Source organism: Lathyrus oleraceus, chromosome 3 (genome assembly GCF_024323335.1).
Source record: "Lathyrus oleraceus cultivar Zhongwan6 chromosome 3, CAAS_Psat_ZW6_1.0, whole genome shotgun sequence".
Taxonomy (NCBI): domain Eukaryota; kingdom Viridiplantae; phylum Streptophyta; class Magnoliopsida; order Fabales; family Fabaceae; genus Lathyrus; species Lathyrus oleraceus.
Genome location: NC_066581.1, coordinates 525,772,451 through 525,844,539, shown reverse-complemented (window position 1 = coordinate 525,844,539; position 72,089 = coordinate 525,772,451). Strand labels below are relative to the sequence as shown.

The window sequence follows — 72,089 nt, the reverse complement described above, 5'->3', positions numbered from 1 at the left end:
TTCTCTTAGTTCTCACTAAGGAATCTAACGATAATCTAAGTGTTACACAAATTCCTGTCGTTAGTGGATTTCCGGAAGTTTCCCCTGAGGATATCACTTCTCTTCCTCCTAAAAGGGAAGTGGAATTTTCTATTGATCTAATACCTGGGACGGCTCCAATCTCTATTTCTCCGTATCGTATGGCGCCGCTCGAGTTGAGAGAGTTGAAGGATCAATTGGAAGAGTTGTTAACCAAGCATTTCATCTGACCTAGTGTCTCACCATGGGGAGCTCCAGTGTTATTAGTAAAGAAGAAGGATGGTAGTATGCGGTTGTGTATTGATTATCACCAGCTGAATAAAGTCACCATTAAGAACAAGTACCTTCTGCCAAGGATAAACGATTTGTTAAATCAGTTGAAAGGAGCCTGTGTGTTCTCAAAGATTGATTTACGATCGAGCTATCATCAAATAAGAGTTAAGAGTTCAGATGTATCTAAGACCGCATTTAGAACCCGATATGGCCATTATGAGTTCCTTGTAATGCCGTTTGGTGTGACGAATGCCCCTGTTGTTTTCATGGACTATATGAACCAGATATTTAAACCTTACTTGGACCAGTTCGTGGTGATCTTTATTGATGACATTCTTATTTATTCTCGTACTCTCCAGGAGCACATAGAACACCTAAGAATTATCCTGTCAGTACTGCAAGAGAAGCAACTTTTTGCCAAGTTAAGTAAGTGTGAATTTTGGATGAACGGAGTGAGGTTTCTTGGTCATGTAATATCACAAGGAGGAGTATCAGTGGATCCATCTAAAGTTGAAGAAGTTTTTAATTGGGAAAGACCGAAGAATGCTTCCGAAGTCATAAGTTTCTTAGGTTTGGCAGGTTACTATCAAAGGTTTATAAAGGGGTTTGCGCAGATAACATTACCAATGACTAGACTTACCCCAAAGGAAATTTATTTTAAATGGGATTTGAAGTGTGAAAAGAGTTTCATAAGTTTGAAGGAAAGGGTAACGACTGGTCCTGTTTTAGTCATCCCTGATCCTAGTAAGTCTTATAAAGTATTTTGTGATGCCTCTAAGAAAGGGTTAGGAGGGGTGTTAATGCAGAGTGGTCAGGTTGTAGCTTATGCCTCTCGTAAGTTGAAGCCCATGAAGAAAACTATCCGACTCATGATCTTGAACTAGCTTCTATTGTTTTTGCATTGAAGGTGTGACGACATTACTTGTATGGGGTGCGTTTTAGTTGGTGTATTAAATTCTTTTTTACTTCTAATCAATTTATGTTATTCTTTGAAACTTTCTTACTTTTGTAAGTTAATAACTACTTTCTTAATTTGTTTTGCATTTAATTAAATTTTACATATCAAATTTTATATAATTTGTAATTTTAGATTATTATCAAAGGGGTGGTGGCGCAGTTGGCTAGCGCATAGGTCTCATAGCTTCTGAGTTATCCTGAGGTCAAGAGTACGAGGGAATGTAAAAAATTATAAATATACTAAAACACACTTGAGAAACTAAGAACAATCTAGAGCCATATAAAGAAAGACGTAAATCTATAATAAGCTTTATCAATTAGAAAATGACACAATCTACAATAACAAGGACACAATCAAAATCTAGGGTTACTCTAATATGTGAAATATTAAAAACTCATTATATTTAAGTTTAATCTCTCCCATTAGAATCATAAATTAAAAATCCCAAAATCATAAGACAGTCTTAGAAGAAGAAACTGAGAAGGAAAACTCGCTAAAGAAAGGATGAGAAAGAGAAAGAAGAACACAATAATGATGAAGATGAAATGTTTTGAACTGCATAGCCCGATCATTGGAGAAAATAAATATTTTATAGGCACATACCACAAAAATATTGTACCAACGAATAACAAGTTTATGTCTCATTGCAAGGATTCAACTTATTTGATGAAAGTGTTTTCATTTTCACACTAAAAAATAGGTATTATGTATTTCCTATTTTCCGCTTGATTATAACTTATAGTGTTTTCTGCATGCTTTCTATTTAAAAACCAAAATAAAATTTTGTAAAGCCATACATCTTTAAGTTCTTTCCATATTTTAGTTTTCAAATACTCCTAATGAAGATTTCTTTTGGAAATTACTCTTCAAAATTTCACGATTCATACTTGTTTTTGATTTTTGTATTTCTAAAAAGTAAAAAAAGAAAAGAAAAAATTTGTCGACTTGTTCAAACAAGCTCATAGAATTCAACACATGAAATTTGAAGCAAAAGTTTCAATTGTTAAGTAGTAATGAACAACCTTAAGATTTAATTTTAAAATAACATTATAGAATTATGTTAGATGGAATGCATGCAAACAATCATCCATTGTGAGTATCGCCCGTAGTTATCGATGATTTTGTTTAAGAGACCGCTTAACATTGTAGATATCACATCTCTTATACAATTATGTATTATCTGCAAAAGGATGCGAGTCATATTCATTATTTTCTTTCTATTTGATTTTATCTTTCCGAATTAGTTTTCTTAATCTTTTTCTCATGTTATTTAAGTTTCCCTTTCCTCATTTTATGGTAATATATTTCTGTTGGTTTATTAAATTCTTTTTTACCTCTAATCAACTTATGTTATTCGTTGAAAATTTCTTACTTTTGTAAGTTAATAACTACTTTCTTAATTTATTTTGCATTTAATTCAATTTTACATATCAAATTTTATATAATTTGTAATTTTAAATTATTATCAAAGGGGTGGTGGTGCAGTTAACTAGCGTGTAGGTCTCATAACTTATGAGTTATCCCGACGTCGAGAGTTTGAGCCTTTCTCACCCTAAACATTTTAATTTCTCAATACGTAATTAACTAATCCATCAAAGTTACTATAAATTCTCACCATTATTTCTGTAAAAATAATAAATATTTAAAAAAGATTGTTTTATGTTTAATTACAAATAGTTAAATCAATTTATTTCTCTTTTTAAGCTTTTAAGTATATTTCTTTGTATCAGTCATATGATTTCTACGTTAGAAACTCCAAGCATAACAAAATTGTTACCTCGACAAATTTTCTGCATATATTTGCATTTTGTTCGACTTGTGAGTTTCTTTCTTAAATGAAATGAGACTTGAATGTCTAATTAATTTATTGTTAATTTCCAAAATTTATATAGAAACTTCCTTTTTAAAATTCTGAAGACAATACATGAAATATTCGGTTGACGATGTTTATAACAGATTCTTAATAAACTTAAAAATGAATGTTAACAAATTGGCATTCCGAATTGAAGTTGTATGAGAATCTTCTGCATTTCAAACTTATAATATTCGAAGATAGAAGAATCATTTACATGCAATTAACAAGTGGTATTTCAATTTAAAATAATGATACACTTAATAAAACACCATTAACGTTGTTCAAAGAAAATACTATATTGAACATGAGGTTATATTTATAACCAGAACCATAAAAAGGGGACTATCCACCACTATATTTCCATAAACAATAAAGGCATATCAAACAAAATTGGAATTTAAAACCAAAGATGAGAAGATTTAGACTGCATTTGTAGGCAATGCATCACGTAAAGTAAAAAAAAGTCACATATATAGCGGAAATGAATAAAATTAGTAAACATAAACTCTTATAACTAATGTTATCACAATTTGGTTCTAACGGTACTATAGAGAATATAAAAAAATTATAAATATACTAAAACACACTTGAGAAACTAGGAACAATCTAGAGCCATATAAAGAAAGACGTAACTCTATAATAAGCTTTATCAATTAGAAAATGACACAATCTACAATAACAAGGACACAATCAAAATCTAGGGTTACTCTAATATGTGAAATATTAAAAACTCATTCTATTTAAGTTTAATCTCTCCCATTAGAATCACAAATTAAAAACCCCAAAATCATAAGACAGTCTTAGAAGAAACTGAGAAGGAAAACCCGCTCAAGAAAGGACGAGAAAGAGAAAGAAGAACAAAATAGTGATGAAGATGAAATGTTTTGAACTGCATAGCCCGATCATTGGAGAAAATAAATAATTTAAAGGCACAGGCCACAAAACTACTCTACCAACGAATAACAAGTTTATGTCTAATTGCAAGGAATCGACTTATTTGATGAAAGTGTTTTCATTTTCACATTAAAAAAAAAATTATGTATTTCCTATTTTCCCATTGATTATAACTTATAGTGTTTTCTGCATGCTTTCTATTCTAAAGAGTAAAATAAAATTTTGTAAAGCAATACATCTTAAAGTTCTTTCCATATTTTAGTTTTCAAATACTCCTAATAAGGATTTCATTTGGAAATTACTCTTCAAAATTTCACGATTGATACTTGGTTTTGATTTTTGTATTTCTAAAAAGTAAAAAAAAAAGAAAAGAAAAAATTTGTCGACTTGTTCAAACAAACTCATAGAATTCAACATATGAAATTTGAAGCAGAAGTTTCTATTGTCGAGTAGGAATGAATAACCTTAAGATTCAGTTTTAAAATAACATTATAGAATTATGTTAGATGGAATGCATGCAAGAAATCATCCACTGTGAGTTTCCCCCGTATAAATAGTTGCCGATGATTTTGTTTAAGAGACTGCTTAACATTTTAGATATCACATCTCTGATACAATTATATATTATTTGCAAAGGGATGCAAGTCATATTCATTATTTTCTTTCAACTTGATTTTATCTTTACGAATTAGTTTTCTTAATCTTTTTCTCATGTTATTTAAGTTTTCCTTTCCTCATTTTATGTCAATATATTTCATTTGGTGTATTAAATTCTTTTTTACTTCTAATCAATTTATATTATTCTTTTAAACTTTCTTACTTTTGTAAGTTAATAACTACTTTCTTAATTTGTTTTGCATTTAATTCAATTTTACATAACAAAATTTCTATAATTTTAAATTTTAAATTTTTATTAAAGGGGTGGTGGCGCAGTTGGCTAGCACGTAATACTTGAAAGTTTCTTTCATAAATGAAATGAGACTTGTATGTCTAATTGATTTATCGTTAATTTCCAACATTTATATAGAAGCTTCCCTTTTTAAATTGTCAAGACAATACATGAAATATTCAGTTGTCGATGCTTATAATAGATTCTTAATAAACCTGAAAATGAATGTTAACAAATTGGCATTCCGAATTGAAGTTGTATGAGAATCTTGTGCATTTAAAACTTATAATATTCAAAGATAAAAGGATCAGTTAAATGCAATTAACAAGTGATATTTCAATTTAAAATAATGATACACTTAATAAAACACCATTAATGTTGTTTCAAGAAAATACTATGTTGAAGATAAGGTTATACTTGTAACCAGAACCATAAAAATGGGACTATCCACCTCTATATTTCCATAAAAAAATAAAGGCATGTCACAAAATAGGAATTTAAAACCAAAGATTAGAAGATTGAGTCTGCATTAGTAGCCAGTGCATCACGTAGAGTAAAAAAAAGTCATAAATATATAAAGCAGAAATGAATAAAATTAATTAACATAAACTCTTATAACTAATGCTATCACAGTTTGGTTCTAACGGTACAATAGAGAATGTAAAAAAAGTATTAAATATACTAAAACCCGCTTGAGAAACTACGAACAATCTAGAGCCATATAAATAAAGACGCAAATCTATAATAAGCTTTATCAATTAGAAAATGACACAATCTAAAATAACAAGGACACAATCAAAATCTAGGGTTACTCTAATATGTGAAATATTAAAAACTCATTCTATTTAAGTTTAATCTCTCCCATTAAAATCACAAATTAAAAACCCAAAAATCAAAAGACAGCATTAGAAGAAACTGAGAAGGAAAACTCGCTAAAGAAAGGACGAGAAAGAGAAAGAAGAACAAAATAGTGATGAAGATGAAATGTTTTGAACTGCATAGCCCGATCATTGGAGAATATAAATATTTTAAAGGCACAAGCCACAAAACTACTGTACCAACGAATAACAAGTTTATGTCTCATTGCAAGGATTTGACTTATTTGATGAAAGTGTTTTCATTTTCACACTAAAAAAAGTATTATGTATTTCCTATTTTCCCATTGATTATAACTTATAGTGTTTTCTGCATGGTTTCTATTTTAAAAAGTAAAATAAAATTTTGTAAAGCAATACATCTTTAAGTTCTTTCCATATTTTAGTTTTCAAATACTCCTAATAAGGATTTCATTTGGAAATTACTCTTCAAAATTTCACGATTCATACTTGGTTTTGATTTTTGTATTTCTAAAAGGTAAAAAAAAAAAAAAAATTTTTCGACTTGTTCAAACAAACTCATAGAATTCAACATATGAAATTTGAAGCAGAAGTTTCTATTGTCGAGTAGGAATGAATAACCTTAAGATTCAGTTTTAAAATAACATTATAGAATTATGTTAGATGGAATGCATGCAAGAAATCATCCACTGTGAGTTTCCCCCGTATAAATAGTTGCCGATGATTTTGTTTAAGAGACTGCTTAACATTTTAGATATCACATCTCTGATACAATTATATATTATCTGCAAAGGGATGCAAGTCCTATTCATTATTTTCTTTCAACTTGATTTTATCTTTACGAATTAGTTTTCTTAATCTTTTTCTCATGTTATTTAAGTTTTCCTTTCCTCATTTTATGTCAATATATTTCATTTGGTGTATTAAATTCTTTTTTACTTCTAATCAATTTATATTATTCTTTTAAACTTTCTTACTTTTGTAAGTTAATAACTACTTTCTTAATTTGTTTTGCATTTAATTCAATTTTACATATCAAATTTTCTATAATTTTAAATTTTAAATTTTTATCAAAGGGGTGGTGGCGCAGTTGGCTACCGCGTAGGTCTCATAGCTTCTGACTTATCCTCAGGTCGAGAGTTCGAGCCTCTCTCACCCCAAACATTTTAATTTTTCTGTAAAAATAATAAAGATTTAAAAAATATTAATTCCGTATATTTACATTTTGTTCGACTTGAAAGTTTATTTCATAAATGAAATGAGACTTGTATGTATAATTGATTTATCGTTAATTTCCAACATTTATATAGAAGCTTCCCTTTTTAAATTGTCAAGACAATACATGAAATATTCAGTTGTCGATGTTTATAACAGATTCGTAATAAACCTAAAAATGAATGTTAACAAATTGGCATTCCGAATTGAAGTTGTATGAGAATCTTGTGCATTTCAAACTTATAATATTCAAAGATAAAAGGATCACTTACACGCAATTAACAAGTGATATTTCAATTTAAAATAATGATACACTTAATAAAACACCATTAACGTTGTTTCAAGAAAATACTATGTTGAAGATAAGGTTATACTTGTAACCAGACCCATAAAAATGGGACTATCCACCTCTATATTTCCATAAAAAAATAAAGGCATGTCACAAAATAGGAATTTAAAACCAAAGATTAGAAGATTGAGTCTGCATTAGTAGCCAGTGCATCACGTAGAGTAAAAAAAAGTCATAAATATATAAAGCAGAAATGAATAAAATTAATTAACATAAACTCTTATAACTAATGCTATCACAGTTTGGTTCTAACGGTACAATAGAGAATGTAAAAAAAGTATTAAATATACTAAAACACGCTTGAGAAACTACGAACAATCTAGAGCCATATAAATAAAGACGCAAATCTATAATAAGCTTTATCAATTAGAAAATGACACAATCTAAAATAACAAGGACACAATCAAAATCAAGGGTTACTCTAATATGTGAAATATTAAAAACTCATTCTATTTAAGTTTAATCTCTCCCATTAAAATCACAAATTAAAAACCCAAAAATCAAAAGACAGCATTAGAAGAAACTGAGAAGGAAAACTCGCTAAAGAAAGGACGAGAAAGAGAAAGAAGAACAAAATAGTGATGAAGATGAAATGTTTTGAACTGCATAGCCCGATCATTGGAGAATATAAATATTTTAAAGGCACAAGCCACAAAACTACTGTACCAACGAATAACAAGTTTATGTCTCATTGCAAGGATTTGACTTATTTGATGAAAGTGTTTTCATTTCCACACTAAAAACAAGTATTATGTATTTCCTATTTTCCCATTGATTATAACTTATAGTGTTTTCTGCATGCTTTCTATTTTAAAAAGTAAAATAAAATTTTGTAAAGCAATACATCTTTAAGTTCTTTCCATATTTTAGTTTTCAAATACTCCTAATAAGGATTTCATTTGGAAATTACTCTTCAAAATTTCACGATTCATACTTGGTTTTGATTTTTGTATTTCTAAAAGGTAAAAAAAAAAATAAAAAAAATTTGTCGACTTGTTCAAACAAACTCATAGAATTCAACATATGAAATTTGAAGCAGAAGTTTCTATTGTCGAGTAGGAATGAATAACCTTAAGATTCAGTTTTAAAAGAACATTATAGAATTATGTTAGATGGAATGCATGCAAGAAATCATCCACTGTGAGTTTCCCCCGTATAAATAGTTGCCGATGATTTTGTTTAAGAGACTGCTTAACATTTTAGATATCACATCTCTGATACAATTATATATTATCTGCAAAGGGATGCAACTCATATTCATTACTTTCTTTCAACTTGATTTTATCTTTACGAATTAGTTTTCTTAATCTTTTTCTCATGTTATTTAAGTTTTCCTTTCCTCATTTTATGTCAATATATTTCATTTGGTGTATTAAATTCTTTTTTACTTCTAATCAATTTATATTATTCTTTTAAACTTTCTTACTTTTGTAAGTTATTAACTACTTTCTTAATTTGTTTTGCATTTAATTCAGTTTTACATATCAAATTTTCTATAATTTTAAATTTTAAATTTTTATCAAAGGGGTGGTGGCGAAGTTGGCTAGTGCCTAGGTCTCATAGCTTCTGAGTTATCCTGAGGTCGAGAGTTCGAGCCTCTCTCACCCCAAACATTTTAATTTTTCTGTAAAAATAATAAAGATTTAAAAAATATTAATTCCGTATATTTGCATTTTGTTCGACTTGAAAGTTTCTTTCATAAATGAAATGAGACTTGTATGTATAATTGATTTATCGTTAATTTCCAACATTTATATAGAAGCTTCCCTTTTTAAATTGTCAAGACAATACATGAAATATTCAGTTCACTACAACAAACAAGACCTTAGACAGCGCTTTTTTTAGCCTTAGACAGCGCTTTAAAGCGCTGTCTAAACCTCCGCTGCTAAAGGTTTAGACTGCGCTTTTTTAAATCTTAAAACCGCTGTCTAAGCCCCCCCCCCCCCCCCCCCCCCCCCCCCCCCCCCTTAGACAGCGCTTTGGCCAAAAGCGCTTTATAAGACCCTCTTATTTTAAATTTTTTAGGTATACCTTAGACAGCGCTTTTGAAAAGCGCTGTCTAAGCCCCACCCCCTTAGACAGCGCTTTGGCCAAAAGCGCTTTCTAAGACCCTCCTATTTTAATTCTTTTAGGTATACCTTAGACAGCGCTTTTCAAAAAGCGCTGTCTAAGCCCCCCCCTTAGACAGCGCTTTTTACAAAAGCGCTGTCTAAGGTATACGAAAATTGAAACTAACATTTTGATTTGTAACTAACCATTGCATTTCATATAAGTTTAGCATTAATTTCATGAGCATTGTAACAGATTTTGAAGGATATATAAACGAAATTCCAGTTTCACAAAAGCAATTTTCTTCATCCATTCCAATTTTTAAAGATTCACTCATTCACAAAATTCCAGTTTCACAGAAGAAATTCTTCATTCATTCATGAAGCAGAATTGTCATATATTCATCCATGAATTTTCCACAAGTCAGAAACGGCACAAATCAAAAGTTTTAGAACATACATAACAACGCCACAGTTAGCATTCCACAGGAAAATAAGTATACCCTTAATTAAATCCTAATAATTACACATAGACATCATTGAAACTCGCTAATAAAAAATTACCAAAAGTGCAAGAATTAACCGTGGCAGCCCACCCCAATTCGGTACAGATGCAAATTCTGAAATCAGTTCGAAACCAAGGTAGTACATCCTGCATAATTATCACAACAGAACGAATGTTGTAAGTTAACATTAACCAATATAACTGAATCTAACATAATCATGTAATACCGTCACTAACCCTACTTCAAGTTATTAACATGGTTTTCTAAACAACTCACAATTCAAACCATTCAAACAGCTTTTTAACAACATAGCAGTATGTTATAACCATCGTAAACGACATTTTAATCGAGTTTTACTAAGTATCGGTGGAAAAATTCTCAATTAACTTCAAATCCATTACAATTATTAAGTTGTTGGCAAGTGAGCAACTCAAAACACACTAGCTAGTGCTGTCTAAAACGAGTCGTTAGCAGATTCCCAAAATTAGTCATAACAACTTAACTGATACAACTTGCTGCGGTAACAGCTCCCGGCGCTCATGCCCAATGACAAGTCATGCACCAAGACAATCATTAGCATAGCGGAAAGTTTCAGCAAGTAAGTTCTACATCAAATAATCAGGCAAGTGTTTGGTCATGGTCTTGGCCTTCACTAATAATGTTTCTGATACTAATAGGCCATGACAGATCTCACCATCAACTTGCTAACAGATTTACTAACATCAATCTAACCTTTTGTAGTAACATAATTTCAAAGCAATCGATTATAAATAAAACTAACAGAGTCAAAAAATGGGAAATAACTAACAGCAGGACTTTGACTAACAGTTAAGTTTTTTTTCTAATTTCATAATAACCATGACTAACTAGTTCTCTAACTTAACCTAACTAATTTTAAATTGATTTGACAGACTTGTAACTAACAAAACAAACTAACATTTTAACAGCAGAACTTCCAACCACAACAAACCTTCATAGAAGTAACGTGCAAATCCAGCTGAACTGCAAGCTAAGGTCCAATTTTGACTTATCCCTGCAAGCAATACAACTATTTTAACTGATGGAAATAATTAATAGAAAATCAATTCACATATAAAATTAACTTGCAACTAACAGAGTTTTAACAAAAATCCTAACAACCTGCCCTAACATAACTAACCTGCCCGATCCGTTGCCCGATTTGGTTGAGAATACCATGTATATAACAGTGCAATCAGAAGCTTTTCTAGTTTTTTCATTCCTCACCTTCAATCTTCACTCTTCACTCTCAAGCTCTCTACCCTCATATTCAGAATCGGTTGCTTTTTGCTCAAAGATTAGAGCTCATTCTTCACAGTTCATCTCTGAGAAGCTCACTTCACTTCCCTCTCTCGCGTGACCACTTCGCCACGTAACCACCGCAGTGATGACTCTGCAATTCCATAACACAGTTCAGAAGAGTTGAAGAAGAAGAAGAATCGCAATCACAGTTGAGAAGAATAAGATACATAACGAGTGACACAACAAGAGGAAGAGAAGCTAATACCTGCGATTCTCTGAAAATCCACCGCACCGGAATTCTGAGCCGGATTGGAGTTGGATCCAAATTCGATCTTCCATTCGCAATTGGTGTTTAACATTAAAAGTAATCTGTTCAATTATAAGGCATTAGTTGTCAAAAGTTACTAACAATGGAAAATCCAAGTCTTGAGACATGAGAGTTTGGGCAGTCAGCTGTTAACCTTAACACCATCCAACTTCAAACATAATTATGATTTTGAAAATATATAACAAAAGAAGCAGAGAAAACAAAGAACAAGAGATAACCTGAATCCGTGCTCCAGTAGAAGCTTGCATACTCTTAATTGTTTCTCCTCCTTTACCAATTATAAGGCCGACCTAAGAAACCAAATCAATTATAAACAAAACACTGTAGAAAGTACATGGGTGTACATATTTCGGGCAACTTTGCACACCTTATTGTTTGGGATTTGCATCGAAAATTCATCACCCCCAGATTGTGCAGCCATCCGTCTAGTACCACCACCGGCAGAAGCCCCGGCTTCAGCCTAGTAAAGAAGCAACTCTTATCAGTGATGTTAATGGTTACATTTCCCCCAGATTATTACAGTTAAAAATCAGTAGAAAACAACCATCGTCAATGACGCTTCACTAACAGGTTACAGTTAAGGCCATTCGACTTTGAAGATCATTTTAACAAATTCAGCACAAAACAATCATACTAAAGTTACAAAATCAGTTCAAAACAAATACTGTCAGCAATATTTCACTAGCAGGTTACAGTTGCAGTCATTCAAACCTCACTAGAGCAAATTAACCAGAAAACACACCATATTACAAATAGAAAGTCAATTCAAAACCACTCTTATCAGTGAATTTTCCCTGGCAGGATACAGAGCGCACTAATTCCAATATAATTTAAGCAAATTTATCATTAAACATTTCACATTGCATTTACAAAATCAGTTGAAAACAACTCTAACCAGTGATATTTCACTAACAGGCCAAAGTTACAGTGATTCCACAACATAATTAGAGAAAATTTAAAACAAACCTCAGCAAGGACTTCATTGATAAGTTTCTCAGCAGAAGCAACAGCATCAGAAGTACCCACAAGGTGACAGATCATTTATTTTCTTTTCCAAATTAGCATCCTTTTCTTGCTTCTCAAGTCTAAACTATCCAATGCATTTCCAACAAAAAGGGATGATTATGTTTGTGCTATCTGGATTTCGCCATGTTTTATATATTATGGCATAATATATAAACACATACTACTCTTTCCATTATGACTGATTAAAAATTGTGAAGGTTTAGATTGGCGTCATTTTTTGCTCTTACCTATTCGGAAAATTCAAAAAATTGGCAATGCACAGAAAACACAATTCTGTGGAAATGGTTTAGGTTAAGTGCCTAACATAGCTTAATCATTGGTGAAGTCTTTCATTTATTAGCATTGAAATTCTAAAAGCAAAAGACTCAAGTGAAGAAAACATACATTTCCTTGAGATTATCTAAGCCAGTGAACACATTGCCAATTGGTCCATACAAGAAATTGTGGCTTAAATTCCTGCAAGACAAAAAAGTGTTAATTTCACTGCCATTTTCAAAATTCAATAATTATATCATACTCAAATGTGATAAGAAAATTTGAAGCAGCTCCCCTTTCAAGCTTGGAATCAAATCAATATGAATGTAACTCACAGATGTCTTAGTTTTTTCATGTTTGATAATGAATGAGGGATATTTTGGCTCAAATAGTTGCAAGCCATGTTTCTGCCATAAAGAAGGATCATCAGAAAAAACTCACTGCTATAGCTTCCGGTAAAATCGAAATCATCAGAAAAGTAGGCTTACATATGTGTGGCATTTGGAGGTAATTCGTATGGTATTTCACCCATTATGCTGTTGGAACTGATATCACTAAAAAACCAGAACGGAATTAAAGTTAACCAATCAGAATGGGAAGTAAATCATATCTTGACAATATAGTAAACCAACCATCCCGATAAGAGCTTCAAACATAAAACGACTTACAATATCTTCAAATTTTATAGATTATACAGCGAGGATCCAAGATATCCGGTAAGGTTCAATCCTTGAATTTTGCTGCAGGAGGACCGACAGGGCAAGTATAAGGTTTCTTAGTTGCATTATGGGGGATAGTGATATTATCTAACCAGAAAAAATCATAATTTTTGAAGTGATATAGTATAGTTAGAGCCTAAGTGCATTTGAAGTGGTATATCATTTACGATCACTATTTAAAATCTTAATTATCAGTAGAATATGTGCATTTACAGATGTATAACTGAGGAGTCAGAACAAGCTACATTTATATAGAAGCTTCCCTTTTTAAATTGTCAAGACAATACATGAAATATTCAGTTGTCGATGTTTATAACAGATTCGTAATAAACCTAAAAATGAATGTTAACAAATTGGCATTCCGAATTGAAGTTGTATGAGAATCTTGTGCATTTCAAACTTATAATATTCAGAGATAAAAGGATCACTTACATGCAATTAACAAGTGATATTTCAATTTAAAATAATGATACACTTAATAAAACACCATTAACTTTGTTTCAAGAAAATACTATGTTGAAGATAAGGTTATACTTGTAACCAGACCCATAAAAATGGGACTATCCACCTCTATATTTCCATAAACAATAAAGGAATGTGACAAATCAGGAATTTAAGACCAAAGATTAGAAGGTTGAGTCTGCATTAGTAGCCAGTGCAACACGTAGAGTAAAAAAAAGTCATAAATATATAAAGCAGAAATGAATAAAATTAATTAACATAAACTCTTATAACTAATGCTATCACAGTTTGGTTCTAACGGTACAATAGAGAATGTAAAAAAAGTATTAAATATACTAAAACACGCTTGAGAAAATACGAACAATCTAGAGCCATATAAATAAAGACGCAAATCTATAATAAGCTTTATCAATTAGAAAATGACACAATCTACAATAACAAGGACACAATCAAAATCTAGGGTTACTCTAATATGTGAAATATTAAAAACTCATTCTATTTAAGTTTAATCTCTCCCATTAAAATCACAAATTAAAAACCCAAAAATCAAAAGACAGCATTAGAATAAACTGAGAAGGAAGACTCGCTAAAGAAAGGACGAGAAAGAGAAAGAAGAACAAAATAGTGATGAAGATGAAATGTTTTGAACTGCATAGCCCGATCATTGGAGAATATAAATATTTTAAAGGCATAGGCCACAAAACTACTGTACCAACGAATAACAAGTTTATGTCTCATTGCAAGGATTTGACTTATTTGATGAAAGTGTTTTCATTTTCACACTTAAAAAAAGTATTATGTATTTCCTATTTTCCCATTGATTATAACTTATAGTGTTTTCTGCATGCTTTCTATTTTAAAAAGTAAAATAAAATTTTGTAAAGCAATACATCTTTAAGTTCTTTCCATATTTTAGTTTTCAGATACTCCTAATAAGGATTTCATTTGGCAATTACTCTTCAAAATTTCACGATTCATACTTGGTTTTGATTTTTGTATTTCTAAAAGGTAAAAAAAAAAGAAAAGAAAAAATTTGTCGACTTGTTCAAACAAACTCATATAATTCAACATATGAAATTTGAAGCAGAAGTTTCTATTGTCGAGTAGGAATGAATAACCTTAAGATTCAGTTTTAAAATAACATTATAGAATTATGTTAGATGGAATGCATGCAAGAAATCATCCACTGTGAGTTTCCCCCGTATAAATAGTTGCCGATGATTTTGTTTAAGAGACTGCTTAACATTTTAGATATCACATCTCTGATACAATTATATATTATCTGCAAAGGGATGCAAGTCATATTCATTATTTTCTTTCAACTTGATTTTATCTTTACGAATTAGTTTTCTTAATCTTTTTCTCATGTTATTTAAGTTTTCCTTTCCTCATTTTATGTCAATATATTTCATTTGGTGTATTAAATTCTTTTTTACTTCTAATCAATTTATATTATTCTTTTAAACTTTCTTACTTTTGTAAGTTAATAACTACTTTTTAATTTGTTTTGCATTTAATTCAATTTTACATATCAAATTTTCTATAATTTTAAATTTTAATTTTTGTCAAAGGGGTGGTGGCGCAGTTGGCTAGCACGTAGGTCTCATAGATTCTGAGTTGTCCTGAGGTCGAGAGTTTGAGCCTCTCTCACCCCAAATATTTTAATTTTTCTGTAAAAATAATAAAGATTTAAAAAATATTAATTCCGTATATTTGCATTTTGTTCGACTTGAAAGTTTCTTTCATAAATGAAATGAGACTTGTATGTATAATTGATTTATCGTTAATTTCCAACATTTATATTACCCATAAAAATGGGACTATCCACCTCTATATTTCCATAAACAATAAAGGAATGTGACAAAATAGGAATTTAAAACCAAAGATTAGAAGATTGAGTCTGCATTAGTAGCCAGTGCATCACGTAGAGTAAAAAAAAGTCATAAATATATAAAGCAGAAATGAATAAAATTAATTAACATAAACTCTTATAACTAATGCTATCACAGTTTGGTTCTAACGGTACAATAGAGAATGTAAAAAACGTATTAAATATACTAAAACACGCTTGAGAAACTACGAACAATCTAGAGCCATATAAATAAAGACGCAAATCTATAATAAGCTTTATCAATTAGAAAATGACACAATCTACAATAACAAGGACACAATATAAATCTAGGGTTACTCTAATATGTGAAATATTAAAAGCTCATTCCATTTAAGTTTAATCTCTCCCATTAAAATCACAAATTAAAAACCCAAAAATCAAAAGACAGCATTAGAATAAACTGAGAAGGAAAACTCGCGAAAGAAAGGACGAGAAAGAGAAAGAAGAACAAAATAGTGATGAAGATGAAATGTTTTGAATTGCATAGCCCGATCATTGGAGAATATAAATATTTTAAAGGCACAGGCCACAAAACTACTGTACCAACGAATAACAAGTTTATGTCTCATTGCAAGGATTTGACTTATTTGATGAAAGTGTTTTCATTTTCACACTTAAAAAAAGTATTATGTATTTCCTATTTTCCCATTGATTATAACTTATAGTGTTTTCTGCATGCTTTCTATTTTAAAAAGTAAAATAAAATTTTGTAAAGCAATACATCTTTAAGTTCTTTCCATATTTTAGTTTTCAGATACTCCTAATAAGGATTTCATTTGGAAATTACTCTTCAAAATTTCACGATTCATACTTGGTTTTGATTTTTGTATTTCTAAAAGGTAAAAAAAAAAGAAAAGAAAAAATTTGTCGACTTGTTCAAACAAACTAATAGAATTCAACATATGAAATTTGAAGCAGAAGTTTCTATTGTCGAGTAGGAATGAATAACCTTAAGATTCAGTTTTAAAATAACATTATAGAATTATGTTAGATGGAATGCATGCAAGAAATCATCCACTGTGAGTTTCCCCCGTATAAATAGTTGCCGATGATTTTGTTTAAGAGACTGCTTAACATTTTAGATATCACATCTCTGATATAATTATATATTATCTGCAAAGGGATGCAAGTCATATTCATTATTTTCTTTCAACTTGATTTTATCTTTACGAATTAGTTTTCTTAATCTTTTTCTCATGTTATTTAAGTTTTCCTTTCCTCATTTTATGTCAATATATTTCATTTGGTGTATTAAATTCTTTTTTACTTCTAATCAATTTATATTATTCTTTTAAACTTTCTTACTTTTGTAAGTTAATAACTACTTTCTTAATTTGTTTTGCATTTAATTCAATTTTACATATCAAATTTTCTATAATTTTAAATTTTAAATTTTTATCAAAGGGGTGGTGGCGCAGTTGGCTAGCGCGTAGGTCTCATAGCTTCTGAGTTATCCTGAGGTCGAGATTTCGAGCCTCTCTCACCCCAAACATTTTAATTTTTCTGTAAAAATAATAAAGATTTAAAAAATATTAATTCCGTATATTTGCATTTTGTTCGACTTGAAAGTTTCTTTCATAAATGAAGTGAGACTTGTATGTATAATTGATTTATCGTTAATTTCCAACATTTATATAGAAGCTTCCCTTTTTAAATTGTCAAGACAATACATGAAATATTCAGTTGTCGATGTTTATAACAGATTCGTAATAAACCTAAAAATGAATGTTAACAAATTGGCATTCCGAATTGAAGTTGTATGAGAATCTTGTGCATTTCAAACTTATAATATTCAAAGATAAAAGGATCACTTACATGCAATTAACAAGTGATATTTCAATTTAAAATAATGATACACTTAATAAAACACCATTAACGTTGTTTCAAGAAAATACTATGTTGAAGATAAGGTTATACTTGTAACCAGACCCATAAAAATGGGACTATCCACCTCTATATTTCCATAAACAATAAAGGAATGTGACAAAATAGGAATTTAAGACCAAAGATTAGAAGATTGAGTCTGCATTAGTAGCCAGTGCATCACGTAGAGTAAAAAAAAGTCATAAATATATAAAGCAGAAATGAATAAAATTAATTAACATAAACTCTTATAACTAATGCTATCACAGTTTGGTTCTAACGGTACAATAGAGAATGTAAAAAAAGTATTAAATATACTAAAACACGCTTGAGAAACTACGAACAATCTAGAGCCATATAAATAAAGACGCAAATCTATAATAAGCTTTATCAATTAGAAAATGACACAATCTACAATAACAAGGACACAATCAAAATCTAGGGTTACTCTAATATGTGAAATATTAAAAACTCATTCTATTTAAGTTTAATCTCTCCCATTAAAATCACAAATTAAAAACCCTAAAAATCAAAAGACAGCATTACAATAAACTGAGAAGGAAAACTTGCTAAAGAAAGGACGAGAAAGAGAAAGAAGAACAAAATAGTGATGAAGATGAAATGTTTTGAACTGCATAGCCCGATCATTGGAGAATATCAGTATTTTAAAGGCACAGGCCACAAAACTACTGTACCAACGAATAACAAGTTTATGTCTCATTGCAAGGATTTGACTTATTTGATGAAAGTGTTTTCATTTTCACACTAAAAAAGAGTATTATGTATTTCCTATTTCCCCATTGATTATAACTTATAGTGTTTTCTGCATGCTTTCTATTTTAAAAAGTAAAATAAAATTTTGTAAAGCAATACATCTTTAAGTTCTTTCCATATTTTAGTTTTCAGATACTCCTAATAAGGATTTCATTTGGAAATTACTCTTCAAAATTTCACGATTCATACTTGGTTTTGATTTTGGTATTTCTAAAAGGTAAAAAAAAAAAGAAAAGAAAAAATTTGTCGACTTGTTCACACAAACTCATAGAATTCAACATATGAAATTTGAAGCGGAAGTTTCTATTGTCGAGTAGGAATGAATAACCTTAAGATTCAGTTTTAAAATAACATTATAGAATTATGTTAGATGGAATGCATGCAAGAAATCATCCACTGTGAGTTTCCCCCGTATAAATAGGGTCCGATGATTTTGTTTAAGAGACTGCTTAACATTTTAGATATCACATCTCTGATACAATTATATATTATCTGCAAAGGGATGCAAGTCATATTCATTATTTTCTTTCAACTTGATTTTATCTTTACGAATTAGTTTTCTTAATCTTTTTCTCATGTTATTTAAGTTTTCCTTTCCTCATTTTATGTCAATATATTTCATTTGGTGTATTAAATTCTTTTTTTACTTCTAATCAATTTATATTATTCTTTTAAACTTTCTTACTTTTGTAAGTTAATAACTACTTTCTTAATTTGTTTTGCATTTAATTCAATTTTACATATCAAATTTTCTATAATTTTAAATTTTAAATTTTTATCAAAGGGGTGGTGGCGCAGTTGGCTAGCGGGTAGGTCTCATAGCTTTTGAGTTATCCTGAGGTCGAGAGTTCGAGCCTCTCTCACCCCAAACATTTTAATTTTTCTGTAAAAATAATAAAGATTTAAAAAATATTAATTCCGTATATTTGCATTTTGTTCGACTTGAAAGTTTCTTTCATAAATGAAGTGAGACTTGTATGTATAATTGATTTATCGTTAATTTTCAACATTTATATAGAAGCTTCCCTTTTTAAATTGTCAAGACAATACATGAAATATTCAGTTGTCGATGTTTATAACAGATTCGTAATAAACCTAAAAATGAATGTTAACAAATTGGCATTCCGAATTGAAGTTGTATGAGAATCTTGTGCATTTCAAACTTATAATATTCAAAGATAAAAGGATCACTTACATGCAATTAACAAGTGATATTTCAATTTAAAATAATGATACACTTAATAAAACACCATTAACGTTGTTTCAAGAAAATACTATGTTGAAGATAAGGTTATACTTGTAACCAGACCCATAAAAATGGGACTATCCACCTCTATATTTACATAAACAATAAAGGAATGTGACAAAATAGGAATTTAAGACCAAAGATTAGAAGATTGAGTCTGCATTAGTAGCCAGTGCATCACGTAGAGTAAAAAAAAGTCATAAATATATAAAGCAGAAATGAATAAAATTAATTAACATAAACTCTTATAACTAATGCTATCACAGTTTGGTTCTAACGGTACAATAGAGAATGTAAAAAAAGTATTAAATATACTAAAACACGCTTGAGAAACTACGAACAATCTAGAGCCATATAAATAAAGACGCAAATCTATAATAAGCTTTATCAATTAGAAAATGACACAATCTACAATAACAAGGACACAATCAAAATCTAGGGTTACTCTAATATGTGAAATATTAAAAACTCATTCTATTTAAGTTTAATCTCTCCCATTAAAATCACAAATTAAAAACCCAAAAATCAAAAGACAGCATTAGAATAAACTGAGAAGGAAAACTCGCTAAAGAAAGGACGAGAAAGAGAAAGAAGAACAAAATAGTGATGAAGATGAAATGTTTTGAACTGCATAGCCCGATCATTGGAGAATATAAATATTTTAAAGGCATAGGCCACAAAACTACTGTACCAACGAATAACAAGTTTATGTCTCATTGCAAGGATTTGACTTATTTGATGAAAGTGTTTTCATTTTCACACTTAAAAAAAGTATTATGTATTTCCTATTTTCCCATTGATTATAACTTATAGTGTTTTCTGCATGCTTTCTATTTTAAAAAGTAAAATAAAATTTTGTAAAGCAATACATCTTTAAGTTCTTTCCATATTTTAGTTTTCAGATACTCCTAATAAGGATTTCATTTGGAAATTACTCTTCAAAATTTCACGATTCATACTTGGTTTTGATTTTTGTATTTCTAAAAGGTAAAAAAAAAAGAAAAGAAAAAATTTGTCGACTTGTTCAAACAAACTCATATAATTCAACATATGAAATTTGAAGCAGAAGTTTCTATTGTCGAGTAGGAATGAATAACCTTAAGATTCAGTTTTAAAATAACATTATAGAATTATGTTAGATGGAATGCATGCAAGAAATCATCCACTGTGAGTTTCCCCCGTATAAATAGTTGCCGATGATTTTGTTTAAGAGACTGCTTAACATTTTAGATATCACATCTCTGATACAATTATATATTATCTGCAAAGGGATGCAAGTCATATTCATTATTTTCTTTCAACTTGATTTTATCTTTACGAATTAGTTTTCTTAATCTTTTTCTCATGTTATTTAAGTTTTCCTTTCCTCATTTTATGTCAATATATTTCATTTGGTGTATTAAATTCTTTTTTACTTCTAATCAATTTATATTATTCTTTTAAACTTTCTTACTTTTGTAAGTTAATAACTACTTTTTTAATTTGTTTTGCATTTAATTCAATTTTACATATCAAATTTTCTATAATTTTAAATTTTAAATTTTTGTCAAAGGGGTGGTGGCGCAGTTGGCTAGCACGTAGGTCTCATAGATTCTGAGTTGTCCTGAGGTCGAGAGTTTGAGCCTCTCTCACCCCAAATATTTTAATTTTTCTGTAAAAATAATAAAGATTTAAAAAATATTAATTCCGTATATTTGCATTTTGTTCGACTTGAAAGTTTCTTTCATAAATGAAATGAGACTTGTATGTATAATTGATTTATCGTTAATTTCCAACATTTATATTACCCATAAAAATGGGACTATCCACCTCTATATTTCCATAAACAATAAAGGAATGTGACAAAATAGGAATTTAAAACCAAAGATTAGAAGATTGAGTCTGCATTAGTAGCCAGTGCATCACGTAGAGTAAAAAAAAGTCATAAATATATAAAGCAGAAATGAATAAAATTAATTAACATAAACTCTTATAACTAATGCTATCACAGTTTGGTTCTAACGGTACAATAGAGAATGTAAAAAAAGTATTAAATATACTAAAACACGCTTGAGAAACTACGAACAATCTAGAGCCATATAAATAAAGACGCAAATCTATAATAAGCTTTATCAATTAGAAAATGACACAATCTACAATAACAAGGACACAATATAAATCTAGGGTTACTCTAATATGTGAAATTTTAAAAGCTCATTCCATTTAAGTTTAATCTCTCCCATTAAAATCACAAATTAAAAACCCAAAAATCAAAAGACAGCATTAGAATAAACTGAGAAGGAAAACTCGCTAAAGAAAGGACGAGAAAGAGAAAGAAGAACAAAATAGTGATGAAGATGAAATGTTTTGAACTGCATAGCCCGATCATTGGAGAATATAAATATTTTAAAGGCACAGGCCACAAAACTACTGTACCAACGAATAACAAGTTTATGTCTCATTGCAAGGATTTGACTTATTTGATGAAAGTGTTTTCATTTTCACACTTAAAAAAAGTATTATGTATTTTCTATTTTCCCATTGATTATAACTTATAGTGTTTTCTGCATGCTTTCTATTTTAAAAAGTAAAATAAAATTTTGTAAAGCAATACATCTTTAAGTTCTTTCCATATTTTAGTTTTCAGATACTCCTAATAAGGATTTCATTTGGAAATTACTCTTCAAAATTTCACGATTCATACTTGGTTTTGATTTTTGTATTTCTAAAAGGTAAAAAAAAAAAGAAAAGAAAAAATTTGTCGACTTGTTCAAACAAACTAATAGAATTCAACATATGAAATTTGAAGCAGAAGTTTCTATTGTCGAGTAGGAATGAATAACCTTAAGATTCAGTTTTAAAATAACATTATAGAATTATGTTAGATGGAATGCATGCAAGAAATCATCCACTGTGAGTTTCCCCCGTATAAATAGTTGCCGATGATTTTGTTTAAGAGACTGCTTAACATTTTAGATATCACATCTCTGATATAATTATATATTATCTGCAAAGGGATGCAAGTCATATTCATTATTTTCTTTCAACTTGATTTTATCTTTACGAATTAGTTTTCTTAATCTTTTTCTCATGTTATTTAAGTTTTCCTTTCCTCATTTTATGTCAATATATTTCATTTGGTGTATTAAATTCTTTTTTACTTCTAATCAATTTATATTATTCTTTTAAACTTTCTTACTTTTGTAAGTTAATAACTACTTTCTTAATTTGTTTTGCATTTAATTCAATTTTACATATCAAATTTTCTATAATTTTAAATTTAAATTTTTATCAAAGGGGTGGTGGCGCAGTTGGCTAGCGCGTAGGTCTCATAGCTTCTGAGTTATCCTGAGGTCGAGATTTCGAGCCTCTCTCACCCCAAACATTTTAATTTTTCTGTAAAAATAATAAAGATTTAAAAAATATTAATTCCGTATATTTGCATTTTGTTCGACTTGAAAGTTTCTTTCATAAATGAAGTGAGACTTGTATGTATAATTGATTTATCGTTAATTTCCAACATTTATATAGAAGCTTCCCTTTTTAAATTGTCAAGACAATACATGAAATATTCAGTTGTCGATGTTTATAACAGATTCGTAATAAACCTAAAAATGAATGTTAACAAATTGGCATTCCGAATTGAAGTTGTATGAGAATCTTGTGCATTTCAAACTTATAATATTCAAAGATAAAAGGATCACTTACATGCAATTAACAAGTGATATTTCAATTTAAAATAATGATACACTTAATAAAACACCATTAACGTTGTTTCAAGAAAATACTATGTTGAAGATAAGGTTATACTTGTAACCAGACCCATAAAAATGGGACTATCCACCTCTATATTTCCATAAACAATAAAGGAATGTGACAAAATAGGAATTTAAGACCAAAGATTAGAAGATTGAGTCTGCATTAGTAGCCAGTGCATCACGTAGAGTAAAAAAAAGTCATAAATATATAAAGCAGAAATGAATAAAATTAATTAACATAAACTCTTATAACTAATGCTATCACAGTTTGGTTCTAACGGTACAATAGAGAATGTAAAAAAAGTATTAAATATACTAAAACACGCTTGAGAAACTACGAACAATCTAGAGCCATATAAATAAAGACGCAAATCTATAATAAGCTTTATCAATTAGAAAATGACACAATCTACAATAACAAGGACACAATCAAAATCTAGGGTTACTCTAATATGTGAAATATTAAAAACTCATTCTATTTAAGTTTAATCTCTCCCATTAAAATCACAAATTAAAAACCCAAAAATCAAAAGACAGCATTAGAATAAACTGAGAAGGAAAACTCGCTAAAGAAAGGACGAGAAAGAGAAAGAAGAACAAAATAGTGATGAAGATGAAATGTTTTGAACTGCATAGCCCGATCATTGGAGAATATAAATATTTTAAAGGCACAGGCCACAAAACTACTGTACCAACGAATAACAAGTTTATGTCTCATTGCAAGGATTTGACTTATTTGATGAAAGTGTTTTCATTTTCACACTAAAAAAAGTATTATGTATTTCCTATTTCCCATTGATTATAACTTATAGTGTTTTCTGCATGCTTTCTATTTTAAAAAGTAAAATAAAATTTTGTAAAGCAATACATCTTTAAGTTCTTTCCATATTTTAGTTTTCAGATACTCCTAATAAGGATTTCATTTGGAAATTACTCTTCAAAATTTCACGATTCATACTTGGTTTTGATTTTTGTATTTCTAAAAGGTAAAAAAAAAAAGAAAAGAAAAAATTTGTCGACTTGTTCAAACAAACTCATAGAATTCAACATATGAAATTTGAAGCAGAAGTTTCTATTGTCGAGTAGGAATGAATAACCTTAAGATTCAGTTTTAAAATAACATTATAGAATTATGTTAGATGGAATGCATGCAAGAAATCATCCACTGTGAGTTTCCCCCGTATAAATAGTTGCCGATGATTTTGTTTAAGAGACTGCTTAACATTTTAGATATCACATCTCTGATACAATTATATATTATCTGCAAAGGGATGCAAGTCATATTCATTATTTTCTTTCAACTTGATTTTATCTTTACGAATTAGTTTTCTTAATCTTTTTCTCATGTTATTTAAGTTTTCCTTTCCTCATTTTATGTCAATATATTTCATTTGGTGTATTAAATTCTTTTTTACTTCTAATCAATTTTATTATTCTTTTAAACTTTCTTACTTTTGTAAGTTAATAACTACTTTCTTAATTTGTTTTGCATTTAATTCAATTTTACATATCAAATTTTCTATAATTTTAAATTTTAAATTTTTATCAAAGGGGTGGTGGCGCAGTTGGCTAGCGGGTAGGTCTCATAGCTTTTGAGTTATCCTGAGGTCGAGAGTTCGAGCCTCTCTCACCCCAAACATTTTAATTTTTCTGTAAAAATAATAAAGATTTAAAAAATATTAATTCCGTATATTTGCATTTTGTTCGACTTGAAAGTTTCTTTCATAAATGAAGTGAGACTTGTATGTATAATTGATTTATCGTTAATTGATTCGTAATAAACCTAAAAATGAATGTTAACAAATTGGCATTCCGAATTGAAGTTGTATGAGAATCTTGTGCATTTCAAACTTATAATATTCAAAGATAAAAGGATCACTTACATGCAATTAACAAGTGATATTTCAATTTAAAATAATGATACACTTAATAAAACACCATTAACGTTGTTTCAAGAAAATACTATGTTGAAGATAAGGTTATACTTGTAACCAGACCCATAAAAATGGGACTATCCACCTCTATATTTACATAAACAATAAAGGAATGTGACAAAATAGGAATTTAAGACCAAAGATTAGAAGATTGAGTCTGCATTAGTAGCCAGTGCATCACGTAGAGTAAAAAAAAGTCATAAATATATAAAGCAGAAATGAATAAAATTAATTAACATAAACTCTTATAACTAATGCTATCACAGTTTGGTTCTAACGGTACAATAGAGAATGTAAAAAAAGTATTAAATATACTAAAACACGCTTGAGAAACTACGAACAATCTAGAGCCATATAAATAAAGACGCAAATCTATAATAAGCTTTATCAATTAGAAAATGACACAATCTACAATAACAAGGACACAATCAAAATCTAGGGTTACTCTAATATGTGAAATATTAAAAACTCATTCTATTTAAGTTTAATCTCTCCCATTAAAATCACAAATTAAAAACCCAAAAATCAAAAGACAGCATTAGAATAAACTGAGAAGGAAAACTCGCTAAAGAAAGGACGAGAAAGAGAAAGAAGAACAAAATAGTGATGAAGATGAAATGTTTTGAACTGCATAGCCCGATCATTGGAGAATATAAATATTTTAAAGGCACAGGCCACAAAACTACTGTACCAACGAATAACAAGTTTATGTCTCATTGCAAGGATTTGACTTATTTGATGAAAGTGTTTTCATTTTCACACTAAAAAAAGTATTATGTATTTCCTATTTTCCCATTGATTATAACTTATAGTGTTTTCTGCATGCTTTCTATTTTAAAAAGTAAAATAAAATTTTGTAAAGCAATACATCTTTAAGTTCTTTCCATATTTTAGTTTTCAGATACTCCTAATAAGGATTTCATTTGGAAATTACTCTTCAAAATTTCACGATTCATACTTGGTTTTGATTTTTGTATTTCTAAAAGGTAAAAAAAAAAGAAAAGAAAAAATTTGTCGACTTGTTCAAACAAACTCATAGAATTCAACATATGAAATTTGAAGCAGAAGTTTCTATTGTCGAGTAGGAATGAATAACCTTAAGATTCAGTTTTAAAATAACATTATAGAATTATGTTAGATGGAATGCATGCAAGAAATCATCCACTGTGAGTTTCCCCCGTATAAATAGTTGCCGATGATTTTGTTTAAGAGACTGCTTAACATTTTAGATATCACATCTCTGATACAATTATATATTATCTGCAAAGGGATGCAAGTCATATTCATTATTTTCTTTCAACTTGATTTTATCTTTACGAATTAGTTTTCTTAATCTTTTTCTCATGTTATTTAAGTTTTCCTTTCCTCATTTTATGTCAATATATTTCATTTGGTGTATTAAATTCTTTTTTACTTCTAATCAATTTATATTATTCTTTTAAACTTTCTTACTTTTGTAAGTTAATAACTACTTTCTTAATTTGTTTTGCATTTAATTCAATTTTACATATCAAATTTTCTATAATTTTAAATTTTAAATTTTTATCAAAGGGGTGGTGGCGCAGTTGGCTAGCGCGTAGGTCTCATAGCTTCTGAGTTATCCTGAGGTCGAGAGTTCGAGCCTCTCTCACCCCAAACATTTTAATTTTTCTGTAAAAATAATAAAGATTTAAAAAATATTAATTCCGTATATTTGCATTTTGTTCGACTTGAAAGTTTCTTTCATAAATGAAATGAGACTTGTATGTATAATTGATTTATCGTTAATTTCCAACATTTATATAGAAGCTTCCCTTTTTAAATTGTCAAGACAATACATGAAATATTCAGTTGTCGATGTTTATAACAGATTCGTAATAAACCTAAAAATGAATGTTAACAAATTGGCATTCCGAATTGAAGTTGTATGAGAATCTTGTGCATTTCAAACTTATAATATTCAAAGATAAAAGGATCACTTACATGCAATTAACAAGTGATATTTCAATTTAAAATAATGATACACTTAATAAAACACCATTAACGTTGTTTCAAGAAAATACTATGTTGAAGATAAGGTTATACTTGTAACCAGACCCATAAAAATGGGACTATCCACCTCTATATTTCCATAAACAATAAAGGAATGTGACAAAATAGGAATTTAAGACCAAAGATTAGAAGATTGAGTCTGCATTAGTAGCCAGTGCATCACGTAGAGTAAAAAAAAGTCATAAATATATAAAGCAGAAATGAATAAAATTAATTAACATAAACTCTTATAACTAATGCTATCACAGTTTGGTTCTAACGGTACAATAGAGAATGTAAAAAAAGTATTAAATATACTAAAACACGCTTGAGAAACTACGAACAATCTAGAGCCATATAAATAAAGACGCAAATCTATAATAAGCTTTATCAATTAGAAAATGACACAATCTACAATAACAAGGACACAATCAAAATCTAGGGTTACTCTAATATGTGAAATATTAAAAACTCATTCTATTTAAGTTTAATCTCTCCCATTAAAATCACAAATTAAAAACCCAAAAATCAAAAGACAGCATTAGAATAAACTGAGAAGGAAAACTCGCTAAAGAAAGGACGAGAAAGAGAAAGAAGAACAAAATAGTGATGAAGATGAAATGTTTTGAACTGCATAGCCCGATCATTGGAGAATATAAATATTTTAAAGGCACAGGCCACAAAACTACTGTACCAACGAATAACAAGTTTATGTCTCATTGCAAGGATTTGACTTATTTGATGAAAGTGTTTTCATTTTCACACTAAAAAAAGTATTATGTATTTCCTATTTTCCCATTGATTATAACTTATAGTGTTTTCTGCATGCTTTCTATTTTAAAAAGTAAAATAAAATTTTGTAAAGCAATACATCTTTAAGTTCTTTCCATATTTTAGTTTTCAGATACTCCTAATAAGGATTTCATTTGGAAATTACTCTTCAAAATTTCACGATTCATACTTGGTTTTGATTTTTGTATTTCTAAAAGGTAAAAAAAAAAGAAAAGAAAAAATTTGTCGACTTGTTCAAACAAACTCATAGAATTCAACATATGAAATTTGAAGCAGAAGTTTCTATTGTCGAGTAGGAATGAATAACCTTAAGATTCAGTTTTAAAATAACATTATAGAATTATGTTAGATGGAATGCATGCAAGAAATCATCCACTGTGAGTTTCCCCCGTATAAATAGTTGCCGATGATTTTGTTTAAGAGACTGCTTAACATTTTAGATATCACATCTCTGATACAATTATATATTATCTGCAAAGGGATGCAAGTCATATTCATTATTTTCTTTCAACTTGATTTTATCTTTACGAATTAGTTTTCTTAATCTTTTTCTCATGTTATTTAAGTTTTTCTTTCCTCATTTTATGTCAATATATTTCATTTGGTGTATTAAATTCTTTTTTACTTCTAATCAATTTATATTATTCTTTTAAACTTTCTTACTTTTGTAAGTTAAAAACTACTTTCTTAATTTGTTTTGCATTTAATTCAATTTTACATATCAAATTTTCTATAATTTTAAAATTTAAATTTTTATCAAAGGGGTGGTGGCGCAGTTGGCTAGCGCGTAGGTCTCATAGCTTCTGAGTTATCCTGAGGTCGAGAGTTCGAGCCTCTCTCACCCCAAACATTTTAATTTTTCTGTAAAAATAATAAAGATTTAAAAAATATTAATTCCGTATATTTGCATTTTGTTCGACTTGAAAGTTTCTTTCATAAATGAAATGAGACTTGTATGTATAATTGATTTATCGTTAATTTCCAACATTTATATAGAAGCTTCCCTTTTTAAATTGTCAAGACAATACATGAAATATTCAGTTGTCGATGTTTATAACAGATTCGTAATAAACCTAAAAATGAATGTTAACAAATTGGCATTCCGAATTGAAGTTGTATGAGAATCTTGTGCATTTCAAACTTATAATATTCAAAGATAAAAGGATCACTTACATGCAATTAACAAGTGATATTTCAATTTAAAATAATGATACACTTAATAAAACACCATTAACGTTGTTTCAAGAAAATACTATGTTGAAGATAAGGTTATACTTGTAACCAGACCCATAAAAATGGGACTATCCACCTCTATATTTCCATAAACAATAAAGGAATGTGACAAAATAGGAATTTAAGACCAAAGATTAGAAGATTGAGTCTGCATTAGTAGCCAGTGCATCACGTAGAGTAAAAAAAAGTCATAAATATATAAAGCAGAAATGAATAAAATTAATTAACATAAACTCTTATAACTAATGCTATCACAGTTTGGTTCTAACGGTACAATAGAGAATGTAAAAAAAGTATTAAATATACTAAAACACGCTTGAGAAACTACGAACAATCTAGAGCCATATAAATAAAGACGCAAATCTATAATAAGCTTTATCAATTAGAAAATGACACAATCTACAATAACAAGGACACAATCAAAATCTAGGGTTACTCTAATATGTGAAATATTAAAAACTCATTCTATTTAAGTTTAATCTCTCCCATTAAAATCACAAATTAAAAACCCAAAAATCAAAAGACAGCATTAGAATAAACTGAGAAGGAAAACTCGCTAAAGAAAGGACGAGAAAGAGAAAGAAGAACAAAATAGTGATGAAGATGAAATGTTTTGAACTGCATAGCCCGATCATTGGAGAATATAAATATTTTAAAGGCACAGGCCACAAAACTACTGTACCAACGAATAACAAGTTTATGTCTCATTGCAAGGATTTGACTTATTTGATGAAAGTGTTTTCATTTTCACACTTAAAAAAAGTGTTATGTATTTCCTATTTTCCCATTGATTATAACTTATAGTGTTTTCTGCATGCTTTCTATTTTAAAAAGTAAAATAAAATTTTGTAAAGCAATACATCTTTAAGTTCTTTCCATATTTTAGTTTTCAGATACTCCTAATAAGGATTTCATTTGGAAATTACTCTTCAAAGTTTCACGATTCATACTTGGTTTTGATTTTTGTATTTCTAAAAGGTAAAAAAAAAAAAAAAAAAAATTTGTCGACTTGTTCAAACAAACTCATAGAATTCAACATATGAAATTTGAAGCAGAAGTTTCTATTGTCGAGTAGGAATGAATAACCTTAAGATTCAGTTTTAAAATAACATTATAGAATTATGTTAGATGGAATGCATGCAAGAAATCATCCACTGTGAGTTTCCCCCGTATAAATAGTTGCCGATGATTTTGTTTAAGAGACTGCTTAACATTTTAGATATCACATCTCTGATACAATTATATATTATCTGCAAAGGGATGCAAGTCATATTCATTATTTTCTTTCAACTTGATTTTATCTTTACGAATTAGTTTTCTTAATCTTTTTCTCATGTTATTTAAGTTTTCCTTTCCTCATTTTATGTCAATATATTTCATTTGGTGTATTAAATTCTTTTTTACTTCTAATCAATTTATATTATTCTTTTAAACTTTCTTACTTTTGTAAGTTAATAACTACTTTCTTAATTTGTTTTGCATTTAATTCAATTTTACATATCAAATTTTCTATAATTTTAAATTTTAAAATTTTATCAAAGGGGTGGTGGCGCAGTTGGCTAGCGCGTAGGTCTCATAGCTTCTGAGTTATCCTGAGGTCGAGAGTTCGAGCCTCTCTCACCCCAAACATTTTAATTTTTCTGTAAAAATAATAAAGATTTAAAAAATATTAATTCCGTATATTTGCATTTTGTTCGACTTGAAAGTTTCTTTCATAAATGAAATGAGACTTGTATGTATAATTGATTTATCGTTAATTTCCAACATTTATATAGAAGCTTCCCTTTTTAAATTGTCAAGACAATACATGAAATATTCAGTTGTCGATGTTTATAACAGATTCGTAATAAACCTAAAAATGAATGTTAACAAATTGGCATTCCGAATTGAAGTTGTATGAGAATCTTGTGCATTTCAAACTTATAATATTCAAAGATAAAAGGATCACTTACATGCAATTAACAAGTGATATTTCAATTTAAAATAATGATACACTTAATAAAACACCATTAACGTTGTTTCAAGAAAATACTATGTTGAAGATAAGGTTATACTTGTAACCAGACCCATAAAAATGGGACTATCCACCTCTATATTTCCATAAACAATAAAGGAATGTGACAAAATAGGAATTTAAGACCAAAGATTAGAAGATTGAGTCTGCATTAGTAGCCAGTGCATCACGTAGAGTAAAAAAAAGTCATAAATATATAAAGCAGAAATGAATAAAATTAATTAACATAAACTCTTATAACTAATGCTATCACAGTTTGGTTCTAACGGTACAATAGAGAATGTAAAAAAAGTATTAAATATACTAAAACACGCTTGAGAAACTACGAACAATCTAGAGCCATATAAATAAAGACGCAAATCTATAATAAGCTTTATCAATTAGAAAATGACACAATCTACAATAACAAGGACACAATCAAAATCTAGGGTTACTCTAATATGTGAAATATTAAAAACTCATTCTATTTAAGTTTAATCTCTCCCATTAAAATCACAAATTAAAAACCCAAAAATCAAAAGACAGCATTAGAATAAACTGAGAAGGAAAACTCGCTAAAGAAAGGACGAGAAAGAGAAAGAAGAACAAAATAGTGATGAAGATGAAATGTTTTGAACTGCATAGCCCGATCATTGGAGAATATAAATATTTTAAAGGCACAGGCCACAAAACTACTGTACCAACGAATAACAAGTTTATGTCTCATTGCAAGGATTTGACTTATTTGATGAAAGTGTTTTCATTTTCACACTTAAAAAAAGTGTTATGTATTTCCTATTTTCCCATTGATTATAACTTATAGTGTTTTCTGCATGCTTTCTATTTTAAAAAGTAAAATAAAATTTTGTAAAGCAATACATCTTTAAGTTCTTTCCATATTTTAGTTTTCAGATACTCCTAATAAGGATTTCATTTGGAAATTACTCTTCAAAATTTCACGATTCATACTTGGTTTTGATTTTTGTATTTCTAAAAGGTAAAAAAAAAAAAAAAAAAAAATTTGTCGACTTGTTCAAACAAACTCATAGAATTCAACATATGAAATTTGAAGCAGAAGTTTCTATTGTCGAGTAGGAATGAATAACCTTAAGATTCAGTTTTAAAATAACATTATAGAATTATGTTAGATGGAATGCATGCAAGAAATCATCCACTGTGAGTTTCCCCCGTATAAATAGTTGCCGATGATTTTGTTTAAGAGACTGCTTAACATTTTAGATATCACATCTCTGATACAATTATATATTATCTGCAAAGGGATGCAAGTCATATTCATTATTTTCTTTCAACTTGATTTTATCTTTACGAATTAGTTTTCTTAATCTTTTTCTCATGTTATTTAAGTTTTCCTTTCCTCATTTTATGTCAATATATTTCATTTGGTGTATTAAATTCTTTTTTACTTCTAATCAATTTATATTATTCTTTTAAACTTTCTTACTTTTGTAAGTTAATAACTACTTTCTTAATTTGTTTTGCATTTAATTCAATTTTACATATCAAATTTTCTATAATTTTAAATTTTAAATTTTTATCAAAGGGGTGGTGGCGCAGTTGGCTAGCGCGTAGGTCTCATAGCTTCTGAGTTATCCTGAGGTCGAGAGTTCGAGCCTCTCTCACCCCAAACATTTTAATTTTTCTGTAAAAATAATAAAGATTTAAAAAATATTAATTCCGTATATTTGCATTTTGTTCGACTTGAAAGTTTCTTTCATAAATGAAATGAGACTTGTATGTATAATTGATTTATCGTTAATTTCCAACATTTATATAGAAGCTTCCCTTTTTAAATTGTCAAGACAATACATGAAATATTCAGTTGTCGATGTTTATAACAGATTCGTAATAAACCTAAAAATGAATGTTAACAAATTGGCATTCCGAATTGAAGTTGTATGAGAATCTTGTGCATTTCAAACTTATAATATTCAAAGATAAAAGGATCACTTACATGCAATTAACAAGTGATATTTCAATTTAAAATAATGATACACTTAATAAAACACCATTAACGTTGTTTCAAGAAAATACTATGTTGAAGATAAGGTTATACTTGTAACCAGACCCATAAAAATGGGACTATCCACCTCTATATTTCCATAAACAATAAAGGAATGTGACAAAATAGGAATTTAAGACCAAAGATTAGAAGATTGAGTCTGCATTAGTAGCCAGTGCATCACGTAGAGTAAAAAAAAGTCATAAATATATAAAGCAGAAATGAATAAAATTAATTAACATAAACTCTTATAACTAATGCTATCACAGTTTGGTTCTAACGGTACAATAGAGAATGTAAAAAAAGTATTAAATATACTAAAACACGCTTGAGAAACTACGAACAATCTAGAGCCATATAAATAAAGACGCAAATCTATAATAAGCTTTATCAATTAGAAAATGACACAATCTACAATAACAAGGACACAATCAAAATCTAGGGTTACTCTAATATGTGAAATATTAAAAACTCATTCTATTTAAGTTTAATCTCTCCCATTAAAATCACAAATTAAAAACCCAAAAATCAAAAGACAGCATTAGAATAAACTGAGAAGGAAAACTCGCTAAAGAAAGGACGAGAAAGAGAAAGAAGAACAAAATAGTGATGAAGATGAAATGTTTTGAACTGCATAGCCCGATCATTGGAGAATATAAATATTTTAAAGGCACAGGCCACAAAACTACTGTACCAACGAATAACAAGTTTATGTCTCATTGCAAGGATTTGACTTATTTGATGAAAGTGTTTTCATTTTCACACTAAAAAAAGTATTATGTATTCCTATTTTCCCATTGATTATAACTTATAGTGTTTTCTGCATGCTTTCTATTTTAAAAAGTAAAATAAAATTTTGTAAAGCAATACATCTTTAAGTTCTTTCCATATTTTAGTTTTCAAATACTCCTAATAAGGATTTCATTTGGAAATTACTCTTCAAAATTTCACGATTCATACTTGGTTTTGATTTTTGTATTTCTAAAAGGTAAAAAAAAAAGAAAAGAAAAAATTTGTCGACTTGTTCAAACAAACTCATAGAATTCAACATATGAAATTTGAAGCAGAAGTTTCTATTGTCGAGTAGGAATGAATAACCTTAAGATTCAGTTTTAAAATAACATTATAGAATTATGTTAGATGGAATGCATGCAAGAAATCATCCACTGTGAGTTTCCCCCGTATAAATAGTTGCCGATGATTTTGTTTAAGAGACTGCTTAACATTTTAGATATCACATCTCTGATACAATTATATATTATCTGCAAAGGGATGCAAGTCATATTCATTATTTTCTTTCAACTTGATTTTATCTTTACGAATTAGTTTTCTTAATCTTTTTCTCATGTTATTTAAGTTTTCCTTTCCTCATTTTATGTCAATATATTTCATTTGGTGTATTAAATTCTTTTTTACTTCTAATCAATTTATATTATTCTTTTAAACTTTCTTACTTTTGTAAGTTAATAACTACTTTCTTAATTTGTTTTGCATTTAATTCAATTTTACATATCAAATTTTCTATAATTTTAAATTTTAAATTTTTATCAAAGGGGTGGTGGCGCAGTTGGCTAGCGCGTAGGTCTCATAGCTTCTGAGTTATCCTGAGGTCGAGAGTTCGAGCCTCTCTCACCCCAAACATTTTAATTTTTCTGTAAAAATAATAAAGATTTAAAAAATATTAATTCCGTATATTTGCATTTTGTTCGACTTGAAAGTTTCTTTCATAAATGAAATGAGACTTGTATGTATAATTGATTTATCGTTAATTTCCAACATTTATATAGAAGCTTCCTCTTTTAAATTGTCAAGACAATACATGAAATATTCAGTTGTCGATGTTTATAACAGATTCGTAATAAACCTAAAAATGAATGTTAACAAATTGGCATTCCGAATTGAAGTTGTATGAGAATCTTGTGCATTTCAAACTTATAATATTCAAAGATAAAAGGATCACTTACATGCAATTAACAAGTGATATTTCAATTTAAAATAATGATACACTTAATAAAACACCATTAACGTTGTTTCAAGAAAATACTATGTTGAAGATAAGGTTATACTTGTAACCAGACCCATAAAAATGGGACTATCCACCTCTATATTTCCATAAACAATAAAGGAATGTGACAAAATAGGAATTTAAGACCAAAGATTAGAAGATTGAGTCTGCATTAGTAGCCAGTGCATCACGTAGAGTAAAAAAAAGTCATAAATATATAAAGCAGAAATGAATAAAATTAATTAACATAAACTCTTATAACTAATGCTATCACAGTTTGGTTCTAACGGTACAATAGAGAATGTAAAAAAAGTATTAAATATACTAAAACACGCTTGAGAAACTACGAACAATCTAGAGCCATATAAATAAAGACGCAAATCTATAATAAGCTTTATCAATTAGAAAATGACACAATCTACAATAACAAGGACACAATCAAAATCTAGGGTTACTCTAATATGTGAAATATTAAAAACTCATTCTATTTAAGTTTAATCTCTCCCATTAAAATCACAAATTAAAAACCCAAAAATCAAAAGACAGCATTAGAATAAACTGAGAAGGAAAACTCGCTAAAGAAAGGACGAGAAAGAGAAAGAAGAACAAAATAGTGATGAAGATGAAATGTTTTGAACTGCATAGCCCGATCATTGGAGAATATAAATATTTTAAAGGCACAGGCCACAAAACTACTGTACCAACGAATAACAAGTTTATGTCTCATTGCAAGGATTTGACTTATTTGATGAAAGTGTTTTCATTTTCACACTAAAAAAAGTATTATGTATTTCCTATTTTCCCATTGATTATAACTTATAGTGTTTTCTGCATGCTTTCTATTTTAAAAAGTAAAATAAAATTTTGTAAAGCAATACATCTTTAAGTTCTTTCCATATTTTAGTTTTCAAATACTCCTAATAAGGATTTCATTTGGAAATTACTCTTCAAAATTTCACGATTCATACTTGGTTTTGATTTTTGTATTTCTAAAAGGTAAAAAAAAAAGAAAAGAAAAAATTTGTCGACTTGTTCAAACAAACTCATAGAATTCAACATATGAAATTTGAAGCAGAAGTTTCTATTGTCGAGTAGGAATGAATAACCTTAAGATTCAGTTTTAAAATAACATTATAGAATTATGTTAGATGGAATGCATGCAAGAAATCATCCACTGTGAGTTTCCCCCGTATAAATAGTTGCCGATGATTTTGTTTAAGAGACTGCTTAACATTTTAGATATCACATCTCTGATACAATTATATATTATCTGCAAAGGGATGCAACTCATATTCATTATTTTCTTTCAACTTGATTTTATCTTTACGAATTAGTTTTCTTAATCTTTTTCTCATGTTATTTAAGTTTTCCTTTCCTCATTTTATGTCAATATATTTCATTTGGTGTATTAAATTCTTTTTTACTTCTAATCAATTTATATTATTCTTTTAAACTTTCTTACTTTTGTAAGTTATTAACTACTTTCTTAATTTGTTTTGCATTTAATTCAATTTTACATATCAAATTTTCTATAATTTTAAATTTTAAATTTTTATCAAAGGGGTGGTGGCGCAGTTGGCTAGCGCGTAGGTCTCATAGCTTCTGAGTTATCCTGAGGTCGAGAGTTCGAGCCTCTCTCACCCCAAACATTTTAATTTTTCTGTAAAAATAATAAAGATTTAAAAAATATTAATTCCGTATATTTGCATTTTGTTCGACTTGAAAGTTTCTTTCATAAATGAAATGAGACTTGTATGTATAATTGATTTATCGTTAATTTCCAACATTTATATAGAAGCTTCCCTTTTTAAATTGTCAAGACAATACATGAAATATTCAGTTGTCGATGTTTATAACAGATTCGTAATAAACCTAAAAATGAATGTTAACAAATTGGCATTCCGAATTGAAGTTGTATGAGAATCTTGTGCATTTCAAACTTATAATATTCAAAGATAAAAGGATCACTTACATGCAATTAACAAGTGATATTTCAATTTAAAATAATGATACACTTAATAAAACACCATTAACGTTGTTTCAAGAAAATACTATGTTGAAGATAAGGTTATACTTGTAACCAGACCCATAAAAATGGGACTATCCACCTCTATATTTCCATAAACAATAAAGGAATGTGACAAAATAGGAATTTAAGACCAAAGATTAGAAGATTGAGTCTGCATTAGTAGCCAGTGCATCACGTAGAGTAAAAAAAAGTCATAAATATATAAAGCAGAAATGAATAAAATTAATTAACATAAACTCTTATAACTAATGCTATCACAGTTTGGTTCTAACGGTACAATAGAGAATGTAAAAAAAGTATTAAATATACTAAAACACGCTTGAGAAACTACGAACAATCTAGAGCCATATAAATAAAGACGCAAATCTATAATAAGCTTTATCAATTAGAAAATGACACAATCTACAATAACAAGGACACAATCAAAATCTAGGGTTACTCTAATATGTGAAATATTAAAAACTCATTCTATTTAAGTTTAATCTCTCCCATTAAAATCACAAATTAAAAACCCAAAAATCAAAAGACAGCATTAGAATAAACTGAGAAGGAAAACTCGCTAAAGAAAGGACGAGAAAGAGAAAGAAGAACAAAATAGTGATGAAGATGAAATGTTTTGAACTGCATAGCCCGATCATTGGAGAATATAAATATTTTAAAGGCACAGGCCACAAAACTACTGTACCAACGAATAACAAGTTTATGTCTCATTGCAAGGATTTGACTTATTTGATGAAAGTGTTTTCATTTTCACACTAAAAAAAAGTATTATGTATTTCCTATTTTCCCATTGATTATAACTTATAGTGTTTTCTGCATGCTTTCTATTTTAAAAAGTAAAATAAAATTTTGTAAAGCAATACATCTTTAAGTTCTTTCCATATTTTAGTTTTCAAATACTCCTAATAAGGATTTCATTTGGAAATTACTCTTCAAAATTTCACGATTCATACTTGGTTTTGATTTTTGTATTTCTAAAAGGTAAAAAAAAAAAAAAAAAAAAAATTTGTCGACTTGTTCAAACAAACTCATAGAATTCAACATATGAAATTTGAAGCAGAAGTTTCTATTGTCGAGTAGGAATGAATAACCTTAAGATTCAGTTTTAAAATAACATTATAGAATTATGTTAGATGGAATGCATGCAAGAAATCATCCACTGTGAGTTTCCCCCGTATAAATAGTTGCCGATGATTTTGTTTAAGAGACTGCTTAACATTTTAGATATCACATCTCTGATACAATTATATATTATCTGCAAAGGGATGCAACTCATATTCATTATTTTCTTTCAACTTGATTTTATCTTTACGAATTAGTTTTCTTAATCTTTTTCTCATGTTATTTAAGTTTTCCTTTCCTCATTTTATGTCAATATATTTCATTTGGTGTATTAAATTCTTTTTTACTTCTAATCAATTTATATTATTCTTTTAAACTTTCTTACTTTTGTAAGTTATTAACTACTTTCTTAATTTGTTTTGCATTTAATTCAATTTTACATATCAAATTTTCTATAATTTTAAATTTTAAATTTTTATCAAAGGGGTGGTGGCGCAGTTGGCTAGCGCGTAGGTCTCATAGCTTCTGAGTTATCCTGAGGTCGAGAGTTCGAGCCTCTCTCACCCCAAACATTTTAATTTTTCTGTAAAAATAATAAAGATTTAAAAAATATTAATTCCGTATATTTGCATTTTGTTCGACTTGAAAGTTTCTTTCATAAATGAAATGAGACTTGTATGTATAATTGATTTATCGTTAATTTCCAACATTTATATAGAAGCTTCCCTTTTTAAATTGTCAAGACAATACATGAAATATTCAGTTGTCGATGTTTATAACAGATTCGTAATAAACCTAAAAATGAATGTTAACAAATTGGCATTCCGAATTGAAGTTGTATGAGAATCTTGTGCATTTCAAACTTATAATATTCAAAGATAAAAGGATCACTTACACGCAATTAACAAGTGATATTTCAATTTAAAATAATGATACACTTAATAAAACACCATTAACGTTGTTTCAAGAAAATACTATGTTGAAGATAAGGTTATACTTGTAACCAGACCCATAAAAATGGGACTATCCACCTCTATATTTCCATAAACAATAAAGGAATGTGACAAAATAGGAATTTAAGACCAAAGATTAGAAGATTGAGTCTGCATTAGTAGCCAGTGCATCACGTAGAGTAAAAAAAAGTCATAAATATATAAAGCAGAAATGAATAAAATTAATTAACATAAACTCTTATAACTAATGCTATCACAGTTTGGTTCTAACGGTACAATAGAGAATGTAAAAAAAGTATTAAATATACTAAAACACGCTTGAGAAACTACGAACAATCTAGAGCCATATAAATAAAGACCCAAATCTATAATAAGCTTTATCAATTAGAAAATGACACAATCTACAATAACAAGGACACAATCAAAATCTAGGGTTACTCTAATATGTGAAATATTAAAAACTCATTCTATTTAAGTTTAATCTCTCCCATTAAAATCACAAATTAAAAACCCAAAAATCAAAAGACAGCATTAGAATAAACTGAGAAGGAAAACTCGCTAAAGAAAGGACGAGAAAGAGAAAGAAGAACAAAATAGTGATGAAGATGAAATGTTTTGAACTGCATAGCCCGATCATTGGAGAATATAAATATTTTAAAGGCACAGGCCACAAAACTACTGTACCAACGAATAACAAGTTTATGTCTCATTGCAAGGATTTGACTTATTTGATGAAAGTGTTTTCATTTTCACACTAAAAAAAGTATTATGTATTTCCTATTTTCCCATTGATTATAACTTATAGTGTTTTCTGCATGCTTTCTATTTTAAAAAGTAAAATAAAATTTTGTAAAGCAATACATCTTTAAGTTCTTTCCATATTTTAGTTTTCAAATACTCCTAATAAGGATTTCATTTGGAAATTACTCTTCAAAATTTCACGATTCATACTTGGTTTTGATTTTTGTATTTCTAAAAGGTAAAAAAAAAAAGAAAAGAAAAAATTTGTCGACTTGTTCAAACAAACTCATAGAATTCAACATATGAAATTTGAAGCAGAAGTTTCTATTGTCGAGTAGGAATGAATAACCTTAAGATTCAGTTTTAAAATAACATTATAGAATTATGTTAGATGGAATGCATGCAAGAAATCATCCACTGTGAGTTTCCCCCGTATAAATAGTTGCCGATGATTTTGTTTAAGAGACTGCTTAACATTTTAGATATCACATCTCTGATACAATTATATATTATCTGCAAAGGGATGCAACTCATATTCATTATTTTCTTTCAACTTGATTTTATCTTTACGAATTAGTTTTCTTAATCTTTTTCTCATGTTATTTAAGTTTTCCTTTCCTCATTTTATGTCAATATATTTCATTTGGTGTATTAAATTCTTTTTTACTTCTAATCAATTTATATTATTCTTTTAAACTTTCTTACTTTTGTAAGTTATTAACTACTTTCTTAATTTGTTTTGCATTTAATTCAATTTTACATATCAAATTTTCTATAATTTTAAATTTTAAATTTTTATCAAAGGGGTGGTGGCGCAGTTGGCTAGCGCGTAGGTCTCATAGCTTCTGAGTTATCCTGAGGTCGAGAGTTCGAGCCTCTCTCACCCCAAACATTTTAATTTTTCTGTAAAAATAATAAAGATTTAAAAAATAATAATTCCGTATATTTGCATTTTGTTCGACTTGAAAGTTTCTTTCATAAATGAAATGAGACTTGTATGTATAATTGATTTATCGTTAATTTCCAACATTTATATAGAAGCTTCCCTTTTTAAATTGTCAAGACAATACATGAAATATTCAGTTGTCGATGTTTATAACAGATTCGTAATAAACCTAAAAATGAATGTTAACAAATTGGCATTCCGAATTGAAGTTGTATGAGAATCTTGTGCATTTCAAACTTATAATATTCAAAGATAAAAGGATCACTTACACGCAATTAACAAGTGATATTTCAATTTAAAATAATGATACACTTAATAAAACACCATTAACGTTGTTTCAAGAAAATACTATGTTGAAGATAAGGTTATACTTGTAACCAGACCCATAAAAATGGGACTATCCACCTCTATATTTCCATAAACAATAAAGGAATGTGACAAAATAGGAATTTAAGACCAAAGATTAGAAGATTGAGTCTGCATTAGTAGCCAGTGCATCACGTAGAGTAAAAAAAAGTCATAAATATATAAAGCAGAAATGAATAAAATTAATTAACATAAACTCTTATAACTAATGCTATCACAGTTTGGTTCTAACGGTACAATAGAGAATGTAAAAAAAGTATTAAATATACTAAAACACGCTTGAGAAACTACGAACAATCTAGAGCCATATAAATAAAGACGCAAATCTATAATAAGCTTTATCAATTAGAAAATGACACAATCTACAATAACAAGGACACAATCAAAATCTAGGGTTACTCTAATATGTGAAATATTAAAAACTCATTCTATTTAAGTTTAATCTCTCCCATTAAAATCACAAATTAAAAACCCAAAAATCAAAAGACAGCATTAGAATAAACTGAGAAGGAAAACTCGCTAAAGAAAGGACGAGAAAGAGAAAGAAGAACAAAATAGTGATGAAGATGAAATGTTTTGAACTGCATAGCCCGATCATTGGAGAATATAAATATTTTAAAGGCACAGGCCACAAAACTACTGTACCAACGAATAACAAGTTTATGTCTCATTGCAAGGATTTGACTTATTTGATGAAAGTGTTTTCATTTTCACGCTAAAAAAAGTATTATGTATTTCCTATTTTCCCATTGATTATAACTTATAGTGTTTTCTGCATGCTTTCTTTTTAAAAAGTAAAATAAAATTTTGTAAAGCAATACATCTTTAAGTTCTTTCCATATTTTAGTTTTCAAATACTCCTAATAAGGATTTCATTTGGAAATTACTCTTCAAAATTTCACGATTCATACTTGGTTTTGATTTTTGTATTTCTAAAAGGTAAAAAAAAAAGAAAAGAAAAAATTTGTCGACTTGTTCAAACAAACTCATAGAATTCAACATATGAAATTTGAAGCAGAAGTTTCTATTGTCGAGTAGGAATGAATAACCTTAAGATTCAGTTTTAAAATAACATTATAGAATTATGTTAGATGGAATGCATGCAAGAAATCATCCACTGTGAGTTTCCCCCGTATAAATAGTTGCCGATGATTTTGTTTAAGAGACTGCTTAACATTTTAGATATCACATCTCTGATACAATTATATATTATCTGCAAAGGGATGCAACTCATATTCATTATTTTCTTTCAACTTGATTTTATCTTTACGAATTAGTTTTCTTAATCTTTTTCTCATGTTATTTAAGTTTTCCTTTCCTCATTTTATGTCAATATATTTCATTTGGTGTATTAAATTCTTTTTTACTTCTAATCAATTTATATTATTCTTTTAAACTTTCTTACTTTTGTAAGTTATTAACTACTTTCTTAATTTGTTTTGCATTTAATTCAATTTTACATATCAAATTTTCTATAATTTTAAATTTTAAATTTTTATCAAAGGGGTGGTGGCGCAGTTGGCTAGCGCGTAGGTCTCATAGCTTCTGAGTTATCCTGAGGTCGAGAGTTCGAGCCTCTCTCACCCCAAACATTTTAATTTTTCTGTAAAAATAATAAAGATTTAAAAAATAATAATTCCGTATATTTGCATTTTGTTCGACTTGAAAGTTTCTTTCATAAATGAAATGAGACTTGTATGTATAATTGATTTATCGTTAATTTCCAACATTTATATAGAAGCTTCCCTTTTTAAATTGTCAAGACAATACATGAAATATTCAGTTGTCGATGTTTATAACAGATTCGTAATAAACCTAAAAATGAATGTTAACAAATTGGCATTCCGAATTGAAGTTGTATGAGAATCTTGTGCATTTCAAACTTATAATATTCAAAGATAAAAGGATCACTTACACGCAATTAACAAGTGATATTTCAATTTAAAATAATGATACACTTAATAAAACACCATTAACGTTGTTTCAAGAAAATACTATGTTGAAGATAAGGTTATACTTGTAACCAGACCCATAAAAATGGGACTATCCACCTCTATATTTCCATAAACAATAAAGGAATGTGACAAAATAGGAATTTAAGACCAAAGATTAGAAGATTGAGTCTGCATTAGTAGCCAGTGCATCACGTAGAGTAAAAAAAAGTCATAAATATATAAAGCAGAAATGAATAAAATAAATTAACATAAACTCTTATAACTAATGCTATCACAGTTTGGTTCTAACGGTACAATAGAGAATGTAAAAAAAGTATTAAATATACTAAAACACGCTTGAGAAACTACGAACAATCTAGAGCCATATAAATAAAGACCCAAATCTATAATAAGCTTTATCAATTAGAAAATGACACAATCTACAATAACAAGGACACAATCAAAATCTAGGGTTACTCTAATATGTGAAATATTAAAAAATCATTCTATTTAAGTTTAATCTCTCCCATTAAAATCACAAATTAAAAACCCAAAAATCAAAAGACAGCATTAGAATAAACTGAGAAGGAAAACTCGCTAAAGAAAGGACGAGAAAGAGAAAGAAGAACAAAATAGTGATGAAGATGAAATGTTTTGAACTGCATAGCCCGATCATTGGAGAATATAAATATTTTAAAGGCACAGGCCACAAAACTACTGTACCAACGAATAACAAGTTTATGTCTCATTGCAAGGATTTGACTTATTTGATGAAAGTGTTTTCATTTTCACGCTAAAAAAAAGTATTATGTATTTCCTATTTTCCCATTGATTATAACTTATAGTGTTTTCTGCATGATTTCTTTTTTAAAAAGTAAAATAAAATTTTGTAAAGCAATACATCTTTAAGTTCTTTCCATATTTTAGTTTTCAAATACTCCTAATAAGGATTTCATTTGGAAATTACTCTTCAAAATTTCACGATTCATACTTGGTTTTGATTTTTGTATTTCTAAAAGGTAAAAAAAAAAAGAAAAGAAAAAATTTGTCGACTTGTTCAAACAAACTCATAGAATTCAACATATGAAATTTGAAGCAGAAGTTTCTATTGTCGAGTAGGAATGAATAACCTTAAGATTCAGTTTTAAAATAACATTATAGAATTATGTTAGATGGAATGCATGCAAGAAATCATCCACTGTGAGTTTCCCCCGTATAAATAGTTGCCGATGATTTTGTTTAAGAGACTGCTTAACATTTTAGATATCACATCTCTGATACAATTATATATTATCTGCAAAGGGATGCAACTCATATTCATTATTTTCTTTCAACTTGATTTTATCTTTACGAATTAGTTTTCTTAATCTTTTTCTCATGTTATTTAAGTTTTCCTTTCCTCATTTTATGTCAATATATTTCATTTGGTGTATTAAATTCTTTTTTACTTCTAATCAATTTATATTATTCTTTTAAACTTTCTTACTTTTGTAAGTTATTAACTACTTTCTTAATTTGTTTTGCATTTAATTCAATTTTACATATCAAATTTTCTATAATTTTAAATTTTAAATTTTTATCAAAGGGGTGGTGGCGCAGTTGGCTAGCGCGTAGGTCTCATAGCTTCTGAGTTATCCTGAGGTTGAGAGTTCGAGCCTCTCTCACCCCAAACATTTTAATTTTTCTGTAAAAATAATAAAGATTTAAAAAATAATAATTCCGTATATTTGCATTTTGTTCGACTTGAAAGTTTCTTTCATAAATGAAATGAGACTTGTATGTATAATTGATTTATCGTTAATTTCCAACATTTATATAGAAGCTTCCCTTTTTAAATTGTCAAGACAATACATGAAATATTCAGTTGTCGATGTTTATAACAGATTCGTAATAAACCTAAAAATGAATGTTAACAAATTGGCATTCCGAATTGAAGTTGTATGAGAATCTTGTGCATTTCAAACTTATAATATTCAAAGATAAAAGGATCACTTACACGCAATTAACAAGTGATATTTCAATTTAAAATAATGATACACTTAATAAAACACCATTAACGTTGTTTCAAGAAAATACTATGTTGAAGATAAGGTTATACTTGTAACCAGACCCATAAAAATGGGACTATCCACCTCTATATTTCCATAAACAATAAAGGAATGTGACAAAATAGGAATTTAAGACCAAAGATTAGAAGATTGAGTCTGCATTAGTAGCCAGTGCATCACGTAGAGTAAAAAAAAGTCATAAATATATAAAGCAGAAATGAATAAAATTAATTAACATAAACTCTTATAACTAATGCTATCACAGTTTGGTTCTAACGGTACAATAGAGAATGTAAAAAAAGTATTAAATATACTAAAACACGCTTGAGAAACTACGAACAATCTAGAGCCACATAAATAAAGACGCAAATCTATAATAAGCTTTATCAATTAGAAAATGACACAATCTACAATAACAAGGACACAATAAAAATCTAGGGTTACTCTAATATGTGAAATATTAAAAACTCATTCTATTTAAGTTTAATCTCTCCCATTAAAATCACAAATTAAAAACCCAAAAATCAAAAGACAGCATTAGAATAAACTGAGAAGGAAAACTCGCTAAAGAAAGGACGAGAAAGAGAAAGAAGAACAAAATAGTGATGAAGATGAAATGTTTTGAACTGCATAGCCCGATCATTGGAGAATATAAATATTTTAAAGGCACAGGCCACAAAACTACTCTACCAACGAATAACAAGTTTATGTCTCATTGCAAGGATTTGACTTATTTGATGAAAGTGTTTTCATTTTCACGCTAAAAAAAAGTATTATGTATTTCCTATTTTCCCATTGATTATAACTTATAGTGTTTTCGGCATGCTTTCTATTTTAAAAAGTAAAATAAAATTTTGTAAAGCAATACATCTTTAAGTTCTTTCCATATTTTAGTTTTCAAATACTCCTAATAAGGATTTCATTTGGAAATTACTCTTCAAAATTTCACGATTCATACTTGGTTTTGATTTTTGTATTTCTAAAAGGTAAAAAAAAAAGAAAAGAAAAAATTTGTCGACTTGTTCAAACAAACTCATAGAATTCAACATATGAAATTTGAAGCAGAAGTTTCTATTGTCGAGTAGGAATGAATAACCTTAAGATTCAGTTTTAAAATAACATTATAGAATTATGTTAGATGGAATGCATGCAAGAAATCATCCACTGTGAGTTTCCCCCGTATAAATAGTTGCCGATGATTTTGTTTAAGAGACTGCTTAACATTTTAGATATCACATCTCTGATACAATTATATATTATCTGCCAAGGGATGCAACTCATATTCATTATTTTCTTTCAACTTGATTTTATCTTTACGAATTAGTTTTCTTAATCTTTTTCTCATGTTATTTAAGTTTTCCTTTCCTCATTTTATGTCAATATATTTCATTTGGTGTATTAAATTCTTTTTTACTTCTAATCAATTTATATTATTCTTTTAAACTTTCTTACTTTTGTAAGTTATTAACTACTTTCTTAATTTGTTTTGCATTTAATTCAATTTTACATATCAAATTTTCTATAATTTTAAATTTTAAATTTTTATCAAAGGGGTGGTGGCGCAGTTGGCTAGCGCGTAGGTCTCATAGCTTCTGAGTTATCCTGAGGTCGAGAGTTCGAGCCTCTCTCACCGCAAACATTTTAATTTTTCTGTAAAAATAATAAAGATTTAAAAAATAATAATTCCGTATATTTGCATTTTGTTCGACTTGAAAGTTTCTTTCATAAATGAAATGAGACTTGTATGTATAATTGATTTATCGTTAATTTCCAACATTTATATAGAAGCTTCCCTTTTTAAATTGTCAAGACAATACATGAAATATTCAGTTGTCGATGTTTATAACAGATTCGTAATAAACCTAAAAATGAATGTTAACAAATTGGCATTCCGAATTGAAGTTGTATGAGAATCTTGTGCATTTCAAACTTATAATATTCAAAGATAAAAGGATCACTTACACGCAATTAACAAGTGATATTTCAATTTAAAATAATGATACACTTAATAAAACACCATTAACGTTGTTTCAAGAAAATACTATGTTGAAGATAAGGTTATACTTGTAACCAGACCCATAAAAATGGGACTATCCACCTCTATATTTCCATAAACAATAAAGGAATGTGACAAAATAGGAATTTAAGACCAAAGATTAGAAGATTGAGTCTGCATTAGTAGCCAGTGCATCACGTAGAGTAAAAAAAAGTCATAAATATATAAAGCAGAAATGAATAAAATTAATTAACATAAACTCTTATAACTAATGCTATCACAGTTTGGTTCTAACGGTACAATAGAGAATGTAAAAAAAGTATTAAAGATACTAAAACACGCTTGAGAAACTACGAACAATCTAGAGCCACATAAATAAAGACGCAAATCTATAATAAGCTTTATCAATTAGAAAATGACACAATCTACAATAACAAGGACACAATAAAAATCTAGGGTTACTCTAATATGTGAAATATTAAAAACTCATTCTATTTAAGTTTAATCTCTCCCATTAAAATCACAAATTAAAAACCCAAAAATCAAAAGACAGCATTAGAATAAACTGAGAAGGAAAACTCGCTAAAGAAAGGACGAGAAAGAGAAAGAAGAACAAAATAGTGATGAAGATGAAATGTTTTGAACTGCATAGCCCGATCATTGGAGAATATAAATATTTTAAAGGCACAGGCCACAAAACTACTGTACCAAGGAATAACAAGTTTATGTCTCATTGCAAGGATTTGACTTATTTGATGAAAGTGTTTTCATTTTCACACTAAAAAAAAGTATTATGTATTTCCTATTTTCCCATTGATTATAACTTATAGTGTTTTCTGCATGCTTTCTATTTTAAAAAGTAAAATAAAATTTTGTAAAGCAATACATCTTTAAGTTCTTTCCATATTTTAGTTTTCAAATACTCCTAATAAGGATTTCATTTGGAAATTACTCTTCAAAATTTCACGATTCATACTTGGTTTTGATTTTTGTATTTCTAAAAGGTAAAAAAAAAAGAAAAGAAAAAATTTGTCGACTTGTTCAAACAAACTCATAGAATTCAACATATGAAATTTGAAGCAGAAGTTTTTATTGTCGAGTAGGAATGAATAACCTTAAGATTCAGTTTTAAAATAACATTATAGAATTATGTTAGATGGAATGCATGCAAGAAATCATCCACTGTGAGTTTCCCCCGTATAAATAGTTGCCGATGATTTTGTTTAAGAGACTGCTTAACATTTTAGATATCACATCTCTGATACAATTATATATTATCTGCCAAGGGATGCAACTCATATTCATTATTTTCTTTCAACTTGATTTTATCTTTACGAATTAGTTTTCTTAATCTTTTTCTCATGTTATTTAAGTTTTCCTTTCCTCATTTTATGTCAATATATTTTATTTGGTGTATTAAATTCTTTTTTACTTCTAATCAATTTATATTATTCTTTTAAACTTTCTTACTTTTGTAAGTTATTAACTACTTTCTTAATTTGTTTTGCATTTAATTCAATTTTACATATCAAATTTTCTATAATTTTAAATTTTAAATTTTTATCAAAGGGGTGGTGGCGCAGTTGGCTAGCGCGTAGGTCTCATAGCTTCTGAGTTATCCTGAGGTCGAGAGTTCGAGCCTCTCTCACCGCAAACATTTTAATTTTTCTGTAAAAATAATAAAGATTTAAAAAATAATAATTCCGTATATTTGCATTTTGTTCGACTTGAAAGTTTCTTTCATAAATGAAATGAGACTTGTATGTATAATTGATTTATCGTTAATTTCCAACATTTATATAGAAGCTTCCCTTTTTAAATTGTCAAGACAATACATGAAATATTCAGTTGTCGATGTTTATAACAGATTCGTAATAAACCTAAAAATGAATGTTAACAAATTGGCATTCCGAATTGAAGTTGTATGAGAATCTTGTGCATTTCAAACTTATAATATTCAAAGATAAAAGGATCACTTACACGCAATTAACAAGTGATATTTCAATTTAAAATAATGATACACTTAATAAAACACCATTAACGTTGTTTCAAGAAAATACTATGTTGAAGATAAGGTTATACTTGTAACCAGACCCATAAAAATGGGACTATCCACCTCTATATTTCCATAAACAATAAAGGAATGTGACAAAATAGGAATTTAAGACCAAAGATTAGAAGATTGAGTCTGCATTAGTAGCCAGTGCATCACGTAGAGTAAAAAAAAGTCATAAATATATAAAGCAGAAATGAATAAAATTAATTAACATAAACTCTTATAACTAATGCTATCACAGTTTGGTTCTAACGGTACAATAGAGAATGTAAAAAAAGTATTAAATATACTAAAACACGCTTGAGAAACTACGAACAATCTAGAGCCACATAAATAAAGACGCAAATCTATAATAAGCTTTATCAATTAGAAAATGACACAATCTACAATAACAAGGACACAATAAAAATCTAGGGTTACTCTAATATGTGAAATATTAAAAACTCATTCTATTTAAGTTTAATCTCTCCCATTAAAATCACAAATTAAAAACCCAAAAATCAAAAGACAGCATTAGAATAAACTGAGAAGGAAAACTCGCTAAAGAAAGGACGAGAAAGAGAAAGAAGAACAAAATAGTGATGAAGATGAAATGTTTTGAACTGCATAGCCCGATCATTGGAGAATATAAATATTTTAAAGGCACAGGCCACAAAACTACTGTACCAAGGAATAACAAGTTTATGTCTCATTGCAAGGATTTGACTTATTTGATGAAAGTGTTTTCATTTTCACACTAAAAAAAAGTATTATGTATTTCCTATTTTCCCATTGATTATAACTTATAGTGTTTTCTGCATGCTTTCTATTTTAAAAAGTAAAATAAAATTTTGTAAAGCAATACATCTTTAAGTTCTTTCCATATTTTAGTTTTCAAATACTCCTAATAAGGATTTCATTTGGAAATTACTCTTCAAAATTTCACGATTCATACTTGGTTTTGATTTTTGTATTTCTAAAAGGTAAAAAAAAAAGAAAAGAAAAAATTTGTCGACTTGTTCAAACAAACTCATAGAATTCAACATATGAAATTTGAAGCAGAAGTTTCTATTGTCGAGTAGGAATGAATAACCTTAAGATTCAGTTTTAAAATAACATTATAGAATTATGTTAGATGGAATGCATGCAAGAAATCATCCATGTAACACCTCAAAATTTGCCCTCCCTTCTTGGGACTAGTTTAGCATATTGCATTTCATATTTAAGGCATTAGGCATTTGCATATTGCATATCATGTGGAATGAACAAGTCATCCTCCTAAGTCTTTCTCAGAAGATAGAGAGGTTAAGAGATTTAAGCCTGAGGGTCTCATGGATTGATCACCAGTCATCTGAGGGTTGCTCTTCAGTTAGGGTTTTTCTTGGTTCTTCAAGGAGGTTGAGCATTATCTTATTGGCAAGGGTACATCATCATCATCATCGTTATGTCATCCTCAAGGGGCTCATTGTTCATGTTCAGATTCTTTGGGATTAGGGTTTTGACCTCTAGTCAACCCTAATCAGTGCCATTCTACCAGTCAGGGTTTTTCAAGGAGATGAGGTTTATTTCTTTGGATGGAGATCATATGGTCATTATCTTGGGCTTGTTTAAGCTAGGGGTTTCATTTCTGAGCCATTTCCTCAGGTGGTAGAGGCTCGAAGTCCACAGTGCATTTTCAAGTCATCTGGGCCCCATAAAAGTCAACGGGAAGTCAACTGAGGGCTAGGAGGTGGAGAGATGGTTTGAGACACTTCATCCATGTTCAAAAGAGGCTTATTCATCATGTCAAATGCATATCTTGAAGAATTTGAGGTCAGATCAAAAGTTTCCAAAAATGGAAAGTGACCTGTAATTGAAAGTTTCCAAAAATGGAAAGTTTTTGGTTCAAATTCAACTTGATCTTACATCATCAAAGAAGCTTAAAATGAATTTTTTTCCAACATGAAATTTGAATATCTTTCTCTCCCATTTCCAAAAAGTCCAAGATCATGAATTTATGATGAATGGTTGAGGAGATATGATCCAATCATTGTCAAGTGTGCATGGGACTTCAAAAGGCCATATCTTTTGACTCATAACTCCAAATTGAGTGCTCCTTTTTGTCAAATTCTTCTCATGACATGAACTTTCCAAATCATTCATCACATGGCATGAAAATTCATCACATGATCATATGCATATTCATGCTTATTTTGGAGGGAAATTTACAAATTCAAAATTGGTGCATCATGGGAATAAATCACCATTGCCATTGTGTTAATTGGAAGTTTTTAAGTGAAATTGATCAGCCATATAGCACTGTTCACGTGGGATTGCTCCATGCACCATGCAAAATGTCATTTTTGGCCAAACACCTTATTTTCACTTAATCTCAACTAAACATGATTAATTTTGATTAAGAGTGGATTAACACAGGGTATATATTCATAATCATAACAGAATTTGAGAGGATTCTAGATCTAGATCTCAAAATTCTCTTTCCCTCCAATTTTTTCTCTCAACCAAAATTCAAATTTCTTCCACATAACCTTGCTATTTTCTTGCATATTCTTGTTCTGTGGTATGGATTTGGTGTAGATCAAGCTCTCAATTGCAGAATTTGGACCAGAGTTGTGTGATGCAAGCTCAAGAACATAGCAATGGCAGTTCAGATTTAAGCAAGATCTAAGCAGTTCAAAGCCTCAAGTTCTTCATCAAACTTCATAACAAGTGATTAGGAGTGGATTTGCACGATTGCCAGGCCTTGAATCACCAGAATTCAGAAGCTGCTCTTCAAGAGGTCATATTTTCGATCATCTTAATTCTCTATTTTATGGACATGATTAGATAGGTCTTTGCATGCTGGTGATTCTGATCTAAATTTCATGTGATTTGGTTGAGTATTCATGGAGATATATGGAATTGAAAGTTTGTAGATCTAGAATGTTTTGATCGATTCTTGAAATATATGTGGAATTAGGATGAAATGATAGTGGATTTGAACTCTACGTAGCAAGACGAGTCTAATGATGTATTCATTTTAAAATTCTGGAAATTTTTTCATGAACACGTTACTGTTCACCACCGTCTCAAGGTAGGAGACGGTGGTTTCCTCCCAAGCCTGGCCGTGCGCTACAGTTCCAGCTGCCTCTGGTTTTCGCTAGGGCTTCGTTCTAGTTGTATGCCACATGCGTGCCTCGTTGGCCTTTCCATTGGCCCAGGCTTTGTTGACCTTGCCACGCATACGCCTTGACCGCCACTAAGCCATGTGTCGTACGGTGAACTGACTTTTATTGGCTTTGTAATCGCAATGTCGCGGTTAGCAAGAGTCGCCACCGACTTTTCTTTTATCCCATAAGGAAAGGTGGAAAAGAACAGGAAAGACCTTAATTTTAAATTCTTAGGTTCGGGAGGTACTTTATACAAAGGGAAGGTATTAGCACCCTTTGTATCCATGGTTCTCCATGGGCTCTTAATTGCTCAATCATTTATGTTTTCTTTGTTTGAAAAAGGTGGTTGAGAAATGTATGAAAAATGTTCGAAAAGGAGAATTTAACTTTGTAATGATTCTTGCATGAATGTATACAAAGTGGTTATCTCATTTAGTTTTTTTTGAAAGTAGCTTAGAAAAATATAACTTGGCAATGATCCTAGTACGGATGTATGCTAAGTGGTGATTTTCCAAAAGAAGACGTTTGAAAGGTGTGGGGTGTGAAAAGCATTTTTTGTTATGAATGAGCAATTAAGGTTATACCTGTCCGAGGTCTTTCCGGGCATTTCCTATCCTTATGAGGGTAAAACTGTCCTTACTATTGAGAAGTAAGTAGTTTTATCCTGGGGATGTAGGAGGGTCATCGTAGGGTCATCGGTTGGTCATTGAAGGCAACAGTTGTGAGGATACCTTAGCATTCGAAGGGACTATCATCATTTAACCGTAGGCTACACCGAAGGGTCATTGAGGGACAAAATCGTATTTTCGAAGGCAACATCCGAGGGACTATGATGATTTTACCGAAGGGTCTTTGCTAAGGATATCCCCATATTCGCGGGACATGACCGTATTACGTAACCGTGGGGTAATAAAGAGAGGTCCGATATCATTTATTTAAAGTCCATGTTTTAAGTTCATTAGGTAATTATGGTGATACCACATTGAATCGATACATTAAAATCAACACATTAAAGATCAATACATTAAAATTGGTTAGGCAACCAATATGAATTTTCACATTAAAGTGACATAATTTAGAGTCCATCTCCATGAAAGTCTTCCCATGCATAAAGCGGTGTACCTAGCCGGTTATTTCTTCGGAAGTATGCTAGCCTTTACACCATTAACACATAGATTATAGCATTGAGATAAACACAATTGGAAATTGCATCACAAAATGAATATAACAGCCAGGAATTTAAGCAAAATGATGCAGAGTCATGATTAGGTAAGTATAAAACGGGCAACAAAGGGACAAAGCAGCCCCTGTCCTGTTCGCTTCTGCTTCGCCTAGCGAAGGCTCAGCGAAGGCTCGCTGCGGGCTCGCCTAGCGATGAGCTAGCGAGCGGCCACAGGTTTGAAATTATGACCTCAATCAGCAGCATGGCCTATGGCCTCTAACACATAATTATATGGTTCAGTTTCACAATGTTCAAGCACATTTAAATTCTCATGCAAAGCTTCAAAATGTTTATGAATTCAATTATGATATCCTCCCCTAATTAAGAACATGAAGTGGTACCATATGCCAAAAGAGAGTACAAAACGATGTCACATGCAAATTAAGACACTAATGCGGTATCACATGCAAAATAAGAATGCCAAGTGATAATCATGTGTCAATTAATATCCTAAAGTGATATCATATGCCAATTAAGAACTAAAACGATAATAGTGAGGCAAACCTGTTTGCAAATCGAGTTGCAACCTTGAATTGGCGAGCCGGATTGAGTTGGGCGGCGGTAGCTTCGGCACGGGTAAGCGGCCTTCAGGGTTTCCGCCTTCTGAACTCTTTGGATCAGCAGGGTTTCTGTGTTTCTCCCTCTGGATGCGTGTTTCCGTCCGTCTTCGTCCGTCTCTGTGTGTTCTTTTTCGTGGCAGAGGAGCAGGTATTTATAGTAGAGGTAGTGGTGACCTAATGGGCTTAAAATGAGGTCCAAAAATCTCAAACTTCGCAAGCTTCGCTAGGCGAAGGAATTGCTCGCCTAGCGAGCAAACTAGGTCTGGGCCTTTTCCTGGATCTGACGCTTCGCTGGGCGAGTGTCATGACGAAGCGTTCGCTAGGCGAAGGGATTGCTCGCCTAGCGAGCAAGCTATTTTGGGCCTCTTTTGGGTTGGGCCTGTTGTAAGCTGGGCTTTTGTTCACTTGATGTCGGTGCCTTGCAGAATAAGTCGGAGGGTCTTGAGAAATGCTTTGTAATACCAACGGGCAAATTTTGGGGTATGACAGCTGCCCCTGTTCAATATTCTTGAACCGAGAGAGTAGAATGGTAGGTGCCGTTCGTGGTCTGGAGGTGAAAGATTATTGAACACTTAGAATGCCCCAAAAATTTGCACCTGTTCATTTGTCTTGACGGAGATGGGCTTAAAGATGCCACCCAAGAAACTTGCTGAGGAGATTTCCAGATTGTGTCGTACGTTAGACGATATCTAGAGACATGGGCGTCACACCGGGTCATACATCAGACAGTATAGTGAACCATCCATTATGCTGTTGACTTCGTTGGGGAGTCAGAGTATGCTATACTGCTGGGGATAAGGGATCAGAATGGATCATACGTTAGATCGTGTCTGAATACCAGAGTGAGCTGTTCATTAGGCGGATGACTTTGCTGGGGATGAAAGATCAGAATGGATCGTACGCTAGATCGTATCTGAGTTGCAGAATGTGCCGTCTGCTAGGCGGAATCTGCCGAAGAGGGAATAGTCGTATACCAGCCCACCATTCAGGAATGTACCTGTCCGAAGGTAGCACCTGAGCAAGGGAGTAGTCGTATACTAGACTACCATTCAGGAATGTACCTGTCCGAAGGTAGCACCTGAGAAAGGGAGTAGCCGTATACTAGACTACCATTCAGGAATGTACCTGTCCGAAGGTAGCACCTGAGCAAGGGAGTAGTCGTATACTAGACTACCATTCAGGAATGTACCTGTCCGAAGGTAGCACCTGAGAAAGGGAGTAGCCGTGTACTAAACTACCATTCAGGAATGTACCTGTCCGAAGGTAGCACCTGAGAAAGAGAGTAGCCGTATACCAGACTACCATTCAGGAATGTACCTGTCCGAAGGTAGCACCTGAGAAAATGAAGGTTTAACTTGGTCGTCCATTAAACCATACTTGAGTCGTTGAAGATCAGAAGGGATCGTACGCTAGATCGTATCTGAGCTGGAGGTCCAAATGGGTCGTACGTTAGACCGTATTGGAGTTGCTGAGAGTCAGAATGGATCGTACGTTAGACCGTATCTGAGTTGAAAGAGTCATATGTTGGGCTGAATCAGAATGAACCGTACGTTAGGCTGTATCTGATAATATTTGCAGAGAATATCTGGGGTGGGCTTAGAGATGCCACCATTGGGAGAATGCCAGAATGAATGTTGACATGGAGTATATTTGAAAGGTGTAGTTGAATCCTGAATGTAACTGATACAGATGTCTGTCCGAATGGACCTTTATTTTGACTGTATCAAGAGGATAATTAACCTGAAAAATAACGTTAGCCTCATGCAATGTCATGATGCATGAGATGTTTTATGCTTGCGAACCTGGTATGCATGTATATGCATGTATATGAAATGATGTAAAGTGTATGATGCGGAATGAAGTAAATGTGAGCGCTGTATGCAGGTATGAAATATGAAATGACATAATGAATGCATTAGGCGTCTGAAACATTCTTCCAGGGGACACTACTGGGGAATAGATCTCAGTCTGCTGGTCGGAGACATTGGTATTGATGGCCCTTCCTTAGCTGGGGATTTGGGTTCTGTCCAACGGGGCCTGGCTGGGGATAGAAGGGATGACCTTTCGGTAAGGCGATGCCGACCTCTTCTGGGGAATAATTGGCGTTGCCGGGGAATCGAATTAGTAACAGCCTCCTTGGAAAGCGTGGTTAGACCTTCTCCTCGATCCTGAAGTCGTGTAGTAATTGCTATTGCTATTTTAGGCACGCATTTTTGTAAACATGGGTCATATTCAAGTGCATAAGTCAATTCAAGTTAAATCAATGGACGTTTACGCAAACAAAACAGAAAAGGTAAAAACAAAAGCATCTTTTGGCAATGAAATTGTATTGATTTTGAAAGAGGGCCTATAAACAGGCAATTTGTGTACAAGGAGACAGAAATCCTAGTAAGAGGAAGTTGTCAAGACAACAAAAAGAAAGCTATGCAGAATAAGTCCTATTGATTTTGATTCCACTACTGTCATTATGTCTTCAAGCATCTCATCTCCTGCTGTCGGATAGAAGTGATTGGCTTGTTCAGTCCCTGGAACTTGGTTGAAGCTGACAGAGAACGGGACATAGTCATACGCTTTAATCCCTAATTTTGCCTGGACCGCCTTTTCAGGTTTTCAGTCCACCGGGATACCCCTTTTTGCCCAAGCCGCCTTCTCAGGTTTTCGACTTGCCGGGTATACGTCTTTATATATTTATCCCTAATTTTTGCCCGAACCCTTTTGGTTCGCCGGGATGCCCTTACTTTTGCCTAGGTACGTCGACCTAGCGGGTCTCTTTTATGCGTAGTATTTTTTAACTATGTCCGCGTTCACAGGATGCGGGAAGTCTTCGCCATCCATTGTAGCAAGTATCATGGCTCCACCAGAGAATACTTTCTTAACCACAAATGGCCCTTCGTATGTGGGAGTCCACTTGCCTCTGGGGTCACCTTGTGGTAGAATGATACGTTTGATCACCAAGTCGCCTACTTGATACACCTGTCTCTTGACTCTTTTGTTAAATGCCCGGGTCATGCGCTTCTGATATATCTGCCCGTGACAAACAGCCGCAAGTCTCTTCTCGTCAATCAAGTTTATTTGATCAAGTCGAGTCTGAATCCATTCATCTTCGTCTAAGCCCGCCTCTTTCATGATTCTTAGAGAAGGAATCTGGACTTCCACTGGTAAAACAGCTTCCGCTCCGTAGACTAAAGAGAAAGGAGTTGCCCCTGTCGAGGTGCGTACTGAAGTGCGATAACCATGGAGAGCAAATGGTAACATCTCATGCCAGTCTTTGTACGTTACTGTCATCTTTTGTATGATCTTCTTGATGTTCTTATTAGCAGCCTCCACGGCGCCATTCATCTTTGGCCGGTACGGAGAAGAATTATGATGCTTTATTTTGAACTGCGTGCAGAGTTCAGTAATCATCTTGTTATTCAAATTAGTACCATTGTCAGTGATAATTCTTTCAGGGATGCCATACCGACAAATAAGACTATTCTTGATGAACCGTGCCACCACATTCTTGGTGACAGAAGCGAAGGAGGCTGCCTCTACCCACTTTGTGAAGTAATCAATAGCGACGAGAATGAAACGATGTCCATTAGAAGCCGTAGGTTTAATCTCTCCAATCATATCGATGCCCCACATTGCAAAGGGCCAAGGCGTCGTTAACACGTTCAATGGAGCAGGAGGTACATGTACTTTATCCGCATAGATCTGACACTTGTGGCAGGTTCTGGAGTGATGGTGGCAATCAGCTTCCATGGTAGACCAATAATACCCTGATCTCAGAATCTTCTTGGCCATGGTATGTCCATTAGGATGAGTCCCAAAAATACCGTCATGCATGTCTTCCATAATCCTTTCCGCTTCCTTTTGATCCACACAGCGAAGCAGAGTCGAGTCATGATTACGTTTGTATAACACTCCATTACTCAGCAAGAATTTAGCGGAGAACTTCCTCAGGAATTTTCTGTCCTTGATGGATGCCCCTTCAGGGTATTCCTGAGCTTCTAAATATCTTCTTACGTCGTGGAACCAAGGTTTTTCCTGTACCTCCTTTGTGTTAAGTCCGTAACAGTATGCTGGTTCATCTAACCGTCCAATGGTAATCATGGGAGCTTCGCTGCCCCATCTGACTCTGAACATAGATGACATGGTAGCTAATGCGTCTGCCAGCTGGTTCTCCTCTCGTGGAATATGTTCAAATGCTATTTCTTCAAAGTATGGGATTAATGTCATCACCTGCTCTCGATAAGGGATGAGATTTGGGTGTTTAGTATCCCATTCCCCTTTGATCTGACTGATTACCAAGGCCGAATCTCCGTACACACTCAAAAACTTGATTCGCCAATCTATAGCAGCTTTGAGTCCAAAAATACATGCTTCATACTCAGCCATATTATTGGTACAATGAAAACATAGTCTAGCAGTGAGAGGCGTATGGTAACCTCCAGGAGAAATGAGTATAACCCCAACACCATGGCCCAATGCATTAGAAGATCCATCAAAGACCATAGTCCATCGGGATCCCCATTCGGGTCCTTCATCTGGTTTAGGTTTTTCATCATCAGCAACAAACATGACATCCTCATCTGGGAACTCAAAATTCATAGATTGGTAATCATCCACCGCTTGATGAGCCAAATGATCAGCCAGCACGCTTCCTTTGATTGCTTTCTGGGTAGTGTACTGGATATCGTACTCTGTTAAGATCATCTGCCATCTCGCTATTCTTCCAGAGAGGGCAGGCTTCTCGAACATGTATTTGATGGGATCCATCCTAGAAATCAACAAAGTGGTATGATTCAACATATACTGTCTTAGTCGGCGAGCAGCCCAGGCCAAAGCACAGCAAGTTCTCTCGAGCAGTGAGTATCTTGTTTCACAGTCGGTAAACTTTTTGCTCAGGTAGTATATGGCATGCTCTTTTCGACCAGACTCGTCATGTTGCCCCAATACGCACCCCATTGAATTTTCTAACACGGTCAAATACATGATTAGAGGTCTTCCTTCAACTGGTGGTATCAAAATCGGAGGTTCCTGGAGGTAGTTCTTGACTTTGTCAAAAGCTTCTTGGCATTCGTCATTCCATATCATTTCTTGATTTTTCCTCAGCAATTTGAAGATGGGTTTGCAGGTAGCGGTCAAGTGGGAGATAAATCGAGCAATGTAGTTCAAGCGTCCCAAGAAACCTCTGACTTCTTTCTCCGTACGGGGAACTGGCATTTCTTGAATAGCTCTCACTTTAGCCGGGTCAACCTCAATTCCTTTACCACTGACAATAAAGCCTAAGAGTTTACCGGATCTTACTCCAAAAGTGCATTTGTTCGGATTCAATCTCAATTTGTACTTCTTCAGCCTCTCGAACAGTTTGTATAAATGATCGAGATGCTCTTCTTCAGTATGAGATCTAGCTATCATGTCATCCACATATACTTCTATCTCATGATGAATCATGTCATGGAACAAAACCACCATAGCACGCTGGTATGTTGCCCCGGCGTTCTTTAGACCGAACGGCATTACTTTGTAACAGAAAGTGCCCCATTGCGTCACAAACGTAGTTTTCTCCATGTCCTCAGGTGCCATCTTAATCTGATTGTAACCTGAGAAACCATCCATGAATGAGAATAATTTGTGTTGGGCGGTGTTGTCTACCAGAACATCAATGTGCGGGAGCGGAAAGTCATCTTTGGGACTCGCTTTATTCAAATCTCTGTAGTCTACGCACATTCGCACCTTACCATCTTTCTTTGGCACTGGCACCACATTAGCAACCCATTGAGGATAAGAAGTAACAGCTAAAAAACCGGCATTGAATTGTTTCATAACCTCGGCTTTGATTTTCTCGGACATTTCAGGACGCATGCGGCGAACTTTTTGCTTGACAGGACGGCAGTCTTTCTTCGTAGGCAGCCGATGTACCACTATATCAGTATCCAACCCGGGCATGTCTTCATAAGACCAAGCGAAAACCTCTACATAGTCATGTAACATCCGAACCAATCTTTCCTTGACACTGCTTTCCAATCCTGCTCCTATTTTGACTTCTTTTCTGTCTACCTCAGTACCCAGATTTACAATTTCGAGGGACTCTTCATGCGGCTGTATAGTCCTTTCTTCTTGCAGTACCAATCTGGCAAGCTCTCCAGGGACTTCACAATCTTCCTCACTTCCATCTTCGGCTTGGTAGATCGGATTTTCGAAGTCATAATGAACAGTAGCGGAATTATTATCAATAGGATCCAGAGTGAGTACGGATCTGCAATTTGTTACGTGAGTGTGTGTAAGAAAACATAGCTCGTTTGAAAGACGACAGGAAAAATAAAGAGCGCAATATTTGAATGCGAAAAGGTCCATTGATTTATTGAATATGAAAATATGCTTATGAAATGACAAAACCCTTAACAAATTAGCTATTGTGCCCCGGGTATAGACACAATGCTTTAAGAAGTTCAATTAGAATTTGCAATACTAAATAGACAATAACAATTACTCCTGACTAAAGGAGATCGGGATAGTGTCTTCAGCCTTCCAATTATTGAGTCCGTCGCCAATTGTTGGGTAGATCCAACTATCCAGGTCACAATCACTGTCAGCATCTTCTACAACATTGATTTGATCTTTGACCGTCCTCTCAGAGTTGAATCCCAGACCAGCTTTGTCAGACTTGTACGGTACGTTGATCAGTTGACCCCAGCCAGTACAGCCACCATCTTCAACCACAGCTTGAGCATCTTTCAGAGAAATCATAACAGGAGGAGCACGAGTAACCTTGGGCACACAGGGAGTTGGCTTAAGGACAGGATCGGGCGGAGAAACCACTTCAAATGACTGAGTTGGAGTCTCGAAGAATTCACCATCCATCTCAACGTATCTGAAGGTATGCACACTACTGACAATGTGTTCCTCTTCCCCACACACGGTGACGATTTTACCCTCTATTGGATACCTCAGCTTTTGATGGAGCGACGAAGCCACAGCACCTGCCTCATGAATCCAAGGGCGCCCCAGTAGGCAGGAGTAGGCAGGACGAATGTTCATTACATAAAAGGTAGTGTTGAAAACTTGAGGTCCTATCTTGATAGGGAGAACAACTTCACCGTGGACAACACTCTTTGCACCATCGTAAGCCCGCACCACAATATCACTAGGCTTCAGTTCAACGCTCTTGCAGTCAAGTTTCTCGAGCACGGCTTTCGGTAACACATTCAAAGAAGAGCCATTATCGATCAGCACATGAGACAGGGTGATGCCTTTACACTCAATGGAGATATGCAGGGCCTTATTATGGTTCTTTCCCGCTGGTGTCAGATCAGCGTCGGAAAATCCTAGGCCATTGTCAACAGCCAAGTGAGCCACATAATGTTCGAACTGATCGACAGATGTTTCCTGAGGCACATGAGCAGTCTTCAAGAATTTTATCAACGCATTGGCATGAGATTCAGAAGATAACAGCAATGATAACATTGAGATCTTAGATGGGGTATGCCCCAACTGCTCTACAACATCAAAGTCACTCTTGCGAATGACTTTCAACACTTCTTCCATTTCTCGTTTGGCAACGTCTTCAGTAGTATCTTCGACCGGTGTCTCTGACTGAGAAGGATTGACTGGTTCCTTTCCTCGAGTCTCAGGAGTTGGGGGTGAGATCTCTGGAGAGAAGATCCTTCCGCTTCGAGTAATTTTACTAGTCCCAACGATGTCATTAGGATTAGCAGAATCACCAACTTGCTTTACGCCATGGATGTAAACCTCACCTCCATAATTCCACGGAATGGCCTTGCTTGAGGAGTATGGTATTGGGCCAGGTGCAGTAATGATCAGGGGAGCTACCTTGGGCTCAGCAATGATCTTCACAGGTACCCTGGGAGCGGTAATCTTAACCGGAACTTTGGACCTTGCAATCATAGATATTTCTTCAATAGGGTTTTCCGCCTTAGAAACCCTTTCAAAGAGAATTGTACGGTCGTCCATCAGCCGTTGAATGCCATTTTTCAATTTCAAGCAGTCCTCGGGCCAAAGTGTGCAGAGATTGCAATCTTCAGTACAACCTGGAAATAAACCAGCTTGCGATAAATTCCGCTTTATGACCGGGAGAGGAGATGTTAAGTCCGCTACAGTAGTGATGAGAGAATCGTCATTGAGAGCATTAACAGCCTTGTCATGGTTAGGCATAGGTGCATTGATGACATTAGGAGTCTCCGGAGGCTCGAACTCGATTTCCCCAGCATCGATCATGTCCTGAATCTTATTCTTCAACAGCCAACAATCGTTTGTATCATGCCCGGGGCTATCGGAGTGATATGCACACCTGGCATTGGGATTATAACGAGGCGAAGCAGTGTTGGCATTTGCAGGAGGACCTCTGAGAGTGATCAGGTTTACCTTTAGCATACTTTGCAATGCTTGTGCTAAAGTCATATTGAGCTTGGTAAACTGCCTTCTTGGTCTGTCTTGTCTTTGCTGGAAGTTTTGAGCTGGCGGGGCCGCGATCGTCACTGCTCCAATGGCATGGTCACCGATTTTCTTATTATGATTCTTTTGACCATACACAGCATTCGATTCGTTCTTCCCATGGTAGGACTTTTTACTGCTTGTAGAAGTAGTTGCCTGTAATTTTCCACTTCGAATGCCGCTTTCCACCCGTTCACCTGTCAGTATAAGTTCAGTGAAACCTGATGAAGAACTCCCCAGTAGGTGGCTGTAGAATGGGCCAGTCAGGGTACCCATGAACAGGTCTACTAATTCTCGGTCAGTCATAGGGGGTTTGACTCTGCCGGCCAAATCTCTCCATTTCTGAGCATACTCTTTGAAGCTTTCTTTAGATCCCATGGCCATATTCTGCAACTGCAGCCGAGTAGGTGCTAATTCAGAATTGTACTGGTACTGCTTGTAGAAAGCCGTTGCTAAATCAGTCCAGGTGCGGATGTCAGAGCTCTCGAGCTGATAATACCATTCCAACTGAGTGCCAGATAGACTCTCTTGGAAGAAATGGATCCACAGTTTCTTATCAGTGGTATGCGGCTGGATCTTTCTCACATAAGCCCTTAGATGCATCTGAGGACAAGACGCACCATCGTACTTAGTGAAAGTGGGGATTTTGAATTTGCGAGGAATGGTCACATCGGAGACCAGACCCAAACTTTCGAAATCCAGACCAGGTGTTTTCTGACCCTCCATGGCTAGCATGCGCTCTTCCAGCAATTTGTACTTATCATCTCTTGGAGAGTACTGTTCATTTTCATACTCCTCATCATCATCATCAGGGTTAGAGAAATCAACATTCTCCTCCTCTGAATCATTTTCCGCCCCCTCTTCTGGGCCATTCGGGATTCCAAATTTGATTCCCGTAGCCTGTCCTTTACGCCTTCTGCCCGGGTTAATGAAGCTCACAGCTTTCTTGTCCTTCTTCTTTTCAGCCAAAAGAGCCTTCAGCTCCTCCTGCCCTTTGGATAAGCTTAACATCATCTCCTTGAACTGAGCATTCTGAGTCTGGAGATCTTTGACAGTCTGTTCGAGATCCATTTTTCTGTTTAAGAGGCAGACCGTGAGAACATGGTCTTTTAGAACACCTGTTATGCAATGTTATGTTATGCGATGCAATGTATGAAATGTTTTCAAGGACTTTTGGAATTTAACTCTGCATAAATCCCCAACAAGAGGGAAAGGTTTTATTGCTACTTTTTTTTTTTTTTTTTTTGATCAATGTTCATTACAAAAGGAATAATAGTAAAAATACAAAGCTCAAGTCTCCCAGGGGCGACTTCTTTTCGGGCGAAGATATGCATTGAGTCTTCGTTCCTCATTAAGCTGACTGGTGAGCTCTAACACTTTCTTCCTTTCTGCATTGAACTGAGCTTCGAAAGTATCTCTCTCTTCTCTCAACTGGGTCCAGGATCTTTTCAATTCCTCAACATCAGTAGGCATATCTGGATAAGGAATGATCTGGGAAGTAGCTCCTTCGGCCTCTGATTCAACAATCAATGGTCCGACTGTAAGATATGGCATGACAAGTTCGTGAGCTCTGGCGCGTACCCATCTGAGATAAGGCTCCATAGGAATAGAATTTTTCTTTCCTAAATTGCTTCTTTTCACCATGCCCCAAGCTCGTACAAACCTTTGGCGGAGACCTTGAGAGTCATTGTCATAGTCAAACACTGTACCTTGAATAATCATTTTATGTGGACCATCTCTTCGAGCATGCCCAAACTGACGTAGGGCTAAGGCAGGATTATAAGTAATACCTCCTCTTATCCCCAGGAGTGGTACATTAGGGAATTCTCCACAACGGTCGATGAGAGTGACGTTTTCTCTGAGATTGGAACACCAACGGATGTCTGAATGGGAGAGTGCCATTATCCTTTGAGACCATTTCAGATTTTGATCATTCTTCAAGACTGATCGAGGGAGGTGCGAAATAAACCACCTAGACAACAAAGGTACGCAGCACATGAGAGTCCCTTGCCTCCTCATAGTACGAGTGTGAAGGGAATGCAAGACATCTCCAAGCAAGGTAGGCACAGGATTATGAGTGAGGAATATCTTAATAGCATTCACATCTATGAATTGGTCCGGATTAGGGAATAGCACCAAACCATAGATTAGCAATGCTAAAACATCTTCGAAAGCATGGACATTCACAACTTTTAGGAATTCTCGGGCCTTACTTATCAGAAATTTGGCAAGTAAACCTTTCGTTCCACTCCTTGTTACCCAATTGGTCTCAATATCAGATTTTGTCATGCATAAAGCTGCGGCAACTTCTTCAGACTTTGGCATCTTTTCTAGACCACTGAAAGGTATTTGGTCCAGGATAGGTATCCCGAGCAGCTGGGAGAATTCTTCTAATGTGGGTACCAACTGATAATCTGGGAAAGTGAAGCAATGATGTTTAGGATCGAAGAACTGGAATAGAACTCTCATCATATCTTCTTTGAAACCGGTGGTAACTAAGTTGAGAAGATGACCATGTTTCTTGTGGAACTGAGCATGATCGGGGAGTTCTGACACCAAATCCTTGAGTTGAGGAGAGATCGTTACAAGATTGATCCGGATAGTCTTCCTGGAAGCCATAACCTGTTTAACAGAGCAAAGCTAAATTCCTAAGTCCTTGAAATGGTTAGTATGATGATGTTATGATGTTATGATGTTATGATGTTATGCAAGCACAAGCATGTCACACAACAATTATTCCTAGGTTTTAAGGCTTGCATGAGTTCCATAGGTAAATACCCTCCCCACTGAAGTTTGGTTGGTTCAACCTGTCCTAGAATAGTAACCGGGTTCTAGAAGGATCTCAAATCATCGACCTTTCCTTAAGTCCACTTCAGTGCAACACCAAGTGGTTGACCGAAGCTTCCCTAAAGTCCAATCTCAAAGAGTGTAGTATCGAGTATCAACCAACCTCAGTCGGAACCGAAGCCAGTTATCTCACTACTTTCTAATGGCTAGGATGAGTCAATTAGGGTTCTAAAGGTCTGGTTAATGCTTTGATGACACCACGCGGAAGCCAAATTTTTCCTCAAGTGAACATGAGGAACATCAGGACGACCAAAGTGTCACATTAACCGTAGCCATCATTTTGACCATTCCAGTATACGCCGGATAGTCGCGATGATCTATTGCTACTTACCTAAGGTACACTAGATCCGGGTGTAGGATCTTTCACTCAGACAATCCCTTAAAACGAAAGAACAAATGCAAACATAAATGATTTTTAAGGTGGACCTCTCTTTATCGTCCCCAGCAGAGTCGCCAGTTCTGTCGTACGGTGAACTGACTTTTATTGGCTTTGTAATCGCAATGTCGCGGTTAGCAAGAGTCGCCACCGACTTTTCTTTTATCCCATAAGGAAAGGTGGAAAAGAACAGGAAAGACCTTAATTTTAAATTCTTAGGTTCGGGAGGTACTTTATACAAAGGGAAGGTATTAGCACCCTTTGTATCCATGGTTCTCCATGGGCTCTTAATTGCTCAATCATTTATGTTTTCTTTGTTTGAAAAAGGTGGTTGAGAAATGTATGAAAAATGTTCGAAAAGGAGAATTTAACTTTGTAATGATTCTTGCATGAATGTATACAAAGTGGTTATCTCATTTAGTTTTTTTTGAAAGTAGCTTAGAAAAATATAACTTGGCAATGATCCTAGTACGGATGTATGCTAAGTGGTGATTTTCCAAAAGAAGACGTTTGAAAGGTGTGGGGTGTGAAAAGCATTTTTTGTTATGAATGAGCAATTAAGGTTATACCTGTCCGAGGTCTTTCCGGGCATTTCCTATCCTTATGAGGGTAAAACTGTCCTTACTATTGAGAAGTAAGTAGTTTTATCCTGGGGATGTAGGAGGGTCATCGTAGGGTCATCGGTTGGTCATTGAAGGCAACAGTTGTGAGGATACCTTAGCATTCGAAGGGACTATCATCATTTAACCGTAGGCTACACCGAAGGGTCATTGAGGGACAAAATCGTATTTTCGAAGGCAACATCCGAGGGACTATGATGATTTTACCGAAGGGTCTTTGCTAAGGATATCCCCATATTCGCGGGACATGACCGTATTACGTAACCGTGGGGTAATAAAGAGAGGTCCGATATCATTTATTTAAAGTCCATGTTTTAAGTTCATTAGGTAATTATGGTGATACCGCATTGAATCGATACATTAAAATCAACACATTAAAGATCAATACATTAAAATTGGTTAGGCAACCAATATGAATTTTCACATTAAAGTGACATAATTTAGAGTCCATCTCCATGAAAGTCTTCCCATGCATAAAGCGGTGTACCTAGCCGGTTATTTCTTCGGAAGTATGCTAGCCTTTACACCATTAACACATAGATTATAGCATTGAGATAAACACAATTGGAAATTGCATCACAAAATGAATATAACAGCCAGGAATTTAAGCAAAATGATGCAGAGTCATGATTAGGTAAGTATAAAACGGGCAACAAAGGGACAAAGCAGCCCCTGTCCTGTTCGCTTCTGCTTCGCCTAGCGAAGGCTCAGCGAAGGCTCGCTGCGGGCTCGCCTAGCGATGAGCTAGCGAGCGGCCACGGGTTTGAAATTATGACCTCAATCAGCAGCATGGCCTATGGCCTCTAACACATAATTATATGGTTCAGTTTCACAATGTTCAAGCACATTTAAATTCTCATGCAAAGCTTCAAAATGTTTATGAATTCAATTATGATATCCTCCCCTAATTAAGAACATGAAGTGGTACCATATGCCAAAAGAGAGTACAAAACGATGTCACATGCAAATTAAGACACTAATGCGGTATCACATGCAAAATAAGAATGCCAAGTGATAATCATGTGTCAATTAATATCCTAAAGTGATATCATATGCCAATTAAGAACTAAAACGATAATAGTGAGGCAAACCTGTTTGCAAATCGAGTTGCAACCTTGAATTGGCGAGCCGGATTGAGTTGGGCGGCGGTAGCTTCGGCACGGGTAAGCGGCCTTCAGGGTTTCCGCCTTCTGAACTCTTTGGATCAGCAGGGTTTCTGTGTTTCTCCCTCTGGATGCGTGTTTCCGTCCGTCTTCGTCCGTCTCTGTGTGTTCTTTTTCGTGGCAGAGGAGCAGGTATTTATAGTAGAGGTAGTGGTGACCTAATGGGCTTAAAATGAGGTCCAAAAATCTCAAACTTCGCAAGCTTCGCTAGGCGAAGGAATTGCTCGCCTAGCGAGCAAACTAGGTCTGGGCCTTTTCCTGGATCTGACGCTTCGCTGGGCGAGTGTCATGACGAAGCGTTCGCTAGGCGAAGGGATTGCTCGCCTAGCGAGCAAGCTATTTTGGGCCTCTTTTGGGTTGGGCCTGTTGTAAGCTGGGCTTTTGTTCACTTGATGTCGGTGCCTTGCAGAATAAGTCGGAGGGTCTTGAGAAATGCTTTGTAATACCAACGGGCAAATTTTGGGGTATGACACCATGCCACCTCATAATTGATACTATGCGTTTTAACCCTCCCTGCTTCGATCCCTGGCGTTGGCTTTTTGAGTTTTATTTTCTTTTTTTCCAGCGAACACGCTTCAATCCTGGCCGACAACAGTTTTTTTTAAATTAATTCCTCATGTTGCTTTTCCCTCCAATTTCCATATGCATGATCATTTTAATTCAAACATTTTTTTGCCAACTTCAAAAATTCATATAAAATGGAAAATCATCCAATTAATTTCATTTCCTACATGATCCTTGAAATGTCTTCTATTTTTGATGTGAATTTCTGAAATTGTGCATGGCTGGAATTTTGTTTGTGCTAGACTCTTTGAATATGTATGCATTTGTGACGTTGCCTTGTTCTTTCCATTGTGAAATGCTTGATATTGATCCAAATGCCATGAAATTTTGTGTGTTGACTCTTAACATGTTGATTGACATTTGAGGCTTGGTTTGATATTTTTCTCATGTTCCATCCCTGTTTTATGTACATGTTAATATGGTGTGACAATGCATGTCGCACAATTGGATGTCCTATTTGATCATTTTCATTGATAGATCAATTGATCTCTTATGTTTACAATTTTTAGTATGCTAATTGTGTTTGATGTGTTGAATGCTCATGAAAATTTCCAGAATTGTTTGAGCCATTTCTGATTTAATGTGCATTTTCTCATCTTGTATGTCCAATTGATGATCATGTTGTGTGCATTGCCTTCTCTTGGTTGAATGACGACCTTGCTTGATGATTTTGAGTTGGTCCTTTTTAGGACATGTTCATGATTGATTAAGGATGATTCATGTTGAGTTTTAGCTTCTGTTTTGGCTTTTTACTTCACTTTTGACCCTAGGCTTTGCCTTAGGGGTTTGTTCTCACAATTTGAGCTGGGCATTTCAGGTTTCGAAGCAATTAGCCATATTGGTTGATATGATCTCATCACTTGAGATACAAGTTATTTTGGGTTGACTAACCTTGCTGTTTTGTAGGTCTTGTGGATGGTGAATCAATTTAGTTTGCTTGCATCTTATGCCTTGCACCATTGTTGTCTGATGATTGGTTGTCTGACTGTGATTAATTGTCTGATTTGTCTGAATGTAAATATTGACTGTTTTAGCTTTTCTTACAGGTACTTTAGCCGCTTTAACTCATTATTTGAGTTGCTTTTCTTTGCTTGTGGTTGGCATACCACTTAGGTAAATCCCTAAACTCCATGTAATCTGGAAGACCTGCTGTTTTTGGCAGGCACCTGTCTGAAGCCCTCCTTAAGAGGCCATGTTTTTGTTTGTTTATATTTGTGCTATGTACATGTAAAGACCTCCTAAGTGAAGAGGCATTGGCAAATAAAAGGGACGTGCAATCCATCCCCTGCTATTCAGTTGTGTCTTTCATCTTGCTCGTGCCATGTGTTGATGCGCTTTGAATAAAAACCCAAAATCTTGTTGTGTCAGTCATGTGGAATAGAGTCCCACATTCTGGACTCCCACACCTTCTTTGATTCAAGCTCACCCAGGCCCGGGTTAAGAGCTATGAGGCATAACCCTCATCTCCATTTCATTTGCTCACCCTAACTCTCAATGTTAGAGGTTAAGAGCCTGACCACCCTTTCCAGATGGCTTGTTTGTCAAGGTCGATATGACCTCTTGACTAAAGCCCAACCTTGGTTGTGTATAGTGTGTGCTAATTGCTTTTGATGTTTATCTGTTTTGCTTCTCATCTCCTTTCTGTAGGAGTCGTATGATCAACTTTCAAGGAAGTTGAATGTACGTAGAGATAGACTTGATTTGACTCACTGCCTGTGTGAGTCAAACTCTTGTTAGAAACGTTAACCTAGGACTATTGTGGATTACATGACAACTATTAGGCTCGAGTCAGTCTCCCTTGTAGTTTGTTATTTCCCAGTCTCTGGTTAGGATAGAAGTTTCTCCCTTGTTAAGGGGAACTACGTTGCCCTGATCCTCATACCAGATGAGGTACGTAGGCAGGAGATCGGGCGAGATCTCTCCGGGCACCCTTTTTCTTTTTGGTGTGTGTTTGTTTGTTTGGAGTCTGACGTAAGTCCAGCGATTGGCAGTCGGTTTCCTGTGGGTTGTGTGTGTGGAGTCTGATGTAAGTCCAGCGATTGGCATTCGGTTTCCTGTTTGTGTTTCTTTTGCTTGGAGTTGGACGTAAGGCCAACCATTGGCAGTCTGTTTCCATTTGTGTGTTTGCTTTGACGTCTCAGCGTCTGTGCGTGTGTTTTGTTTCGGCGTGCGTTAGCCGAACTACGGTAGCTCTGATTGTCATTCCAGATGAGATACGTAGGCATAGGATGCGATATCCTAGCGAGCCCGCTCCCCTCTTCTTCCATCTGTGTCTTATTCCAGTGTGTGTGCATTCTTTGAGCAGTTATTCAACAACCTTATTCTATTCTTTTGAGCGTGGATCCCGTCGAGTATGACGGACGTGAGGGGGTGCTAATACCTTCCCCTTGCGTAACCGACTCCCGATCCTTGCAATCTCCGGTCGTAAGACCATTTCCTTTCCAGGTTTACTTCGAGCGTTTCCTTTCCCTCCTTTGGGATAAATAACGCACGGTGGCGGCTCTGTTTGTTTGTTTTTTCCCGCCGGTTGTTTTTCGCGGATGCGACAGCTGGCGACTCTGCTGGGGAACTATAGAAGTTGACCTCTTGCTGGTCCATCTTCCCTAAGCGAGTCATTCCTAGCGCTCTCTAGGATAGTTTTGGTTGCTTGTGCTGCTTTATTTATTGCATTTATGATTATTATGCTGTGTATATATTTGCATAAATGTTTGCATGCATCATACTATCATTGTGCTGTCTTCTGTACAGGTTTGGTTCCTCTGATTTGGGGTGGGTGTTCTGAGTGGGGCTAAAACCCAGGCCCGAGTATACACCTAGGATTAGTGTGGTCTCATGTTGCCTCTCATGTTAGGTCAACATGTTTTTGGCGACGTGACATACCACAAGCCAGACGAGGTTCTTTTGAGAGAGCTCTTCCTTTGTGGAGTATCCACTTTGGTTGGGTTACCTAATCTGAGTTGTTGACTTCAACGACCGTTCTTTCCCAGATCTTTGGTTTAGACGATTTTATGAGAGCTGCAGCGGCACACCCGAAAGGGCAAACTCGTTGAGTATCTTGCCCGATTGTCGAGACCATTATCCGCCTTAGGATGACTTTGGTAGAATTCACCTGTGAGGGGAGGGTTTGATTCTTACGCATGTTCTGATGGTGATGTTCTGATGGTGACTATTGGTTCAGTTATTGATCTGGGTCCTATTTATGAATGGGATTTATGGATTTATTTCTGAGACGCCGGAGTTCTGTCCGCGGTATTTATCAGTGGGGATCCGTTTATTTCAGGATTCCCTGGGTTGATACAGATGATTTTGTTGTTATCATATCATTGGTTCTCCAGTGATGATGGTGGTATATCCTCAAGTTCCGTTTATTTCGGAACTCCCAAGTTGGATTTATGGTTATTCAGTCTCTCAGATGGTTGAGATCAGTTCAGAGACCAGGGCTTCAGTACAGTGGATGTTCAGATGACTTGGAGGATGGCACATTGCATTGCATTCATACATCAGCATCATTTTCATTTTGCATTTATCTGCATCTAACTCATGTTTATCCATACTCAGGGTACATTCTCGATTGGGATTCTGGTTGAGAGACATCCTGATGTCAGAATGTTATTGTCGAATTTTTTATCTGTCTCGATGAAGCCAGAGTC

General features: G+C 32.7%; 1 protein-coding gene and 12 non-coding genes across 13 annotated transcripts in view; all 13 read left to right on the top strand.

Moving 5' to 3' along the window:
- Positions 1-248, top strand: part of LOC127131976 (uncharacterized) — a 771-nt gene extending 523 nt beyond the window's left edge. The window contains exon 1 of the mRNA XM_051060846.1: positions 1-248. This exon is cut by the window's left edge and continues 523 nt beyond it. Coding sequence (XP_050916803.1) covers positions 1-248 — 248 coding nt within the window.
- A 26,638-nt stretch (positions 249-26,886) lies between these two features.
- Positions 26,887-26,971, top strand: TRNAM-CAU (transfer RNA methionine (anticodon CAU)). Its single transcript is given in 2 exon segments — positions 26,887-26,924; positions 26,936-26,971. It is a non-coding gene; the product is annotated as a tRNA-Met (tRNA).
- Positions 26,972-28,899: 1,928 nt separating this feature from the next.
- On the top strand, positions 28,900-28,984 carry TRNAM-CAU (transfer RNA methionine (anticodon CAU)). Its single transcript is given in 2 exon segments — positions 28,900-28,937; positions 28,949-28,984. It is a non-coding gene; the product is annotated as a tRNA-Met (tRNA).
- A 1,927-nt stretch (positions 28,985-30,911) lies between these two features.
- Positions 30,912-30,996, top strand: TRNAM-CAU (transfer RNA methionine (anticodon CAU)). The gene is given in 2 exon segments: positions 30,912-30,949; positions 30,961-30,996. It is a non-coding gene; the product is annotated as a tRNA-Met (tRNA).
- Positions 30,997-32,924: 1,928 nt separating this feature from the next.
- TRNAM-CAU (transfer RNA methionine (anticodon CAU)) lies at positions 32,925-33,009 on the top strand. The gene is given in 2 exon segments: positions 32,925-32,962; positions 32,974-33,009. It is a non-coding gene; the product is annotated as a tRNA-Met (tRNA).
- A 1,927-nt stretch (positions 33,010-34,936) lies between these two features.
- On the top strand, positions 34,937-35,021 carry TRNAM-CAU (transfer RNA methionine (anticodon CAU)). The gene is given in 2 exon segments: positions 34,937-34,974; positions 34,986-35,021. It is a non-coding gene; the product is annotated as a tRNA-Met (tRNA).
- A 1,928-nt stretch (positions 35,022-36,949) lies between these two features.
- TRNAM-CAU (transfer RNA methionine (anticodon CAU)) lies at positions 36,950-37,034 on the top strand. Its single transcript is given in 2 exon segments — positions 36,950-36,987; positions 36,999-37,034. It is a non-coding gene; the product is annotated as a tRNA-Met (tRNA).
- Positions 37,035-38,963: 1,929 nt separating this feature from the next.
- On the top strand, positions 38,964-39,048 carry TRNAM-CAU (transfer RNA methionine (anticodon CAU)). The gene is given in 2 exon segments: positions 38,964-39,001; positions 39,013-39,048. It is a non-coding gene; the product is annotated as a tRNA-Met (tRNA).
- A 1,929-nt stretch (positions 39,049-40,977) lies between these two features.
- On the top strand, positions 40,978-41,062 carry TRNAM-CAU (transfer RNA methionine (anticodon CAU)). The gene is given in 2 exon segments: positions 40,978-41,015; positions 41,027-41,062. It is a non-coding gene; the product is annotated as a tRNA-Met (tRNA).
- Positions 41,063-42,989: 1,927 nt separating this feature from the next.
- Positions 42,990-43,074, top strand: TRNAM-CAU (transfer RNA methionine (anticodon CAU)). Its single transcript is given in 2 exon segments — positions 42,990-43,027; positions 43,039-43,074. It is a non-coding gene; the product is annotated as a tRNA-Met (tRNA).
- A 1,930-nt stretch (positions 43,075-45,004) lies between these two features.
- On the top strand, positions 45,005-45,089 carry TRNAM-CAU (transfer RNA methionine (anticodon CAU)). Its single transcript is given in 2 exon segments — positions 45,005-45,042; positions 45,054-45,089. It is a non-coding gene; the product is annotated as a tRNA-Met (tRNA).
- A 1,929-nt stretch (positions 45,090-47,018) lies between these two features.
- On the top strand, positions 47,019-47,103 carry TRNAM-CAU (transfer RNA methionine (anticodon CAU)). Its single transcript is given in 2 exon segments — positions 47,019-47,056; positions 47,068-47,103. It is a non-coding gene; the product is annotated as a tRNA-Met (tRNA).
- A 1,929-nt stretch (positions 47,104-49,032) lies between these two features.
- TRNAM-CAU (transfer RNA methionine (anticodon CAU)) lies at positions 49,033-49,117 on the top strand. The gene is given in 2 exon segments: positions 49,033-49,070; positions 49,082-49,117. It is a non-coding gene; the product is annotated as a tRNA-Met (tRNA).
- Positions 49,118-72,089: the final 22,972 nt, after the last annotated feature.